General features: G+C 40.1%; 1 long non-coding RNA gene across 2 annotated transcripts; it reads left to right on the top strand.

Moving 5' to 3' along the window:
* Positions 1-16191: 16191 nt before the first annotated feature.
* LOC122455977 lies at positions 16192-21033 on the top strand. 2 transcript variants are annotated; one of them, XR_006274534.1, is made up of 2 exons: positions 16192-18029; positions 20243-21033. It is a non-coding gene; the product is annotated as an uncharacterized LOC122455977 (long non-coding RNA). The 2 variants fall into 2 exon arrangements; XR_006274533.1 differs by having other exon boundaries at positions 20227-21033.
* Positions 21034-72089: the final 51056 nt, after the last annotated feature.

The raw sequence follows: 72089 nt of genomic DNA, 5'->3' as shown, positions 1-72089 counted from the left end.
GCAACCTCTTAGGGTTCCACCCAGCTCTTAGTGATTTTCAGCTCTGAGGCTGGGCAGAGAGACTGTCCCACCACAAATGATTATTTGCTCTTTTGAGCACCTAGAATAACAAAAGGCTCCTAATGGAGCCTATGTAGCTCTCTCTTTGAACAGTGGGTCGGAACAGGTTAAACCAGACCAGGGACCCCTAGAGAGAGAGAGATAGTCCACTCCTTCTGGCTGGTACACCTGTCCCTACCCCTCTTACTTTCACAGGGGTCCGGCATTCGAGCCCCTGACTTAACAAGGTCCTTTCAACTGAGGGTGACCTCCTCATTTGAGACAGGTTAAGCACAGTTCTGCACCCCTTTATTCATACAATGACAACAACATTGATAACATTTCACTACCCCTGCATTCAGTACTAAAGTGATTTGTAACCTAACACTAGCCAAAGCTGATTACTTTGAGCAACACCACTCTATCTGCTGGATATCTAGGCAGAGTAGATGTGTTCATGTAAATACAGTTTGCTCCTGAAGTCTCTCCCCTTCCCAGACAGCTGTCAGGGGAGAACTCATTAAGATCCTGCTTACATCTATATGAGGTGGCTTACAGGAAGGGGGACTGTATCTTGGAAAACAGTGACTATGAAAAGGACTTGTGTTGTTGTAAATAACCATTCCTTATGAACTCCCAATATGATTCTGTTGCAAAAAGGGCTAACACCATATTTGGATGTATTTTAACAGGAGACTAGTGACCAGGAGATCTTACTACTGTACAAGGCATGGGTGAAATATGTCTCATATCCTTGATATGTGTACACCTTCTATAGGCTCTGTGGGTAATTTCCCACTGTTTTTGTTACTTTGATGTTATATAGTGATAGAGAGTAAAGCGAAGTTGCTCTTTATAAAATAGAATATATCAGTTTGTTTACATCCATCCCTTTTCTCTTCTCTTGTACTTACATTGTAAGCTCTTTGGAGAAAATCGTGTGTGCATTGTGCCTAGCACAACTGGGCCATGATCCAGACCATTAAGTACAAGTGCAATAATAACAGCAACAACCAGGGACTCCATACTACTAGCTAACAGATGTTTGCCTTTTATTTATAGCTCCTATATAAAATAGCTAAGAATAACATTTAGAAAGGGTCAATGATTTCTGTGGGCCTCTATTTTTTGCTATCCTACTAGAGACTATCCTGGGCTTGACTTTCAGACACAGTCAGCACCTTCAGTTCAAGAGAGCTGGGAGTGCTCAGCACCTGCAAAGACTACAGGTGAAATCCTGGCTCTACTGAAGTCAGTGGGATTTTTGCCATTGACTTGAGTGGGACCCAGAATTCACCCCTGTCCCTGAATGTTTCCGATTGGGCACCCAGAAATCATTCAAAATCACTGGCTTCTATTGGAAATATGGATCCAAACATTTAACTTATTTCACCAAAAATACATCTTGGCATTTGAACACTGATTTTTTTTTTGGTAGTAGAAATTACACAGAGAGCTATTCTTGGAAGGGGAAATTCATTATGTCTAAAAATGAACTGGAGATGCAATGCCCATTAACAATGGATAAATCCAAAATAGCCTTTAGCAAGTGTAGAAATCAACTCATCTTTTACGCGCTGTTCTGTTGTGAGAAAATCACCAAAATATGTCTGACTAGGTCTGTACTATGGGTTATACTCTGCTTCTTCTCTCTCCTGGCATGCAGGAATTATGATAAAAAGATAGAGAACAGTTATGACAAAAAATGTTTCTAAACTATAATGAGTATGTGTTTTCCCTCCTAATAAACTCTGAAAAAGAAAACAAACAGGAAAACTGTTTATTCTCTGGGTAGATATTCAGTTGAACTCTTTTTAGATACACATATCTGACACACATCTGACCTTGTAATTTTTCAAATAGCAGCAGATATTGTTTTAAAAAAGAGGACTCTGAAGTTGTACAAAGATAAATTTTTTGCAACTAAAAATCTATTATAAGTCAGTGTTTGAGTTAGAACCACTATTCCCTCTTCTCTGATATAGAGTCATGGTAATATTTTAAGTATATACTGAGGATTATTTTCTTTGGTATTGAGAGAGTAAGGTATACTATAAAGTCTGTGCCTTTTTATTATAATACCTGCTCCTCTAAGTTCTCTAAAATGGAGCTTAACTTTGTCAATTTTTCCTCCTCCAAACAAATGTCAGTCACCAAAAATCCCTTACTCCTCATCACTTCACTGTTCTCTTCTTTGAGACATGATGCTGGACATAGAAGCACCAACAATATCATGTCCTGAAACAGAGGAAGCTAAACAATGTGCTAAAATATATTCAAATGGTGCAGCACTGGAGATTTATCTGCTTGCTTCATCTATTTTGAAGCAAAAAAAACCTATTAAATTATAGTAGGAGTAGGGATTGTAATCTATGTATACATTTCTAATGCACCAATCAGCATAGGCTTGTTACCAGGTTTAGCCAGAAAGCATTCTGTCATAGTTCAGGGCTATTGTACCTGTATTCCCCACTATGGTCCACCAAGGGCACCCACGCTCAGGCTTTCTGCTCCACAGCTGTCATCTTGCTTAGGAAGAGACAGTCTGCACTGGGGTGTTTTCAGGCTGCACAGTTCCCCCCTGTCTACACTGTGAATTCCCCAGCAAATCAGACTGCTTCACAGGTCTGTTTTGCCTTCCTTTCTCACAGGCTATAAACAGCATAAATGCAGTCATTAAGTTACCACACAGCTCTTTCTAAGCAAGCACATTTATTCTTAAGGTAAAAGCATTACAGAGAAAACATGTTCAAGACAGCAGAAAACCTATGCACATGCTAATAAGCTTATTAGAGATCACCCCTAACACCATCAAAGGTTCTGGCAGCTGAAAATCCTCCCAAACCCAGCCAAGTGTGTCCACAAGTTCATAACAGCTATTAGCTCAGAACAAGCATACTCATGAATCCATGAGTCACTTCTTTATACAGTTTGGTCTTTGAGCTGTTCTCATGTAACGGGTGATCAGCACACAAAATGTCCCCTCCTCAGCATGAAGCTTCCAAAACCTGAGTTCTTACATAACTGGAGGGTTATTTTTACATATACACCCCCACCCCCGAGATTTCCTTGGAAACCCTGTAACTATTAAGGATTTGCATTGTTTCAAACTCATAACTTGGGCCCTACCTAATTCACGGTCCATTTCGGTCAATGTCATGGTCATTCGCTTCTAAAAATAGTAAATTTAATGGTTTCACATATTTACATCTGAAATTTCATGGTGTTCTAGCCAAGGGGGTCCCGATCCAAAAGATGCCACCCTTACTTCTGTGCTGATGGAGGTGCTGCCTTTAGAGCTGAACAGCCAGAGAGCAGCAGGCAGTGCAGACATGAAGGTTACATGATATGTAGGGGTCATCATTTTTGGGGAGGGCAGGACCAGCCTTACAGGTGGACAACCACCATGGCCCCATGGTCAGAGAGGTACGGTTCCCCCTCCCCCAGCCAACCCAAGGCTACTTTAACCCCTGAGAACTGGGCCTAGAGCCCAGGAGGGGCAGAGCTGGGGGCAAAGACATCAGAACCTTTGTAGAAATGGGAGAGGCCACCAGTGCTATAACCTAGGGGGCAGGGACCATGCTCCACCATTTTTTAATGTGGGTGTAGTTTTGGGGGCTGGGAGTGGCATTGCTCCCCCAAACTGCAAGCCTCGGACAGGCGCAGAGCAGGGCTAACATGAGCTGCACTTCGTGGTGGCATTGCTACCCCAAACTGCAAGTCTCAAGCAGTCAGGGAGTAACCAACAAGGGCTGCGCTTTGCAGTGAGGGAGCTGATAATGGTGATCAACTATATGCCAGGTTCCAGTTGCTAGTCCTAGCTGGGTTGGGGAGGGGTGCGATTTCCTCTTCTCTTGCAGGTGCTGTGCCCAGGACAGGTCAGACCCATATCCAGAAACCTCCCGCGGATGCAAGAAGCTCCGCAGCTGCTTCCTGCACAGTGACCCCTTCCCCCAAATGGCAGTGGAGTGATGGGGGCAGAAAGCAGGGCAAATGTTCTGGGCAGCAGTTAATTGGTTAAGAAACACCTGAGCCTAATAAAAAAGACTTAGGGGCAGGGTTCCACTTTTTACCTGACTTAAGTGTGAGCAATGGAGGGAGGGGGCAGAAAGAAACAAACGGGGGTCAGGGCATCGGGGGGAAGAAGCAGAGAGGGGTGGAACCTTGGTCTGGGTGTTGGTGGATCCTGCACTTCTAGGGAACTTCTAGCTCTCCTGTTTAGGAGGGCTCCATCAGCAAGCCTATGCAGAAAAGGTCTTCTATGGGGATCTAGTTAGAGGGATCCTCAGAAAAGGGATCTAGGGAAGGTACTTCTAGAGGAAGCAGATTCCAAAAGGGCTACAAATGCAAAGCCTTAAGGTGGCCAAGTCCCAGCAAAAGGACCTTACCTGACAGTGGCATGAAGTCCAGATCATTGGGGAACTATGCAAGATCCAGAGAAGAGCTGCAGCAGTTTGCTCACTGTACCACATTACAGAATGTTAATATCTGTCAACAAGAAAATCACTGAGTCATTGTCAAGGACAAAAACCCCATTATTATGTACACAATCAAAGACAAAAAAAAACTTTAAACAAACTTTTCTGAAAATAGAACATTTTCCATTCTTCAGTGCTATTGTATAATTGCAATATCAGTCCTATAACGTCACCACCACAGCAGATGCTTTGGATAAGATTTTTAAAATATCTTTTCTGGTTCTGCAATTGATTGTGGTTAATAACCATCTGGATAGGATAATTCAGCTTTATTCCCTAAATCCTACTCATCTTTTACTGAATCTTAGCTCTAAGCTGCTGATTTTGCCTCTGGTTAGAAGGACAGGGTATATAGCTGCTTTTAAGACTGCTGGACTGGACTACATGTGCATCTGGGTGCTGATTTGATGGCAATCGCTGTTGCTGACTGATGCAGTTGGTAATTTCTATCACAGAATCTAAACAGATGACTTCTGTAGTAGATTTGGTTTGAGTTGCGGGGAGTCGTGCTGATTGGATGTATGGATCAATGGTGATGCCCTGAGATATAACATCCAACAGCCATGAGTCCAAAAAGGGCCGCTTCGCCATGGGGTAGTGCCACCCGTGTCAAAAGTTGGGGTAGGCCCACACTACCAGGGACACTGGCATAGGGTTTATGTTTCCATATCCCCAAATGTGTCCCCTGAGTCGCTTCCTACCCTTTTATCCATCTCCATAAGCTTCTCCTCTAGTAACAGCAAGTCATCCTCTTTGGTTCCCATAGGCAACTGTTTACCAGCAGCGCAGCTAGGAGACTCAGCCCTGATGGCTTGGAGTCCTGGAGGCTTCCTGTCAGGAGGCTGCCGCACACAATCACTCCTTTCCTCTGTCAGCCCAGATTGAGCTGCTCCCTTTTGAATGCTCCGTCCACAGGGAACATGCCCAAAAAGGGTGAGGGGGCATGACCTCATGGGCCCAAACCAGTTGTTAACCCTTGCCTCACCAGTGCAGGATTGGTACACAGTTCCCATTAGTCCTGAAATATGGCATTGCAAAGATCATTACTAAAAATGGGCCCTTTGTAGACCTGGTCAGGGATTTTTCCAACAAAAACACTTTTTCCTCAGACAATGCAGATTTGTTGAAACTAAAACTGTTTGTGGGAAACGGTCAGCTTCAATGAATTTCTGAATAAATAATAATAAGTAATAATATTAAAGTTTTGATATTTTAAAAAACAAAATGTTTTCAGTTTTCTTTCAAATATTAACTTAATTTATAGTGTTTTTATACTGAAAGAGTCAAAAATCCCACCCTCCATGTCTGCAATCTGGAATTGCATTGGTCCTTCCAACATTTCAGTGGTCTCTATGTTTAAAATAATAATTTTACAAGCTATAATATTGCATGAGAAATAATTCCGTTTTAAACTCCATAAACTATGGCATATTTGTAAAGATGAAATACCATGTTAAAGGTACAATAAAATAAGTAAATGACTTAATAGCTCACATGATGACAGCTGGAGTTGCTAACTTCTACTGGCTCTAATGGATGTACAAAATTGTACCAAGTAAGGAAGGCTTGATCCTGCAAGATGCTGAGCACCTTATAGTCCCATTGATAAGTCCTGGTCGGATCTGTGTCTTTAGAATGTGAGCCCTTTGGGGTAGGGATTGTCTCTTCCTATGTTTGTAGAACACCCAACAGAGTCCTACAGATCCTCCCATATTTAATAACAACATCAAACCTTTAAAGCAGAATGCATTTTTAATAGTCACTGTGATAAGAATAAAATACTTCTGTCATAGGGTATTCCTTATCTGTAGCACTCCCTGCTGAGTTAATGTGGCACTATGTATACTCATTGCCTCAGTTTCCTTTCTCAGGGAGCCAGTAACAAGATACTCTGGATTCCATACCACCTTCCTTGAGGCTTGTTTATTACAAAACCTCATACAAAAGGGTCCATAACAAAGAATCCCAAATAAATAAAAGGTGCTTCTGGCTTTCAGGTTTCCCCTGAAGCCTGCCCTCTATGCTCTGTTCCCAGTCCCCAAAAGGTTATCTTCTCAGTTTTTATGTTGCTCCATGTTAGGGGCCCCAACCCTTCTCCTGGAACTGGGGTAGTTCAAGCAGTTATTGTCCCTCTCCTTACCAGGAGTCCCCAGATCTCCTCCAACTTGGGTTGTAATTTATCTTTTCCTTACATTAGGAGCCCCAGCACACCTCCTGTATCTGGGTAATTCAAGCAATGATTGTTTCCCAGGACCTTATATGAATAATCAGAAATTTCAACTCTTAGTTAAAGAGCTGTGCCAGGTGGTAGGGAAGACTGACCGGTAGGCAGAACTGCCCTGAAGGGGCAGATGACCCCATCACAACTTCATACTTCCTAGAAAAGTTTGTTTCTTCCAGTAAGTGTTCTGTTTCTCAAAGGGAATCAAGCTCAATGTACTAAGAATTGCATGCTGCACTTTTTATTGAAATTACTGTTTTTAATTAATTACTAAACGGTATTAATTAATTGTGATTATATGACCATTGGCAGTGTAGATAAGGTTGATAAAGATTTGCAGATAATGTACAGAGCAGCTAAGGCAGAGTTCACTGACACTGCTAGCAAAAAGAAAAGGAGTACTTGTGGCACCTTAGAGACTAACAAATTTATTTGAGCATAAGCTGTACAGTTCACTGAAAGCTTATGCTCAAATAAATTTGTTAGTCTCTAAGGTGCCACAAGTACTCCTTTTCTTTTTGCGAATACAGACTAACATGGCTGCTACTCTGAAAAATGCTAGCAAAGCTCACTTAGTCAAATCAGCCAGTGCTGATGTATTAATTTAGTAGGTAAAATAAATAACTTTCTCTTAATGTAATGCTAGTAATTATTACCCTCGGACTTGTGTCCAAGTCTATGCTTATTTTTTTCCTCAAACATTTTTTTATCTTACACGTTAGATAATTTTGCAAAATAATGTGACAGCAAAAGGGCCAATTCAACCTTGAGCTGCATAATGCAGAGGCATTTCTGTTTTTCATGAAACAAGAACATAATAGACCTTATCTGTATGGCTTTGGTGATACTGAATGTGGGGTAGTGCATTCAGTTCTGGGCACATCATTACCTGAAAGATGTAGGCAAACAGGATGGAGTTCAGAGAAGAACAACAGATAATGGTTACGGAAATGGAGGGATTGTTTTCAGAGGAAAGATTAAAAGAAACTCAGCAGTTACACAGTGGAAAACGATGCAACTCCACAAGATACATAACCCAAACTTTTTTCTTTTATGAGGACAATGTTCACAATATACAGCATGCAATATCCAGAGGGGGAAAAATCATTGCCATTGTGTGTGAAAACACAGACATGTAACTCAGCAATTTGTGGGCATCGGAAGCAAGATACAACGGATGAAAAGGTTTCTTTTTCTTCACCATCTCATACTAACTAGCTCATCTTCAAAGAATTACTGCTGGAGCGCATACCTACAAGAATACCCTAGAACTTCAAGAAAGCTCCATTTCATGCCAGCTTGGACTTATAGAATATATGTGTGGATAGCATTTATATCTTACTCATTACCATAACGTCTGAGTGCCAGTAGTAATTTAGCTCTGCAATCACTGGATTTGGGATTGGCTGTGTGCACCTTTATTCCCAATTTATTCTTTACACATGAATGTTATTCCAGAATAAAGCAGGGTGTGAAGGTATGGGATAGCTCCATGTGTTGACACTCAAAATTTAGCTAAATCTACTTCCAAAATTGAAATAGCTCCTCAGGAATAGCTTATGTCGACAAGACTTTAATTTATGGCCTGTGTATGAGGCTGATAATATTTACTTCAGTATTTCAGACTCCTAACTAAAAACGCTGTATCATCTTTGGCCAATTCTGGGTCTTGGTCACAGTCTTCAACAAGAATGGGTGGCAGTCAGCCATCATTATTTCTTCTTAGCTCAAGATGCTCAGTGGACGTAAATCAGCATAATTCATTCCCTTCAGTGGAGCTAGATTGAATATTTACATCAGCTTAGAATCTGACTCCTGGTGGGTTTCAATGCTCATGAAGGCAGGTTTGTTTCAGGGCTCAGTAGCTTTAGCTAGTCCAGGGGACTGTTGCTGTATAACTTGAGCTGTACATCTTCTGAATAGTAATTGCCAATTATGCCAGTTTTGTAGAGTGGTTTGTATGGTGCAGGTAAACACCCATTGGAGTTTCAGAGGAGACACTAAATCCATATCACTTGCATCCCAAACTAGACTGTGAACACATGGTTCCATTGGTTAAGGGGGATTGCGTGTTAACTACACTGCATTACTCTTGCTCCTCCATGGTTGTAGCTGAATAATGCCGGCAAAAAATAGACATCTTCTTATTAAATCTCTACTGTGAAAACAATAGCTGGAAATTGGTAATTGAAATGAAAAGCAACTTTTTTTAAAGGACTGGGGTGGGAAAAAATTGCTAGGGAGGAACAAAGTGATACAGTTTGACATGTCCATTGGGGATGCTAGAACTTGGCATTTGCTCATCTCCTAGAAATAACTATGTATTCGGGGCCCTCTGTTAAACTGGCACATTAAGATTTCTGACTCAGTATCATAACTGGAAAGAAGTAGTCAGCCTGCAAAACAATGGCAGCTCTGCCTTTGGGGCACTCCTCAGCTCAGAAATTTTAGTGAATGGAATCCACGAACCAGATCTGTAGTGGGTGTAATTGGTATAGCTCCACTGAAGTCAACAGGTCTATGATGATTTAAAGGAACTGAGGATCTGGCCTAAAGAACAGTAAAATAGCTGGGTTCCTACCAGTTAAGTCAAATATAATCTTGCAGGTGTTTAAAGATATGTTGTAGGGCAATTGTTGCTGTGTTTGGGTGTATACTGCTGTGCATTCCAGCTGGGGCTGCCTCAGAAGCAATGTTCCTTGGAAGCACTTGGAAAAGATACTGGCCCTTTTATATAGCACTATGCAGCTTACATTGATGTCTAAGGGGCTCTCAGAAAAGCTGTGTAGCTGTTCTCTGCATGTGTAGCTGGCAGTTGCTGTTGGAAACAAGGTCAATCATATCAAACCTACAGTAGGGAAGAATATTAAGCAGCCAGGCCTTTTGATTGAAAGAGTGGAAAGGAATGATGCTTTGCTACTGTTTATTTGGCCCCTCTGCAAAACTAAGTAACAGGGAGAGAGAGGAGGATATCTGGATTTATGGACAAATGGGGGAAGAGGACATGTACAACTAATCAGTCCTTTGACACAATGGGGTAGAGAGAGACACTGCTACAGTGTGGGAGTGCTGTTACTGCGGCTCTCATAGCTCTTGGGTCTCTCCCGCTGAGACTGGGAGCATTACAGACCAGTGCTCTAACCCAGCTCTCATTGTCCCTGTGCAGGGCACAGCATCCTCGTAACGGCAGCCACAGCGGTAGGCTAAGGTGAGCTAGAGCTTACAGTTAGGAGATGACAGGTGTGGTTGCACATACAACGTGCTTGTTTAGAATCCAGTCTTCTGTGTGTGTTGAGAGCAATGAGGGGGAAAGGAAGAACTCAGAGAGTGAGGAATGGGTAGGAAGAGTAGGGAAAGAGAGACAAAGCTGTCAAGAAATGAGAGAAGAAACAGAATGAAGGAGATCTTGAGGAAAAGGCAGATGGCAGGAGAAAATATGATTTGTAATACTATATAATCTATATGAGGCCCAATCCCAGTATTACCAACTGCAGACATTAAAAAACCAGGCCCTGAATGGTCAGGAGATTGCTTTAAAAATCATGAGATTTAAAATATAATCCTTTGGGGTTCTTTTTCTTTGCTTTCTGATATTTGAGATGCCAAGGTGCAGTTGGGTCACATTCTCCAATTTTTCTCTCCAGCCATGAGGGTTGGAAACTTACATTAAAAAAAAAATGAAACCTGAGATCCTCACATATTCTCTTGTATCCAGGAGCTGGGGCTTTATGTGGAATATCAACTAGTAGAAGAATTATAAATCACAGGAATTAGCAACACCACAATCCTGAGAGCCTTATTTAGGCAAAACTCAGATCTATGACTACATGAGTTTTGCCTGATTAAAGTGCGTAGAATCATGCCTCTCCATTTTCTTGTGTACTTTATGTAAGCATTTCTTTCTTTCTTTGGTTATGAAAATGTTCACTGAACATAGGGCCAGATTTTTAAAAGAGGTCAGCACATCAGGCCGTAAGTATCAAAATATTCCCGTTGTAACACTTATGGCCTGATGTGCTGAGCACTTTTGAAATCTAGCTCATAATAGCCTTGAAATCTGCATATTGTCACTATCATCCCTTCTAAATCTGGAGAAATAACTTCAGCATTCTCATCTGAAGGTATGTAGGTCACCAAAAGACCTGGGATTGCCTAAAATATGGCCCATGTTAATTATTTATATTACTATGTGGCATAGGAGCCTCCAGAGTTTACAAACTAAATATAAGCCAAGAGACAACAGATGGGGGAATGCAAGGAAATAATGAGACAATATTGATCAACTGGATAGACAGTGGCATCAGTAGACCCCTAAAAAGACTGCGTGTGTTCTCCTTTGTAAACATAAGAATGGCCATACTGGGTCAGACCAAAGGTCCATCTAGCCCAGTATCCTGTGTTCCAATAGTGGCCACCGCCAGGTGCTTCAGAGGGAATGAACAGAACAAACAATCATCATCAAGTGATCCATTCTTTGTCACTCATTTTCAAACAGAGGCTAGGGACAACATCCCTTCTCATCCTGGCTAACAGCCATTGATGGACCTATCCTTCATTAATTTATCTAGTTCTTTTTTGAACCCTGTTATAGTCTTGGCCTTCACACCATCCTCTGGCAAGGAGTTTCAAAAGTTGACTGCACTGTGTGAAGAAATACTTCCTTTTGTTTGCTTTAAACCTGCTGTCTATTAATTTCATTTGGTGACCCCAATTCTTGTGTTATGAGAGGAGTAAATAACACTTCCTTATTTACTTTCTCCACACCAGTCATGATTTTATAGACCTCAATCATATCTCCCCGTAGTCAACTCTTTTCCAAGATGAAAATTCCCAGTCTTATTAATGTCGCCTAATATGGAAGCTGTTCCATACCCCTGATAATTTTTGTTGCCTTTTTATGAACCTTTTCCAATTCCAATATATCTTTTTTGAGATGGGGTGAACACATCTGCATGCAGTATTCAAGATGTGGGCATAGCATGGATTTATATAGAGGCAATATGGTATTTTCTGTCTTATTATCTATCCCTTTCTTAATGGTGCCCAACATTGTTTGCTTTTTTGACTGCTGCTGCACATGAAGTGGATGTTTTCAGAGAACTATCCACAATGACACCAAGATCTCTTTCTTGAGTGGTAATAGCCAATATATACCCCATCATATTATATGTACAGCTTGGATTATGTTTTCCAATGTGCATTACTTTACATTTATCAACATTGAATTTCATCTCTCATTTTGTTGCCCAATCACTTAGTTTTGAGAGATTCTTTTGTAGCTCTTTGTACTCTGCCTGGGACTTAACTATCTTGAGTAGTTTTTTATTATCTGCAAATGTTGATTAAATTCCTGATTAAAAAATACAGCATATGTAATTGAAAAGTGACAGTGAATAGTAAGTTTGGCTTCAGTTGTTTTCCAGTGGCCTCAAAGCCTTAGGTTAAATGAGTCATTTTTTGCTAACATCTCTTTAAGCACAAAGGGCCAGACCTCAGCTGGAGTAATTCGATGCAACTCCACTGAGGTCAATACAGCTATGTCAATTTATACCAGCAAGGGATCTGGCCCAGAATATTTTTGCATCCACTACATGTAACTCATACTCATACACTTTAAAGATTTCTTATGTAAAATTTATATTAATGCCTGCTCATTGTACAAATCCTGCTAATGCCTCTTTATCCACCTCTGTATTTTTTATGATAGTAGGACTTTAGGATCGCAGAAGAAAACCCCAAACAAACATGTAGCTGTTTCCTGTGCTCTAAGTGGGTCAAATCCTGTAGCCTTTTCTCCTTTTGAATTCAATTTGGATCTTACCTGAAGCAAGACTGCAAAATTTGGCACATCCAAATATATTCCTTTTCTCTAATTCTCCTGTATGTAGAACATTAATCATCATACTCAAAGCCTCTACTGAGTATCATTACTCATAAAACCCTTGTCATTTTTTAGCCCTTGCACTTTGCTTTGTGGCTAAACCCTTTTAAAAAACAATTCTTCCTTTTTAGTAGAGAAAGATAGTTACTTTTGTGTTCCATACTTTTCTACCTCAGTATCAATCCTCCTGTTTTCCTTGCAATTCTCCACCTCCCTCCCCACTAATGGGGCTTACATTATTTATAGATGCTTCATGCAAAATAAAAGACTTCATGATCAAAACATCTTACACATCTGTTTATTTTCTGCAGGGCAATAAGATCCGTTTTTTCATTCCACTAGTGATCCACATGCTGTTGACACCGGCCCACTTTATTTCTGGCTCTCATTTTCAATGTAAGAAGATCTACTTGCACCCTGTATGATTGTTAGCAATTAAGTGATAATCAGTTAGAATTCTGTTGTCCACTTCCACTGAAAAGCTTTGCATGGTACGTCCATGTAGAGTTTCTGAGGCATCATCCTCACTAAGATAGGGATTTGTAGCCATACAGAGAGAGCAAGGGGACAGAGCCCTCTAATTTCATGGACAATTCAAGATCTATAGGGAAATCTGATTTTCTAGCTGGGATCTTTCCTCTCCTGACAAACATAGCCCACTCAGAGTCAGGAACCATTCTCCAGTTGGGGTTAGGCCTCAGTTTTCACCATCTCCTATCTCTGTCCCTGCACAGTAGAGATTAGAGAGACCCAGCAAACCACAATCATGGTGAATACAAGACTGACTTTACTTCCTGTTTACATTGTTTTACCTCTGTGCTCGGTGTCCCCAGTGCTCACTAAATGTTCATAGCTAACACATCTCCCTTTCTGAAAAGGGAAGGGCAATAAAACCTTTTCCTTCCCTTTACATTAAACAATATATAACAGGAATAAAAGATCAACACAAAAGCAAGAATAAACCAGCCGTATGTAGGAGAGAAGAGGCTGCCTGAACCTTGAGCCTTGTGTCAGGGATTTATTCTGCTCTTTTAAGATTTTAGGCTACCAGTCCTTTGACATTTCTTGAATTCTCAAGATCTTATGTTATCCTCCAGGAATGTAGGAAGCCATCTTTCTCTTGTTGGATGTCTCTTTGCAGGGAGGGGATCTGGAGGCATGCTGTGTGGACAGGCAGGTTACTGTTCACAGTGAGTCTCAGGATAACGATCAGAGTGTAGTGCAAGTTACTAGGAGTGCAGATTCTGCATCAAGTGATATATGCCAAAATCCAGACTGGGCACTCAATATTGAGCAGACTTTTACTTCACTAAGTTGTCCAAGGCTGTGCTCAACACATAAGGGTACACATCATTCTCTACAAACTTTCTCATTGAGCTTGGTAGAGTCCACACAGATCTAAACCTCGTCATTTGGTTTTTGGCCCACTACCATCTGTGCACACCATTCAACTGGAGTGTCTGTTCTGGAAATATTTGCTCCATGCAGCTAACCTCTGCTTTCATCTACAGTAGCAAAAGGAAAGAGACTTTCCTAGGTGTTGATTGAACAAATGGCTTCGTATTTAGGATAAATTTAATGTGGTATTCTCCCTCTGATTTCCCCAGTCTTTGGAATGATTTGGGAAATCTCTTCCTGGACTCAGGTTCCAGGTCCAAGACTGGTTTCTATTCTTATGATGAGCCCTAGGGCTGTGATTGCTGGGCAGCCAAGTAGAGCAGTGCTTAGGCCATATACAATGTAGATCTCTTGGGATGTAGTCTTCGCTCTGAGTTTTAGAGTGGCCATTTTTGTTTTCCTTTCATGCTTAATGAGGACTATCCTGGGCCTTTCAATATCTTTTTTGGCTCTTGAAGTGTTGGTGCTTCCATCCTTCTATAAAGCGTTTCTGGAATTGCTGTTACATCAGTGCCTGTGTCTATTCTGAAGTTTATTTTGTACATTCCCAAGATGATTGTGGTGATCCATGGAAGTTCTTTTTGTTTATTTCCTATAGCTCCAAGGTGTCTGAGCCCAGTGTCTTATGGGTCTTCTTCTTGAAAGGCATCTACTACCATGTGTTCAGACCAGCAGACTGCTCCATAATATCCCCTTTTTAGGCATTACCTGCATGTGGTGTCCCTTGCTGGACAAAGCCATTTACCATGACATGGTTTGCCACATCATGAAGTTCTTTCATGTGCTTGTTGTATTCCTTTTCTTTATTCCTTGTTAGCATAGCTCTCTCTGGTTCCCTTTGTGCTTGTACTAATCTGAATGGGTATTGTCTCTAGGCCTCTGGAAGTGTTTTCCTCCTCACATCTTTGATTTCTCCTCAAAGTTATTCCTGAAAAGAGCCTGTTGTTGTTTTTTATGTACTGACTTTGCAGGACTATGTTCTTGGCTGCCTTTAATATGAGGTTAGTATAATTTTGGAAACTTTCTGATAATTGGCTGTCCCTACAACAACCTGCCTCTGATAAATATTTTTCTTATCTCCCCATAGCCACCGCAATGGATTAGGTTGTACAAGGCGGTTATGAAGCCATTCACTGACTCACTCTCCTCTTGCTTGCTTAAGGGAAATTGCACCAGATCAAAAATCACATGGTGGCACGGCATGAAATGCATATTCAGTTATTCATTAACTATATGGAATTGTTTCTTCTGAGCAGCTGGGTGAGACTTCTGGAAAGGATAATGTCCTCTGTCTCTGGTCCCATTGTATAGAACAGGGTGTTAACTTGCTTCTCCTCTGATTGCTGAGCTAAAACAGAAGTCTTAGAGAACCACTGGAGTGGCCATCCTTCAGGGTCCTGGAACTCTAATCTTGCTGGGGGTGGTGTTTGGAAAAAGGCTGGGTCAGATGTAGCCATCTGTGCTGTTTCACCAGATTATTCCCCCTCTCCCTCCCTTTTTCTTTGTCACCTGTGTGTGGAGTAAGGTGGAGTGGGCCTTTAAGGTAGCAAACTGTTGTTTCAGGCCTTAGTTTTAGGTTCCTTTACCTTTCTGTCCTCACTCCCTGTGGAAGCCTGGATTTATTAACAATATCCTGAGTATTCCAGATAGAAAATGCCCTGGGTTTAGATGGAAATGTGACATATGGAGACAAGAGGCCTTTCCCTCTCCTGTCAGTTTCCTCTACCGTAGAGTTCCAAACACATTGTTTTTGCACAGAGGGGGTTCCATCATCTCAGCAGAATGAGACAGGACGATGTCATGTAGGGTCTATCTCCCTACCTTACTGGTCTGATCTGACCAATACATTATTAGTGCCATCCCTGCTGAGTAATGCAGCAGAAGAAATAATATGCCTTATAAAGTAATCCAGTGGGAAACATTTAGAACTCAGCATTTGTCATTTGGAGTGCCTTGCAACATTCTAAATATAGGAAGATACCACAGTTAGTACCCGGGGTGGTGGATATTGAGTTTTAATGTTTCCTCCTGTAAGGGAAAATTGAGTAGGGCCCAAACTTTGACCAAGATAACTTTGATTAAAATAACTGTGTACACAGAGAGAATGGAAAATTTAAGCAGAACAATTTGTAATAGTCAGTCTTATGAAATATAGCTATGACTGCTAATGTTAGGAAAGCGTTAACCGCAAAAGAACAAACAGTGAATAACAGGAAAAAGCTTGTTTTGATGTATTCCTAATAAGGAAAATGTTAATAAGGAAGTGTGTGTAATTGATTTTGGTTTTAAGCTATATAAGCTTTTGTATTCCCTTTCGGGGGGGTCGGCAGCTTGGCTGTCATTCCCCTGCATGTTTGTAATAAAGTGGGCCTCAGTTTAATTTCCACAACAATTAAACGGTGCTGTGATTCGGATAGACAGCCAACCCCAGAACCAGAGGACTGCGAGCAGATCCCCGCCAGACCCAGGGCCCATCTGAAAGATAAGAGACCTTTTGAAATCTCTATTGTGGGTTTCTGGTGGAGGATTGCCCGTAGGCTCTGGGTTCGGGTGAGTTGCATGCTGTATTTGGACTTTTTGCTGCCAGACATGCCTGATGCCCTTCTGGTTCTGGTTTCCCCGGGAAGAGCCACTGGGAATGGCTGGGTAGGTCTATGGGTTGACCTCTGTTTTGTGTGCCAGTGTGAATGTTTAAGTGAGAGAAAGGGCCACAGTAAGATGCCCAGAGCTCTCTGTGAAGCCGTTGGCTTGTGACCAGAGGTGTCTCTAAAGCAAACCCTGTGGCCCCAACTAATGAGCTAAGATGAGACCCCTGACCAAGACAGTTTCTCTCTGCAATGCATGACCAGAGAGGGTCTGTCTGGGGCTAGGATTGTATGACTCCATCCCCTACCGTCTGTGACAGTCTGGTTCCCCTCCTCCACCAGAAGGTGGTCTGATGAGCCACTAACTGGTCTTGTAACCTTGCCTGAAGCAACAGAGTAAGTGGCACTGTTCTCTCTGAGAGTAGCTGACGCTCTTTGCTGAAGGGAGGCTGTAAGGAAGTCATGGACGTCCTAAACACACCTTCCCTGTGTGAGTGCCCTGTGTGAAAGGAAGTCGGGTACTTGGAGGCCAGAGGGTCCAAAAAGGATCCACGCCTCACCAGGAAGGCTGGAAAATGGGGGCCAGTGAGTCCAAAGGGGCCACCGTCCCGCCAAAAGGCACACGTGTGTACTACATGTACACAAATTACGGTCCTTTTACTTGCAAGTTCCTGAAAAAATGGAATTGGTATACCAGGGATGATTCAAAATTACAGTCTACCCTAGAGGGAAAGTTTTAATCTTGACAGGATTGTGCACCTCAGAGGCACACTTCTGGCCAATGTTTGATGCATATTTCATATGGTATGGAGAAACAGAAAAAACGGTGCTGTGAATCTCAAAGGAGGAGTCTCAAGGACTCCCAGGAGAAACTTTAAAACACAATTAAAGGAGACAAAAGAGAAACTGGGTTTTCCAAGCCCCTGCTGCCATCAGATATCTCTCTACCCTTTAAGACCTCTTTGGGGTACCCCCTCAGCTCCATCTGAAGATCTATAAACTTATATTTAAACTGCGTAGGGGTGGGCAATATTCCTAATCCCCACCCTGTCTCTTTACCTCTGACCATTTCTATCAGTCCTCTGTCTGACCATCATGCCTTCCTCCTCAGTCCTTGCTCACCGGTTAACCTTTTGGGAAGATGCTTGCTATGTAAATTAAAATGTACATGGATGCTCCAAGAGGGAGACCGACCCCAGCCTTTCCTCATTGCAACAGGAACTGCTGGCTAAGGACCTCCCACCTCGTTGTGGGCTGATCATGCTGACCAGGTTGGGTACATTGGATCCGCCCAACCAGTGAAAGTTTGCCTGAACCCAGCAAGACCCCTTCCCAAGGTGCAGCAGTACCCTCTCTGAAAACAGGCTGAGGAAGGAATTTGACCAGTAATCACCTCCTTAATATAGCAAAAAGCCATTATTCCTACGGTCAGTGAGTGTAACTCCCTCATTTCACCATGTTGTTAATGCTGCTGTTCTCCCTACCTTTCCTGTTGTCCTTAGCCCTGCTACTATCCTTTCCTGCAATGTACCAGCTGAGGGATTGTTACTGCGTCAGATAAGGGAAAGGTTGTATTAAGTCTGGACATAAAGAATTAAGGTTATTGTTAAATAAGATGCATCTAGATATAAGGAATGAATGTGAGTGTATGTAAATAGGTGTGTATAAATAAATAAAAGGGGAGTCAGCTGAATCTTGTAACCAAGTGGATAGGAACTTTTCCTTATTTATGAGCCTTTGATCCCAGTGGACCCTTTCCCAGGGAGGTGAGAGAGTAATAATTTTCTTTAGGTTATGAGCCGCTAGCACAGGGTGTGTGTGATTGAAAGATGGGTGGGGGACAGTCTGAAAGTTCCCTCCTCACCAGGGGAGGGCACCCCTGCATATTACATATGCATTCTGTCCAGGTGGCAAGCCTCATGGGGGATGATTCGGGTGACCCTTGTAAGTGATATTGTTAGGGAAAGGGACCAGGAGGGGTCGGGGTTAGTCAAAAAGCCCACCCTCCTTGCTAAATTGGTAGTCAAACAATGACTGTGCCCATGGAAAGGAATAATGCAGCGAGGAAGAAAAGGATTGGTCCCAAATAAGCCGGCAACAACAGCTCAAGGAAGTTGAAAGAAACAAAGTGGAAGTTAACTCTGTAGTTACTGGAGGAAATTAAGCAGTAAAACTTTGTACAAATGTTAAAAAAGGTGTTATGAAAAGAAAATTCTTGGTTTCTTTGCAGCCTTTCCTTTGGAGAAAGGGCACATTTCTCTGGAGGAATGTCTGTAAATAATCCAGGAAAAAGGTTATTTAAGTGAAATCATTTAACTATGAATAAGTTAGTCAAATTTGCTCACAAACACGCCTGCTGTGTACAGTCTTTGCTTTATACGTTTAAGATGAATTGGTGTTGTTTTAAAATTGTAAAACTGAAAAATACTTTTGCCAGACAAAATAAACTAGGGTTGTTTAATTTTGGTATTGAGCATTTAATCCTTAAGGTGACTTAATGCTTTACAAGATTTAAAATGTTTTTAAATAAAGACCAAAGTTGTGGCTGCAGCAGGACAGTCAAAGCCAGGAAAATGGGGAAAAATTTTAAATCTGTTTTGGTAATACATAGCAGATAAAAGCTGAAGTCAGTGCCCCACACTAAGTCTTAAGGTGGCTCTGTGTAATCAATGAACACTTTGCCAAAGGGGAGCCAAGATGGGTTGTGTTTTCCTTTTCAAATCAATGTGTGTTTAAAAGCAGGAGTTAAAAGTTAGAAGTTAATTGTGTCCTTTTGAGACAAAGTCTCTAAGCGGCTGATAACTTTGAGTCCAAAAGCAAGCCAAGAATGTCTGTGTTAATGCAAATCACCGAAATAATAAAGATAGAAGCCACTGAAACCTGACCTGCCTATAAAACAAATACAAATACAGGAAAAAATTCCTCAGTTTTGCCTGCAATCAGCAAGGATATTTGTAAAGAAAGGAATACTTTAAGTAATACTACCAACAGTGTTGTAATCTGCCAGCAACATAGTGTTGGTAAAGCTATCAAGGTTAGGCAGGTAGCATATCCCCCTTCCTGGAGACCTTTTGTAAATATTCAAATTGATTTTATTTAAATGTCTAAATGTTGTAATTATAAGTGTGTTAGTTTTAGTTAATGTATTTTTCAACTGGGTTGAGGCCTTTCCCTGTAAAAAGGCAGATGCCAAAACTGTTGTTAAACTTTAAGGATTTTGTACCACGATTTGGCATACCTGTGAGTAACAACAACGATAGTGGACCTAATGTTATTGGACAAATTATAACAAGTTATGTGCAGCTTTACAGATCCAACACAATCTCTACTGCCCCTACCACCCGCAGGCTGCTGGGACAGTGAAATGTCAAAATGGGATTTTGAAAAATAAACTGGCCAAGATCTGTGCTAAAACAAATTTAAGGTGGCCAAATGCCCTCCCATTAGCATTAATGAATATGAGGGTGACTCCCAGTCGAAAGACTGGACTCAGCCCTCATGAAATTCTAACAGGGCACCTGATGCGACTACTGGTTGTGCCCCACTGGCTCTGGCTCAGATGGATATTCATTTAATGGATGACACAATGCTTGATTATCACCAGGCACTAATGAAATGTGTCAGGTTTCTTTATATACAGGTAAAAGAAGCACTATCCAAGAATCCTGAGCATGCCTGCCACTCACTGGGACCAAAAGACTGGGTCTATATAAAGGTCCATCAGTGAAAGACCACCCTGGCCCTGCACTGGAGAGGCCCTTACCAAGTCCTGTTAATTACCAACACAGCTGTGTGGTGCTGGGGACCGACTGCCATCCCTCCACCTCAGGATGATCCTCCGACTGATGTTGCTGTTCCTTCTGGACAGCAAGAGAAAAGAACAAGGTGAAGTGCTAGTAACCTCTCCCTTATACTGACAGAACTACTGTGCATTTGGACTTTGCTAGAAGAACCAAACAATTACAGGGTGATGTGCTGGTAACCTCTACCCTGAATAATGCTAAACCACGGCTGTTCAAAGAAAGAAGAAGGAACACTCATTCTGTTGAAATCACCAAAGTCCAGGGATTCCTGACTACAACAGACATTAAGAATTGGCCGTGGTGGAAAAGACGAAGTATTGTTAAGTGGCAGGGAGGGAATTGTGGGGACCGCACTTGGAAATGTGGAGTTGAGTGGTGGGGTGGGTTTTTTTCCAGGGGCTGGGCTCTGTGCTTACAAGACAAGTACCATCAAAATGCACTGCCATCCCTAATTGGCTTCTGGAGGATAAATACCAAAAACACCTTGCTGCCACAGACATTACTCCCACCATTCCCTCCACCTCTGTCACCACCACTAAAATTTACCCGAATACAGATAATACTGTATATTCTAATGAAACCCAATGGCCCAGGCCTTCACATCTTAGTGATTTACTAAAATTTTGTTCAGAATTTTTTTTTAAGTTCAAAATAGTTCATATAAGTGAACAATTAAGTAAAAAACAAATGGGTCAGTGAAAATAGAAATATATAATATTACTACAAATGAGCCCCAGGAATCAGAAATTAAGAATAATGGGTTCTATGACAGGGTAAATATGACGGCCGCTCCTGAACTCTGCAGCATATTGGATGAAGTAGGCCCTTACTGTTATTTGATCACCCAACTAGTAAATAATCAAACGTATACTCAAAGAGCTTGCTCTGCCATGGAAAAATATATCTGTATTAAAATTATTCCAGTAACTGATAATTTAACCTGCAGCATATTGCAACATACCCCTTCCTATGCGCTTGGTGCTGCTGCCTCCCAGAAGCACTTGCAAGTAACTAACCAACAATTGTGGTACAGCCCTTCACAGAGAAAGGATGGGTTAGAATTTCAATGGACCGTGATCAATGCTATACTAGGAACTGTCAAGTTCACACTGCCCATATCCAGTTTTCAAGTCACCTCTATATATACAAATTGCTCAAAAGGGGCTGCTATTAGGTTAGCTCAGCAAAGGGCCTGGGTTGCCTCTAGAAAAAAAATAAGAGGGACCTGGCTGGACGCTTATGGGATGAAGCCAATAGCACAGATGTGGTTTGGAACATTTATAAAGGATAGCAGCATGAAGAAAAACTGGGACAATTGAAAAAGACCTGGAGCACAGTTAACTCAGGTGCAGGCTGGAGTTGGTGAATTATGTGTTATTTCTGCCCTTAGTTCAATAATCCAGAAACTGCTAACAACAATAGTGCTAAATATCACTGAGGCTGGGAAGGCATTGCAGTGGGATCTGGCATGTTTAGAAATTCGGGATTTCCTGAATGACCAGCTGATGGCCATTTGGAGTGATCTTGAGCATCAAATTTGACCCACTACCCTTACAAATACTTCAGAAGTATCATCTAATCTATGGCCCTGGAGACATACTTGGAAACTTTCTGGGTGGAAGTGCAGACATTCGCAATGCTCCTTCCAGGCATACTGACCCATTGGAGGTGTGTGGGCTCCCACATACCGAATCCTTCACAGTCCATGTGGAGGATGCATGTGGGAGTGGATAATTCACCAAAACATTTGGAAAATTAAACTACCTTGTATGCCTAACCAATTCATAGTCAGTGCTCCTGGAATAACACCTAACATTTGAATAGGGATAGGAAGTCTGTGGACGCTCTGGCCGTTAGAACCCCCACAGCTCCAGTGTGTACGCAAACTGTAGCCCGGGGAAGTTGTCACAGTACATAACAATGTTTGTTGGAAGGGTAAGGGACAAGGAACTACCCTGACAGGACATCTGCTTTTCCAAGCAAATAATAGCTGTGTGTATGTTAAGGCCACCACTTTGCAAGACATACATTTCAATCTCACCACCCCTGCAGGCAATATTATTTATGGCCTGCTGATGAAATTTTACAATCAGCCCTTAAATTTCAGATACCGTTTAATTGGACTGCCTTAGTACCTGATCGATTCCAAAATTTGCTTTCACTCCTGCCGAAGGTCTAGAAAATCTCTGAATTACAAAAGCAAATTCATATACTTCAAAATATATATCAAATAATAAAAAATGCTTCTCACACAGCCTATAGAGGTCTACTTTATGTACTAGGTATGATGTATTGTGTTCCGTGACTAAGGCTATATCACAACCCTATCATATTGTTACAATGGGAATGTTAATGCTTTTAGTTTTGTTGTTTAGTTTAAAATTATGTTGATGTTGTAAAAGAGGTAATAATACTAACACCTTCCATATTCATCCTAATCATGCATTGTCATTGCATTCAACTAAAACCCCAAAGGCTGAGCCATTTGATTTAAAATAAAAAATACAAGGTTTAATAAAAATGAAGGTTTAAGACTAATAGTTGTGCTAAAAGCACAAAAGGGAAGATATAAAATATAAATATAAATAAGAAGAAAACTAAGACGGAAGAAGTGGGGCCGCTTAACACTGAGGATGGAGCGGAGGTTAAAGATAATCTAGGCATGGCCCAATATCTAAACAAATACTTTGCCTCAGTCTTTAATAAGGCTAAAGAGGATCGTGGGGATAATGGTAGCATGACAAATGGGAAGGAGGATATAGAGGTAGATATTACCATATCAGAGGTAGAAGCGAAACTGAAACAGCTTAATGGGACTAAATCGGGGGGGCCCAGATAATCTTCATCCAAGAATATTAAAGGAATTGGCACCTGAAATTGCAAGCCCATTAGCAAGAATTTTTAATGAATCTGTAAACTCAGGAGTAGTACCGAATGATTGGAGAATTGCTAATATAGTTCCTATTTTTAAGAAAGGAAAAAAAAGTGATCCAGGTAACTACAGGCCAGTTAGTTTGACATCTGTAGTATGCAAGGTCCTGGAAAAAATTTTGAAGGAGAAATTCGTTAAGGACATTGAAGTCAATGGTAAATGGGACAAAATACAACATGGTTTTACAAAAGGTAGATCGTGCCAAACCAACCTAATCTCCTTTTTTGAAAAAGTAACAGATTTTTTAGATAAAGGAAATGCAGTGGATCTAATTTACCTAGATTTCAGTAAGACGTTTGATACCGTGCCACATGGGGAATTATTAGTTAAATTGGAGAAGATGGGGATCAATATGAACATCAAAAGGTGGATAAGGAATTGGTTAAAGGGGAGACTGCAACGGGTCCTACTGAAAGGCGAACTGTCAGGTTGGAGGGAGGTTACCAGTGGAGTTCCTCAGGGATCGGTTTTGGGACCAATCTTATTTAATCTTTTTATTACTGACCTTAGCACAAAAAGTGGGAGTGTGCTAATAAAGTTTGCAGATGATACAAAGCTGGGAGGTATTGCCAATTTGGAGAAGGATCGGGATATTATACAGGAGGATCTGGATGACCTTGTAAACTGGAGTAATAGTAATAGGATGAAATTTAATAGTGAAGAGTGTAAGGTTATGCATTTAGGGATTAATAACAAGAATTTTAGTTATAAGTTGGGGACGCATCAATTAGAAGTAACGGAAGAGGAGAAGGACCTTGGAGTATTGGTTGATCATAGGATGACTATGAGCTGCCAATGTGATATGGCTGTGAAAAAAGCTAATGCGGTTTTGGGATGCATCAGGAGAGGCATTTCCAGTAGGGATAAGGAGGTTTTAGTACCGTTATACAAGGCACTGGTGAGACCTCATCTAGAATACTGTGTGCAGTTCTGGTCTCCCATGTTTAAAAAGGATGAATTCAAACTGGAGCAGGTACAGAGAAGGGCTACTAGGATGATCCGAGGAATGAAAACTTGTCTTATGAAAGGAGACTTAAGGAGCTTGGCTTGTTTAGCCTAACTAAAAGAAGGTTGAGGGGAGATATGATTGCTTTCTATAAATATATCAGAGGGATAAATATAGGAGAGGGAGAGGAATTATTTCAGCTCAGCACCAATGTGGACACAAGAACAAATGGGTATAAACTGGCCACCAAGAAGTTTAGACTTGAAATCAGATGAAGGTTTTTAACCATCAGAGGAGTGAAGTTTTGGAATAGTCTTCCAAGGGAAGCAGTGGGGGCAAAAGATCTATTTGGTTTTAAGATTCTACTCGATAAGTTTATGGAGGAGATGGTATGATGGGATAATGGGATTTTGGTAAGTAATTGATCTTTAAATATTCAGGGTAAATAGGCCAAATCCCCTGAGATGGGATATTAGATGGATGGGATCTGATTTACTATAGAAAATTCTTTCCTGGGTATCTGGCTGGTGAATCTTGCCCATATGCTCAGGGTTTAGCTGATTGCCATATTTGGGGTCGGGAAGGAATTTTCCTCCAGGGCAGATTGGAGAGGCCCTGGAGTTTTTTTTGCCTTCCTCTGTAGCATGGGGCATGTTTAACTGAAGGGAGGCTTCTCTGCTCCTTGAAGTTTTGAACCATGATTTAAGGACTTCAATAGCTCAGACATGGGTGAGGTTTTTCATAGGAGTGGGTGGGTGACGTTCTGTGGCCTGCGCTGTGCAGGAGGTCGGACTAGATGATCAGAATGGTCCCTTCTGACTTTAGTATCTATGAATCTATCTATGAATGTAAGATTGTAAGGGAAAATTAAGTAGGCCCAAACTTTGACCAAGATAACTTTGATTAAAATAACTGTGTACAAGGGGTGGCAGGAGAAGAGGGAGAATGGAAAATTTAAACAGAACAATTTGTAATAGCCAGTCTTTTGAAATATAGCTGTGACTGCTAGTGTTAGGAAAGCGTTAACCGCAAAAGAACAAACAGTGAATAACAGGAAAAAGCTTGTTTTGTCATATTCCTAATAAGGAAAATGTTAATAAGGAAGTATGTGTAATTTATTTTGGTTTTAAGCTATATAAGCTTTTGTATTCCCTACTAAAATGATATATTTCAGTTAGCATTTTATGCAGAAAACATTTTCCCATGAGAGTACCTACAAGGTGACGATCCCCTGTGGAGTCCAAGTGTCTCATTTACCAAAGCATCTTTGAAATAATTTAGAAAAAGGATGTTCTTTGCCTGTCCATTTACATGTAAAATGATTTCTGCGATTTCATCCCAATCTCCTATTTGTCCATTTCTAAAATACTTAACAGTTTTGTGAAAGTTGGCAGCTTGTGCTCAAATGAGGCCCAGTATTGGTATAGCAAGTTTTTACTTCAGGACAGATATGCAATGCAGAAAGGTGAAGAAAAAGATGGCAGCCTGTCAGGCTTGCGGAGTTGTCAGGTGAGAGCCTTACCCTCTGTGTGCTCAGGACTTCTGATGTCCTAAGGACCCCGAGAGTTGCCAGTTTTGGTTGGACATACTCCTGGAGTTTTCTTCACATGACATACTGTTTAATTATAAATTAATCTAATTCCTGGAGACTCCAGGGTAATCCTTGAGGGTTGGCAACCATATCTGGTTCCATGTCCTGGTTTCTTTTACAATATGCTTTACCTCCTTTCTCACTCTAACTCCACTTACAGACTCCAATTTGACCCTTGGTGTAACATTTAGCTCTGACTCCAGTTTAACCTGTGGTATAGATTCTGACTCTGGGTGTGACTCTTGGCATGACTCCTGACTCCTACTCAACTATGGGCTCCAGCCACTACGTCAGACCACTCATACTACGGGCCTTGACAGTACGGGCCTCAGACCTCTCTCGGTCTCTTCTTGTACTTGTTGCTGAACTCCTGGACTTTGCTGTGGTGCCCATCTCAGTGTTGCCCTTGTGGCCTGTGAATCTGCAGGAACAGATCACTATCCTCCAAGCGAGAAACAGAGGGTGAGGGATCAAGTGCAGCATCTGCAAATGGAAAATTGTTCTCTGTTGGAAAAAGTTACAGAACTCAGACCAGCTGTGGGTACTCATTTTTCTTACCATATGACACCAGTTTGGGTGACTGGCCCCAGTATTCTATTACCAGAGAGATATGATGATACCTGTAGCAAATTTATTGGGTTTATTACCTAATGCAGACTGCTGTTTATGCTCCGGCCCCAGGAATACACCAAGGTCCAGGTCAAGGTGGGACTGGTACTTAGCTTTCTTACTGGAAAAGACTTAGCATGAACGTCTCCCTTTCTAGAGCAGGATTACCTGGTGATGGCAAACCGAGACTCCTTCCTCAAGAATTCATCACCATTTTTGATGATCTGCATAAATCTTGCATGGCAGAGATCACCTTACGTAAGCTTGGCAACCCCTTGGGTTAGCCCCTTCGTATGTCACCCAGTTTAGACAGCTGGACACAGACACTGCCTGGAATGATGTCACAGTCGTCCATTAGTTTTGTCTTGTTCTCAGTGATGAATTAAAGGATGAGCTGGCACAGGTAGACACTCCCATCAGGTGGAAGGCCTTTATGGACCTGTGTATCAGTATAGACAACAGGCTTCATGAACAACAACTGGAATTCAGGAAGCCCACTGCACTTGCCCAAGGTTCAGCTCTCAGATTCAAGGAAACTTGGCCCTGGTCGAGCCCATGCAGATAGACATGATGCTACCCCACCTGTCCCCAAGTGAGTGAGAGCACGGGAGATGGAAAAACCTCTTACTACTGTGGAAAAGCAGGACACACTATATCCGCATGCCCTGTCAAAATCTCCATCAGCCCGACAATGAGAAAAGATTAGGCCGAGATTCAGTTGGGGTCCTAAGTTTGGGCACCACCATTAAAAGATCCCAAGGTTATGTTCAACCAGGAGGTACTCATTCCTCCTCACTTCTACAGATTTACCTGCAACTGCAGATCCCACAGGACCAGGGAGCCTTCCCCATGCAATGGGCATTGATTGACTCAGGCACGTCGGATAATTTCATTGCTTTTTCTATAACATCGGTCCTTGACTTCTTGTACAACCCACAACCACCCTGGTGTAAACAGTGTACGGGTCCCCACTGACGTTGGGCCTGTTTATTCAGGAGTCTGTACTTTTGAAAGTGGTGACTGGGGAACAACAGGAAGTCCTATGACTCAGTTAGGTCCCTGCATTTTACCTTGATTTTGGGGGTAACCTGGCTAATCCAGCATGCCCCCCATATTCTATGGTCACAGCACATTGTTTCTTCCATGTTGAGCTTTTGTAGGGAAAATTGCCTTCTGGTTCAAGGATCCAGAATCCTAAAACTCAAGCTGGAGAACCCTGCTCCAAGAACCCAGAAGCCCCTCCACTTCCCACTTGCCAGTCACTCTGTTGAATCTAGAAACACCAATTTGCTATTATGAACCATGTCTCCTTTAAAATACTGAGACTACCGGGACGTCTTTGAAAAATGAAATGAAGGCACATTACCCCCACATTGTGGTTATGATTGTCCCATAGGCCTTTAACCTGAAGCTAAAATTCTGTTTGGATGCATGTATTCTATGTCCAAGCCCATGTTAGCAGCCTTGAGAGTACATCCAGGAAAATCTAGACAAAAGCTTTATTCTCCACTCTACCTCCCTCACAGATGCCCCAATACTTTTTATTAAAAAGAAAGGTGACTCGTTGAGATTTTGCTTGGACTACAGGGCACTTAACTACACAACTGGTACCCACGGCCATTAATTCTGGAGCTCTTGGATCAAGTACGGTCAGTCCAGCTGTTCACCACATTGAATTTTAGGGAAGTACATAATCTAATTTGCATCACAGCAGGGGATGAGTGGAAGATGGCCTTTAGAGCTAGGCATGAGTAGTTCAAATATTTAGTAAGGCCCTTTGGCTTTATTAACACGCCCACTACCTTCAGCACCTTACTAATGACATATTTCAAGACATCCTAGATCAGTATGTATTTGCTTATCTAGAAGGTATCTTAAACTATTCCGGTGATAAAGCAAGCCCTGACCACCACATCTATGGACTATGGATGGACCGTCATAAAGTGTCAGCAGTTTGGGATTGGGCAGTGCCCCATCATAATTGAGACATTCAGAAATTCATGGGATTTTGTTCTACAGCATATTTATTCCACGTTTTTCCAAAAATTATATCCTCCATAATCATCATCCTTTATAACCTGCACAGTTTCACTGGCACCTGGAGGCCCATCAAGCTTTTGAATATATAAAGTTAGCTTTAACCTGAGTCCCAATGTTGGCCCACCCTGATCCAGACCAGCCCTTCACCCTTGAGGCTGATGTCTCTGATATAGCCATTGGGGTGATAATATCCAAAAGAACTGGGTCCCAACAATAGATGTATCCATGTGCATTTTCCCCAAAAAACTCACTCCAGCTGAATGTAATTATGAAAGAGCTGATAAGGAATTACTCACAATTAAGGTGGGGCTTGAGACATAGTGACACTATCTCAAGGGGGCCAAGCACTTCATACTAGTCTTAACAGACCACAAAAATCTGGAACATATATGATCTACCAAGTTGCTGAATCAGATGCAGTTACATTGGGCCCCATTCTTTTCAAGGCTCAACTTTAAAATCACGTACCTCCCAGGCCACAAGAATAATAAGGTGGACACACTTTTATGAAAGCGTGTCATAAATATAAAGGGAAGTGTAACAACCTTTCTGTATACAGTGCTATAAAATCCCTCCTGGACAGAGGCAAAATCCTTTCACCTGCTAAGGGTTAAGAAGCTAAGGTAACCTCACTGGCATCTGACCCAAAATGACCAATGAGGGGACAAGATACTTTCAAATCTGGAGGGGGGAGGGGAGGTTTTTGTCTGTCTGTGTGATACCTTTACCGGGAACAGATCAAGGATGCAAGCTCTCTAACTCCTGTAAAATTAGTAAGTAATCTAGCTAGAAAATGTGTTAGGTTTTTCTTTGTTTTGGCTTGTAAATTCACTGTGCTGGAGGAAATGTGTATTCCTGTTTGTGTCTTTTTGTAACTTAAGGTTTTGCCTAGAGGGATTCTCTGTGTTTTGAATCTGACTGCCTGTAAGATTATCTTCCATTCTGATCTTACAGAGTTGTTCTCTTATCTTTTTTTGTTCTTCTAATAAAGTTCTGATTTTTAAGAATCTGATTGGGTTTTTTGGGTCTTAAAAATCCAAGGAGTTTGTGCTCATCTTGTTTATTCTCAAGCCTCTCCAGGAAAGGGGTGTAAGGGCTTGGGGGGATATTTTGGGGAAATAGGAACTCCAAGTAGTCCTTTCCCTGTTCTTTGTCTAAAACACTTGGTGGTGGCAGCATTTCACCTATTCCAAAGGCAAAGACTTTGTGCCGTGGGGAAGTTTTAACCTAAGCTGGTAGAAATAAGCATAGGGGGTTTTTCATGCAGTTCCCCACAGCTGTACCCCAGAGTTCAGAGTGGGGAAGGAATCTTGACAAAGGGGAAGTACTAATGGAAACTGTGAACCCTGAAGAACTGCCACCCAGCATACTGAAATCACTCCATTTCCTTTGTGGATCTTACCTCTCTTAGAGTTTCCTTCCCTAATGATCCTTTTGCAAAGCTCATAACATCATCCGAAAAGAGCCTCCCTGGCACTGCCCTATGCCATAAATCCTGGGTCAATGATTTCTTCTGTAACAATGGCCATCTAGATCCCTGAAGGTCCCCCAAGATTTAAGGTGCTGGAATTCAAGATTCATGTAGCCTGCTCATACTGATGGCCCCAGATATAGAACAATGTCCAATCCTATCTCAGTTCCTGATACCCTTGTGCTCAGACTAAGACTTCCTGAAGTAAGCCTTTTGGCCTCCTGATACCATCCATAATCAGTTTCCCAACCCTGGTCATGTATAACCTTCAATTTTATAGTAGAACTACCAGAATCTGAAGGGCACAGCTCCATATAAGCCATAGTGGATCAACTCACTAAAATGGTCCATTTTATACCATGCATACATCTCCTGTCTGCAGACTCCTCATCACGCTTGTTTTTCACATCCACGGCCTCCCTGATCATCTTACCGCAGATCAATACTCTCTGTTAATATACAGGTTCTAGAAGCAGGTGTTTCACTTCCTGGAGGTCTGTTCCAATACATCCACTTCCCATCATCCCCAAATGACTGGTCAGTTGGAATGGGTCAACTGGGTACCTGAAAAGTGTCTATGTTGTTTCCTGAACCACTACCAAAATAATTGGGGTATATTAATCCTGTTAGCCGAATTCATTTACAAAAAAGAAGAACATGCTTGCACTTGCTTTAGTCCTCTCCACTCAAGTTATGGTTTTCATCCATGCTTGCCTCACATTTCATACAAAAACCCAGGTTTACTTAAAGGAACACTTGGAAGCTGCCAAAATAGCCTACAAATATCATGCACATTTTGAGGTTAGTCAGAAAGTATGGCTGTTCACTAAAAATCTACACAAAGGCTGTACACACAAATTGGACCATCAGTATATAGGCCTTTACACCATTCTTTGGCAGATCAATCTGGTGGTTTTGACTTGTAGGTCCCTTGGTCCTGAAAGATCCAGCTGGTATTTCACATAAGCCCCCTGAAACTTTTTCTTGATGATCATCATTGCCCGAGCCTAGTTCAAGTATGGGGCTATGAGGAGTACATAATTCAAGATATCACGGATTCCCAAATATGTAGAGGAACCCTGTATTATTTGATTTGGCCCACAACCTTCCCAGTCAAAGATTGCTCTTGGGAGCCAGCCCATCATATCTATGCAAAACTATAGACCTTCCACATGGCTTATCCTGAAAAGGCACCTGAGGAGTGTCATCAGATAAGGGAGAAGAAGGGGGTCAGGCAGTACGTTTTGAACCCACACCTGCAGGGTTACTAACCAGTACCTTATCCTTAGCACCATACTATAAGAGTTGTCCAGGTTCCTTCCCCACTCTGAACTCTATGGTACAGATATGAGGACCTGCATGATAAACCCCCTAAGCTTATTTTTACCAGCTTAGGTTAAAACTTCCCCAAGGTACAAACTATTTTACCTTTTGTCCCTGGACTTTATTGCTGCCACCACCAAGCATCTAACAAAATATAACCGGGAAAGAGCCCACCTGGAAACATCTTTCCCCTCAAAATCCCCCCAAGCCCTACACCCCCTTTCCTGGGGAAGGCTTGATAAAAATCCTCACCAATTTGCATAGGTGAACACAGACCCAAACCCTTGGATCTTAAGAACAATGAAAAAGCAAGCAGGTTCTTAAAAGAAGAATTTTAATTGAAGAAAAAGTAAAAGAATCACCTCTGTAAAATCAGGATGGTAAATACCTTACAGGGTAATCAGATTCAAAACATAGAGAGTCCCTCTAGGCAAAACCTTAAATTACAAAAAGACACAAAAACAGGAATATATATCCCATTCAGCACAACTTATTTTATCAGCCATTTAAACAAAACAGAATCTAACACATATCTAACTAGATTGCTTATTAACCCTTTACAGGAGTTCTGACCTGCATTCCTGCTCTGGTCCTGGCAAAAGCAACACAGAGACAGAGAGAACCCTTTGTTCTCCCCCCTCCAGCTTTGAAAATATCTTGTCTCCTCATTGGTCATTTTGGTCAGGTGCCAGCGAGGTTATCTTTAGCTTCTTAATCCTTTACAGGTGAAAGGGTTTTTCCTCTGGCCAGGAGGATTTAAAGGTGGTTAGCCTTCCCTTTATATTTACGACAAGGATAGATAAGGAAACAGCTCATACCCTGCAAACAGAGGATGCACATGTTGCCTCAGAAGGATCATCTGATTAGCAGCAGACTGTTCCTGTTCCTGTTCCTGACACACTCCTTGACTGAGCAATTAGTAGTTAGGCCTGCTGGTGACTAGACTCCTGAGACTAAGTTCCTGTTTCTTCTCCTGGGTCCTTGCTTCTTGTTCCTTTTACTACATCCTGTTCCTGCTTTCTTGCCCTAACTCTAGATACTGACTGTGGGCTGACTCATGGCATGACTTCTGGCTCCAACCCCAGTTTAACATGTGGCTTTCGACTTTGGCTGTGACCCTTTGCATAACTGCTGACCAAAACTCTGACTCTGGGCTCTGACCACTCGGTCAAGCTGCCCAAGCAATGGGGCCTGACACAGTCATATCTAGTTTGAATCATTGTCATTAGTCCTGGGGCAGATCCTCAGCTGATGTAAACTGTGATAGCCCTCTGTGGATTTATGAGAGTTTACAACGGCTGAGATCTGCCCACCTTATGTTTTGATATTGTACATTCAACAAGAAGGAGAGAGAGAATTTAAAAGGCAATATGGCAGTGAGGCACCTAATTCCCATTGACTTTCACTAGTTAACAACGAGCTGTCATTTTGTGTATCTGAAAATCTCCCCAAAGATGATAAGGGAAAGGGTGTATTCAGTGCAGATTATAGACTTTGCAGACTAGGCCACCTCTTTACAGATAGGTGTGATTTGTAAACCTATCTGATAGCCAAATATGAGTACCTTTGAAAAAATTAAGAAGCTTTTTTTACTTACATTAGAGATGGATAGGCATGTGTTGCCAGATAGCTTCTTCTATTAAAACTAGAAATGGAGTTGAACTTAACCCTCTGAAATCCAACCCTCCAGAGCTTTGGGGAAGTTCAGCTGTGGACTTCATAGTCTGGGCCCATTTCTGCTTTAAACACAATTATTCCAAGTACAAAAAAGAATCTATTTTTACAACTATATAAAACATGGCACTTACAGATCTGATATTACACCCTCAGCCAATTTGCATGGTGATCTCACCTCTGACTTAGCTCTTGGCAGCCACATGGTACTTATGGAAATTACAACATTGAGAAAGCAGTAGAAGGAGAATATGCTGAAGAATCAAAATGTCAAGATCAAGATACCCTAACTTTTCTTAACTGGTTCAGTCCATCTTAAAATGATGTATTTTAAGGTATCGTGTGCCTGAGTTGTAAATGTCATTTTATAACCTAGGTCTTTATTTACATATTTTTCTATTTTAAATTACTTTAAAAACTGCATGCATCTTTAAACAAAAGTGTTCGAGTTAAACTGAAATTTAAATACATTCCAAAACCAAAAAGACTTTATTTAAAAGAACAGTTGACATTGCTAAGTGACAAATGTACATTTTGCACATCATCTCTAAAACCAACACTTAAAAATGAGGAATGAATAATTTAGAATAATCCAAATTTTATACCTCCCATAAAAATGCAGGTATCCAGATCCTGATCTTAAGTTCTTGGTGACCACTTTACGCTGCACAACTGGTATAGGGAATCCCTGGCTATCCCAGAATGCTGCATCAGTCTCTTAAAGTGTAATTTACAGAGAACTGAGCAGTACAAAATGATACAAAATGAGAAAAAAAAATAATAATGCTAAATTCCATGAAATAAATCTGAATTTCACACAGTCCTCTCTGGCTGTGCAAGGATGAACTTTGAATATGGCTTTTGTGTGTATTTGCAGAGAAAGGAGCGAGTTAATTTTGTTTTTCTAAAATTGCTGCATGATGGTAGCATGCCTAGAGCCCCCAGTTGAGCTTGAGCCCTCATTGTGCTAGGCACTGTACAAACAAAGTGAAAGCCAGTCCCTTTCCTGAAGAGCTTTTATTTTAAATACACAAGACCTCGAACGGGTGGGAGAAAGGGATACAAGCAGAAGACTGGGAAGTGATGCACAAAGAGATTAAGTGATTTACCTAAGGTCACAGCAGACATGTATGGCAGAACCAGAACTTGAACTCAGCTATTCTGAGTCCCAGTCCAGTGCCTTAAACACAAAACAATCCTCTTTTGCCATTGCAAATAAGAAATTATATATTCAAAACACAACAGTGTCTATTGTTAACACCAGTGATGAGCAGCACATCTTGCTAAGGCATAGTTGGTTTTGGCACTATTCTTGCACAAAACCTCAGAAAGCTCCTTTGCAGTCTCTTTATATATGCAATAAGTGAGAGCTTATTTAGTTACCCGACTGGCAACTAAACGAAATTGCATATCAATTGGCAAGCATTCAGGTGCAGTGAGAACAACACTGTATTTTACATGTAACCTAGACAATACCTGGTTTGTGCCTTCAAGGCTTTCTCATTGCTTGTCCCTCTCTAGAACAAGCATACCTCTCAAGACTGAGTGAGCTAATATCAGTAATAAATTAATTAGGTTCTTTACTTTTGATATTGTTTACATCAGATCTGAAAGAGCTCTGAATTTCATTATGGAGAAAATGCAATTTCATGGAATTCTGCTTGGATGCCTTCAACAGGCTTAAGAAATACACAAACAGCCATCAGTTTGATATTTTTAATGATTTCAAATATACCAAAACAAATACTGATTTGTGATTTTCTAACCGATATATTTGTTCCATGATGAACAATCTAATCTGAACCTCTGATTATAGGATTCTCTGTTCATTTTCAATGTGTAGCCCATAAATGAGAATCACGATGATGAAATAAACTTCTTCCATTGGAGCTAAATGCAGCTTCTGTGCATTCTTAATCCCTATGCACAGTGTGGTGCTTATGCTATTTATGCTATAGCAGTAGAAGGGCTAGTAGCAAAGCTGGGTGAATACAGAAAAAGAATATTCACAAACATTCAAACATAAAAATCACAGATTCACTTTGGTGGTATTTGGACCTCTTTTCATTTGCTTCCTAGAAAGAGCTGTAGGAACAAATTTCTGTTTGCAACAATACCTGCAGAAGGCAAGTGTGGTGCATATATGCTGTAGCAGGAGCAGTACAGGTGTCACTAACTGGACTGTCTTCTCCAGGCTTGTGGTGCTAATGCTTTTTTCTCTAAGGTGTCGAGCATTTGGGACACAGTACATCAAAGCACTTAAGCACCAACAAGCAAATCATTTAAGCACGTGTTTAGCTTTAAGCATGTGTTCAAGTACATTCCTCTTCAACAAATTCTGTAAACATATTTATATTGATGGCAATGGGACTAGTCATATATTTAAAGTTAGTTTTTCTGGATCAAGGCCAGAATGTTCAACACCTTATAAGACTGAGAATGAGCTGTGTTAGAGTCTTCTTCCCCCTTCAGAGGGACTCAATGACAATGGTCAACATTTTGGACCAAGGTATGTCAAGCCACAGCTCTTCTGCAATGTATCCCTCATTGCAATAAGTTACCAGAGAATCATACATATGAACAGAGTGGGGATTAGAACTCTGGTCCCTCAGCTACCCAAATAATTGTCCTCTATCACTTGCAGTGAAGGAGACTTTCCACAACTTATAAATGGTATAATAAGTAACCTTAAAAACATGCAAACAGTTACTAAAGGAAAGTATGCATATGCACGTGCGCACATGCATGTATTACTTCTGTGATGGCATTGATATTGGCTGACTGATTTTTTTTTAAACATGAGACTAATAAATGATAAATAGCAAATGATTAATAGTGTATATCGTACTTTTGGTACAAAGGTTCCAACAGCTAACCATTTGTACTAAAATGTGGTTATCTAAGGCCCAGATCCACAAAGTTGTTTAAGCATCTATCTTCCATTGAGAATCTGGACCTTAATTATTTGTTAAAATATTTATTAAATATTTGTTAAAAATTACCCTTCAAACAGAAACAAAGCACCCTTTAACTTTCAGCCTTTTTAGTAGCAAATACATTTGTGTATCAGGTTTTTTTCATTATTTGATCTGTTGTACTGAACAGTCACAAAAATGGCATCAACACGAGCCACAAAAATGTTCACAACATGCATAACTTCCAGTCCCACAGTGCATGCACAGTGCATATTGAGTAACACAGGTTACCATAAATCAAGTGAACTAGCTTTATGCAATGAATAAGCTCCAAATGGTCCATGATGTGACGAGCTATTGTCCTTATTTGAACATAAAGAAATAATTAAAATAATATTTTATTTCGTATTGTCTTTTGAAATAACTAATTGACTAGTTCATTTTATATTATTTAAATAACTTATTTTCAAATTCAGGTATCTTACAATGCCCACAAAGTCTGCATGTGCAAATCCTCCATTTCTGTGTGCAAACAGAGAGGTAGAAGTGTAATTACCTGCTTTGATTGTGATTTGTGTGCTGAAATCATAGAAGATCAGGGTTGGAAGGGACCTCAGGAGGTCATCTAGTTCAACCCCCTACTCAAAGCAGGACCAATCCCCAATTTGTGCCCCAGATCCCTAAATGGCCCCCTCAAGGATTGAACTCAGAACCCTGGGTTTAGCAGGCCAATGATCAAATCACCGAAATGTGGCTTTTGCATACAAAATAAGAGAAAAAGGATGGTCCTGTGGTTAGGGCAACCCACATTCAATTCCCTGCTCTGTCAGAGATCTCTTGTGTAACGTTGGGGCAATCACTTAGTGTATGTCTATAATGCAGTTAAACACTTGCAGCTGGCCTGTGTCAGTTGACTTGGGCTTGCGGAGCTTGAGATGCAGGGATGTTTAATTGTGGTGTAAACATTTGGGCTGGGCTGGAACTCAGGTTATAAGACCCATTAGGGAGAAGGGTCCCAGAGCCCGGGCTCCATCCCAAGCCCAAATTTGTACATCACAATTAAAAAGCCCTGTAAACCAAGCCCGAGTCAGCTGACCTGGGCCAGCTGCAGGTGTTTAATTGCAATGTAGACATGCCCTTAGTCTTTCTGTGCCTCAGTTCTCATTTGTAAAATGGAGATAATAGTACTACCATACTTCAGAGGGGTGTTGTGCGGATAAATATATTAAGAATATGAAATGTTCAGATACTACAGTGACGGAGGCCATATAACAGATAGATAGATAGAGGCATGCAAATTGGGAGAATATACATACATTTTAGGCACAACTTTGCTGTTCATGTTTGAAAATGAAGAAAATCAAGTCTGGGCGGGATTTTCTAAAGCACCCAGGATTAGACTTTTGCAAACTCAGGAAGTTGGTAGTTAAGATCCCATGGGAAGCAAGTCCTAAGGGGAAAAAGAGCTTGAGAGAGTTGGTAGATTTCCAAAGGTATCCAAAGATAAACTATCCCACTGCATAGGAAAGATAGAAAATATGATAAGAGACCACCCTGCCTTAACCAGGAGACCTTCAATGATCTGAAACAAACAAAACAAAGAATCCTACAAAAGTGGGCATTAGGTCAAATTATGAAGGATGAATCTAACACCCTAATTACCAGCAGGAGAGCGGGGGAGGGGGCGGGGGGGGACCTTTTGCAGTGATAATCAAGGTGGGCCATTTCCAGCAAATGGTCCACCTTGATTATCACTACAAAAGGTTCCCCCCTGCCACCCTCTGCTCTTCTGCTGGTAATAGCTCACCTTAAGTGATCACTCTGGTTACAGTGTGTATGGTAACACCCATTGTTTCATGTTCTCTATGTATATAAATCTCCCCACTGTATTTTCCACTGAATGCATCCGATGAAGTGAGCTGTAGCTCATGAAAGCTTATGCTCAAATAAATTTGTTAGTCTCTAAGGTGCCACAAGTACTCCTTTTCTTTTTTAGAAAAGTTAGATATCTTAAAGTCAGCAGCACCTGATGAAATACATCCTAAAATATTCAAAGAGCTGACTGAGGAGATATGAGACCCATTAGTGATTATCTTAAAAAAAAAGATGGAAGATGGGAGAAATCCCAGAAGACTGAAAGAGGGCAAATGTAGTGCCAATCTATACAAAGGGGAATAAGGGCAAACTGGGAAATTCTAGACTAGTCAGCTTAACTTCAGTTCTCAAAAAGATAATGGAGCAAATAATCAAGCAATTAATTTGCAAACACCTGGAAGACAATAAAGTGATAAGTTACAATCAACATGGATTTGTCAAGAACAAATCACGTCAAACTGATCTAATAGGGTTGACAGGGTAACAAACATTGTGGATGGGGGGAAGTGGTATATGTAGTATATCTTCACTTTAGCAAGGCTTTTGACACTGTCTCACATGACCTTCTCATAAACAAACTAAGGAAACACAACCTAGATGGAACTACAGTTAGGTGGCTGCATAACAGGTTGGAAAATCATTCCCAGAAATTAGTTATCAGTTCACAGTGAAGCTGGAAGGGCACATAAAATGGGCCTCTGCAAGGATCAGTCCTGGGTCTAGTTCTGTTCAAAATTGTCATCAATGATTTAGATAATGGGGTAGAGAGTACATTTATAAAGTTTGTGGATGATACTAAGCTGGGAGAGGGAGGTTGCAAGTGCTTTGGATGATAGGATTAAAATTCAAAATGATCTGGACAAACTGGAGAAATGGTCCAAAGTAAGTAGGATGAAATTCAATACGGACAAATGCAAAGTACTCCACTTAGGAAGGAACAATCAATTGTACACATACAAAATGGGAAATGACTGCCTAGGAAGGAGTATTGGGGAAAGGAATCTGGGGATTATAGTGGATCACCAGCTAAATATGAGTTAACAGTGTAACACTGTTACAAAAAAAGTAATCATAATTCGGGGATATATCAGCAGGAGTGTTGTAAGCAAGACACAAGAAGTAATTCTTCCGCTCTACTCTGCACTTGGTAAGACCTCAGCTGGAGTACTGTGTCCAGTTCTGGGCTCCACATTTCAGGAAAGATGTGAACAAACTGGAAAAAGTCTAGAGGAGAGCAACAATAATGATTAAAGGTCTAAAAAACATGACTGATAAGGAAAGATTGAAAAAACTGGGTTTGTTTAGTCTGGAGAAGAGAAGACTAAGGTGGGACATGATGATTTTCAAGTACATAAAAGATTGTTACAAGGAGCGGGGTTGAAAAATTATTCTCATTAACTTTTGAGGATAGGGCAAGAAGCAATGGCCTTAAATTGCAGCAAGGGATATTGTGGAATCTCTACCTTTGGAGATTTTTAAGAACAGGTTACACAAACACCTGTCAGGAATGGTCTAGATAATACTTAGTCCTTCCTTGAGTGCAAGAGACTGGACTAAATGACCTATTGAGGCCCCTTCCGGTCCTTGTATGATTCTATGATTATCTAACTCTGCTACTATAGGATTCAAAGGGAGTTTTACAACTGACTTCAACAGGAACAGATATAGACCAGTGCTGTATGTATTTTAACATTCCACTGCCTAACTTCATCTTCCTAATGGGTAAGATAATTCCCTCTCTCTCTTGCTGAGTGTTTAGCACTCAATGTATTATATTAAATATTTTAGAAGGCTAAACAACTGTTTAATACCTGAAATAGTACATTAATTAATAATTCATCATATTCATATAATGAGTCAAATTAACATGGAAATAAGCCCAACTGTTGCTGTAGAAAAAAGGGCATGCAAATATGTGTAAATATATTGTAAATATATAAAGACATACTAATCTGCCACTTTGTCATATGCCATCAACAGATTGAAATCTCATGGAAAAATGCTGAAATAGTTATATGCCACAAGATATTGTACAAATTATGTACACATTAAACATATTGTATCATATTTCAATTATTTTTCACATATTATTTGTTGTAGTTTATGCTAAATAATTGGACTATGTCGCATCTGAAAGATGCCATCTGCAATTTTAAAGCTGTTAAATAACTACATAAATGTTATCCATTAATTGCTTCAGTTAAGTGAATACTTTAATATAAACATTTTCTGATACCCAGCCATGTCTTTAAAAATGCATACATATGTTTGGTGTCATCAGTCACATGACAATATAATTAATTAATACTTCATCATAATTTGAAACTGCTTATGTAGGTTCATTACAACAATTAAAACATAACAATGGCCCTGATACAACAAAACACTTAAGAAGCAAGTGCTTAACTTTAAGCATGTGAGTAATCCCAGTAAAGTCAATGGGAGCATTCAGATGCTCAAAGTTAAGCATTTACCTAGGTGTGTTGCTTGACCAGGATATATATCAGTACAAACAGATCATTGTGTGTATGAAATTTTAGTTTGTACTGACTTTGCTAGTGCTTTTTACATAGCCTGTTGTAAAACTAGGCAAATATCTAAATGAGTTGATGTATCCCCTGGAATACCTCTTCATACCCCCAGGCTACCCTGAGAAGCACCTATTAGGTAGCTTCCAAAAACACCATAAAGGAGATGGAAAAGGGACTGCGAGGGCATCCCCTGATGATCTGGGAGTGAAGCAGGATAGCAGGATGCTGAGCTTACATTGCCTCCTCAACAATAGGAATGGAGGCCCAACAGGTTTGAGTGAAGGTGTACACGAGTTCAGAATTTACCTTCCAGTATCGGTAGTAACAATAATACTTGCCTCTTCATCTGTAGATCTCAAAACACTCTACAAAGAAAGCAAGCATTGTGATCCCCATTTTACAGATGGGTGAAGTGACTTGCCCTGGGTCCTCCAGCAGACTAGTGTAGGGCTAGGACTAGAACTAACATCTCCTAAGTCCCCCTTCAGCATCCTAATCGCTTGAATGCACTACGACCCAGCTATTCATGGGGACTCATAGTTGCTTGATTATGACATATTTTGATGACCTTGTTTAATTCTGGGCAGTTGCATTAATGGAAAATGTTACCCAGACAGGCCAAATGTGCTGTAATTAATCATGAAAGAAGAATTACTTGAGGATGTTAAAAATGCATAAAAAACAGCTGTTGTATTGCTGGAAGCAATGCATTGGTGCATGCACGTGTTACGCTGATTAATTGATCAGCTTTCTTATAGTATTTTTAATGTATTTTATGTTAACTGTCATCTATTTCAATCGCAGTTTGTGTGAGATTTCCTTTCCACAATGAACTTATCACAAATAAACAAGTAATAATAATGTTATTAATGGGCATGTTAATCACCATGGATTGGGAAAACTGAGATGATGGAAGTGAAAAGCAGCTGTTATCACTGACATAATTAGCACTAGACTTTTTTAAATGAGTGTTTAAGAAAAGATAATTTAGATACTGGCAAATCCTCATCTTTTAAAGTAGCTCAGCTTACTAGAGATATTTGGCCAAGTTCACATAGCTCTGGGACCACAGGTTCAATCGCTTTACACAGAATCCTTTTCTCTTTGTCCCATTTGAAGTAGAGGCATGAAGATTATGATAAATAGTACTAGGGGCTTGTCTACACTACACACTAAATCAGTGTGATTGATGCAGCAGCATATATTTATTGGCTCTTGTGAAGACATGATAAGTCAACGGGAGAGCGCTTTCCCATTGACTTAATTAAACCACCTCAACCATAGGAGGAAGCTACGTTGACAGGAGAGCATCTCCCATCAACATATCGTGGTGTAGACACTGCTTTAAGTCAATGTAAGTTATATTGACTTAAGTTATGTAACTTAACTGGCGTAAGTTACATCACCTTACAGCCCTAGTGAGTTACAGGAAACACGGAAATGCTCCGATATTTGGAGCTTCCTTTCTGTTTCTTTAAACTGTGGCCAGCAATTTTCCCACTCCAATCTCATCAGTTTTCAATTAAATAAACAAATTAAAGAAACTTCACCCAGTAAGATCTAGGTAGTACAAGTATCCAAATCTTTGGGCCAGATTTTCTTCCCTACTGTTCTCTCTTACACTATTCAGGTTGTACAGATTGACTGCAGAGCCAACATAACTAATTTCTATACCACCCTCCTCACAACCCTGGACAAAAAAGTGCATGCTGGATATGAGAAGGGGCATATGGATAGTATCATGATAGGTAGGAGGAGTGGCAAGGATAGGTTACACAGGAGGATGGTTGAGATTGTTGCTAGCTGGAGCAAGTTAAAGCAGACCCAAGACTGCTCTAGCTTGTGCTGAGGCCAAGTATCAGGCAGGGAGCCAAAGAGACATCATAACCAATTCCCTGGCACTTGTTTGCTATGTCATATTTACACTCAACAGAGCAGAGAATCTGGTCCTTTGTCAATTTTTATTGTGAATAAATTGGTCTACTGGTAAAATGGCCACAAAAGTTTTGGGTTTCACAAACAGAATTTAAATGTAACTCTTGGTAACTGATACTCTTAGGCTTGTAGCAATTAGATTGTCCTTAAAATAAGGTGATGAAACTTATGCTGCTTCAATAAAGACGATAAAAAACCCCAAAACATGGCAGGCAAATGTAGCATCATTGCTATTTTGAGAGATCAGAGCAAGGAGATAAGAATAAAGCCAAGTTTTAAACAAAATGTTTTGCTTTTTCTCTTGTTCTTGCCATGTTTTGGCTCAGTTTTCTGTGTTAAACATTAGCTCAGAACAAATTGTGCCCTGAAACTTGTGGACATTCCACAGAGAATCCCACTACTTGAGCTCAACCCATCCCAAATGTACAATACAGCTGTAGAGAACTGTTTGGCAGAGACTCAAATATCTTTTGAACAAACTGATTTATACTCACGCACTCATTGTTTCTATTCAATACTCATCATGAAAAGTAATCCTGAAAACAGCCAATATTTTTTATTGATTCCGTTGGATTTTTTTTTTTTTGAGAATGAGAGCAGTCAAGGAGAAAAAGACTTTATAAGTCTATATCTGAATTAGCACCTTAAGTATTTACAGAGAGATTTCAGAGATGCACAAATTCTGATGCTTTTAGGGAGCCTCTGATTTATACCTTGTGTACAGTATAAGGGCCTGATCCAAAGATTTCAATGGGCTTTGAATCAGGACTTTAGTATACCTCCAAATCACACATTTTGAAAATTTGGCCTATAATTTGCTATTCTTGGAGGTTTCTCCAGTGATTTACTTGACACTCTCCCTTAACTTGTGGTCTCAAAGAACTTTAAAATGAAATGGGTATGAGAGTGAATGAACAATATAGAAAAAAGTAAGAGATGTCCCATTATGCTAATGCGAACAATAACCCCCATCCAATTCTCTTGATATATTTGCTAATTAAGGCCCCAGTTCAACAAACCATTTGAACATTTGCTTATGTGTATGTTTTCTTAAGGCACAGGGAGATTGTATGCAACAACTGAATTATTTTTTATTTAAACATTACAGAAATGAGAGCCCAGCATCATCCATAGTCTGATCTACCTCCTGCAGTCTAGAATTCCACCTTTCAAAATGGAAGATGACCTTTAATCTCTGAAGATCACATCCTTACATAACCATTACAGCTACTCCCCACAGTATCTTGGCAAATAAGGATCAGATTAGGTTCAGAATTAGAGTTGAGTGAATTAATGATTTTCAGTTTGATGGCTGAACTGAAAAACTTAAAAAAAAAGTTTAGTTCAAAAATAGTTTTGCTTCAGGGTTTTTTTTATTGCTGTTGTTGCATTTTCCGCTCTGCTCCACCACCTCAAAACTATTGGTTGAATTTGAACCAAATTCTCAAATAATTTTTGCGCCCCACAAAAATGCATTTTTCCAGTGAATTTACTATTTGCCAAAAAAATTGCCCAGCTCCATTCAAAATATGTTTTCGTTTTTTCTTTCTATTTCTTTGGCCTGAAAAGTGTTACTAACACTGCAACTCCCTGTTTTGTCTGCTGACTAACTTTAAACTAAAATAGTTTATAAAATGCAGTGAGGCCATACATTTGGCAACATGTTAGTTGTCTGGCTCAGATCTAACCTAATATATGCTAGCACTCAGTGCTGGAAATCTAAAAAATCATGATGCTTCATATAGATGTTTGAAAAATTGGCACTTCTAAGAAAACAGGCAAGAATTAATTTTATTTTGAAAAACTATCTATTGAAAAAGTGGAAGTCAAAATCTGGATTTTATGGGCCAGATCCTCAAATAAATGAAGTAAATTTTCACCCCTGAGAATGTAGCCCAGTATAGCTACATACTACATTGGAGTGAGCATGCTGGCATTTGAGAGAGAAAGATATTTTTGATGGTTTTGATCCTTGCTTTTGTAGCTTTATATAAATAATCAGTACAGACCATCTGTAATATGACTATAAGTTTTACAGTTGAATACTTACAAGTATGTATAAAGTACTGGGATGTTTATCAAAAACTCATACTATAACAGCAGCTTACTTCTAACCTATTACCTAACACAGTAAGTTAATTGATTTAATTCATTCATCTCTAGCAAGCAAGTCACTTTTCTAACATTCTGTATATGGTGGAAGTTTCAGAGCTTCTGAATCAGTGCACAGGAGATTTACTTGCAAAATTCCTGTAGTATTAACTGGAGTTAACTGTGAAAATGCAGTGTACTTTTGAAGAATTATGTAATGTAAGTAGATACTATCATATTTAAAATGTGCATTCTTTCTTTCATGAATCTGTGGTATGTTGATGGGTAGCTTTGTCACTGCCATATAAGTGACTTCCTCTTTAGGAGAGAGCTCTTCTTAGGAAGAAATTTGTTCTTTAAATTACTTTGTACTTGTAGGGGGAGTTTAGTAGAACTGAAATGTCAAACACTACCAAGGAAGGAGATGATGTTTTATCAGGCACTTACATCACAGTGAGTGAGTGAAATTGAGTCAAGTGTATTATTCACTGAAGTGAAGAGTGTTAGCAATTTGGTATTAAGAAAGGCTAAAAACGAAAAAGCTGGGCCCAGGCTATTATTAATGTTAAGCAGACCTCATAGCTACTCAGAAGCTACCTGTGAATACAAAATCAGAACCAAAGAGCTGAAAATGACCTATTAGGTCATTTAGACCATCCTTCCACCGCACAAAATTGTTCTCTATCATACATTTGCGAGTGTTTTGTCCAGACTAATTTTGTAATATCCCAGTCAAAGATTGCTTCTATTCTATATAGGTTCTTATATCACCTTCATCTCCATAGTATCTGAACACCTTTCAGTAGTGCATTAAGTGATGTGACTAACATTTAATACATCAGGTTCATTTACTCTCTAATCCTCTCCCCAAAGGGAGAATTGTGTGAGCAGTGGAATATTTTATTTTGGTAGGTTTTTTTTTTAAATGTACATCTGTATATGTGTTTATATTAGAGAAGGCAAGCTCCAAGAAGTGCACCTTGCACTTGAAGCAAGGTGGCAACATTTGTGATGGTGCTTAGTTCTTGTGAGAAATCATTCCTCAGTCTTTGACCGGGCTCCCCATAAAGTTCTGACACTTGCACAGACTAACTTATTTCTCATGGTGTAAAGTTTCATTGTGCCTGTTGATCACAACATTCATCTTGAAGCTTTAGACAATCTTTTAGATATGCTGGACCCAGGCTATTGAGTGCCTTGAGGATAAGGACTGAGACCTTGAACTTGACTCAGTGTTGTATGGGAAATTAGTATAGAGAACAATGGACAGGTTTGATGTGTTTCTTCCACTTCCTTGTGGCGCCTATGTGACAGCCTAATAGAATTTCTCATAAGAACATAAGAGCAGCCATACTGGGGCAGACCAAAGGCCCATCTAGCCCAGTATCCTGTCTTCTGACAGTGGCCGATGGCACATGCCAAGAAGGAGTGAACAGAACAGGTAATCACCAAGTGATCCATCCCCCATCGCTCACTCCCAGCTTCTGGCAAATAGAGGCTAGGGATACCATCCCTGCCCATCCTGGCTAATAGCCATCGATGGAGCTATCCTCCGTGAATGTATCTAGTTCTTTTTTTAACTCTGTTGTCTTGGCCTTCACAGCATCCTCTGACAAAGACGTACACAGACTGACTGTGCATTGTGTGAAAAAATACTTCATTTTGTTTGTTTTAAACCTGCTGCCTATTAATTTCATTGGGTGACTCCTAGTTCTTGTGTTATGAGAAGGAGTAAATAACACTTCCTTATTTACTTTCTCCACACCAGCCATGATTTTATAGACCTCTATCATATCCCCCCTTACTCGTCTCTTTTCCAAGCTGGAAATCTCCATGTTATTCACCTTAAGTTTTCCTCTTCTAATTATATCACACTTTTCAGAGTTATAACATTTGATTGCACCCTAAATAATTCCTGTTACTCCTTAGTGTTTGCACACTTTCAATTTGTAGACATTAATCATGCCTCATTCATTCCAAATAGTCACTTTTCCGTACACCTCTAGCTATTTCAAACCTTCTACAGAAGTCTATCTTTCCAATTCCCTGATCATTTTTTGTTCCTTTCAGAATTTGCTCCAATTTGTCAGTATCTTTTTTATTCCCTATGATGCACAAACATTCATGGGAATGTGACTGGATCCAATGCAGTTCAGAATTTGAATTAATGCATCAGCTAGTGAAGCTGTTTGGCAGTGTTCAGTCAGGCCCACCTCAAAATACAACAGTGATACTGCAGCATCCAATACATAGGAAAAGCCAATGCAATACAGGGTTGGTATATTGCATTGTAAATTCACATTTAACTTGCTTCCCACTGTAACTTCTGGAAGTTGAAGCTAACCAAATTCACAGTGGAAATAAGACAAACATTTTTAACAGAGTGTATTTAACCATTAACCCTTTGTGGTCAGTATGTTCATATAGTGAGAGTTTCATGCTGAGGCCAACACCTGCAATAGTCTGATCAGTTGTCCTTGTAGCTGAAATGGCCGTGAGTTTCTCTGCTGATGAGATGAAAATGACCAATGAAACCTTGTAGAAGGTTCATTCTGATATCGCATGTTGCTTGAGATCAATACAGGTGGCACTTGATCTACAACAGTGGTTATTAACCAGAAGTCCGAAGCCCTTGGGGGGCTGCAAGCAGGTTTCTGGGGCCCAGGATAGAAAGCCGAAGCCTGAGCCCCTCCACAGCTGAAGCCGAAGCCTGAGCGATATAGTTTTGCTGGAGCCCTGTGGCATGAGGCCCCCCAGCAATTGCCCTGCGTGCTACTCTCTAATGCCAGCCCTGGCTTTTATATGCAGAAAAACAGTTGTTGTGGCATAGCTGGGCCATGGAGTTTTTCTAGCATGTTGAGGGGGGCTCAGAAGGAAAAAGGTTTAAAACCCCTGATCTACAAGGAGGCTACATTCCTTTGGGAGTTGCCATGATGACGTTGAGGTAATTAACCACTGGAATAATTTACCATGTGTTCTGCTGGATTTTCCATCACCAGAAATCTTGGTTTTTCTAAATGAGATGCTCTAGTTTATACAGGAATTAATTTAAGGAAGTACTATAGCCTGTGCCATACAGAAGGTCAGACTAGGTGAGGACAGTAGTTCCCTTCTGGTCTTATAATCAATGATTCTGCTAGGATTCATTCAGCATTACTGTTTCCCTCACTGTAGAATATATATGTTTTAGATTATATTCCCCCAGATATTTTAACATGCAATTTTCTATAGGCACACATTGCTAATCAGTCTGATGGTGGGATTTTCAAAGAGTCTATGTGATTTAAAAGCAGAAGTGCCATTAACTTTCTTTTAGGCTTTTTTGAAAATCTTACCCTAGGTCTCTTTCTACAATTTTTCCTTTCCCACAGGTGTTCACAATGTCTCTCACTTTAGTACTATCTATGAGCTCCTTTATCAGACTGTTAACCCCTTCTTGCATATCACCAACATAAACAGGATAGGACCTCCCTCCCTCTAATTCCATACATTGCTATTTATCATTGGACTTTTATGATCCTTCAGACAATTTTTAGTCTATGTGACAGTGCTCATATCCAAGGCAAATTTGAATTTATTTTGGGAGTACAATTTGGTGAGATGCTGTTAATTACTTTATTAAAACTCAAATCTGTTGCATCTACCAGGAGCCTTTCATCCATTATTATTATAATTTTATCAACAACACCAACACCAACACCACCACCACCACAAGCAATTGGGTTGGTCAGAGAAGCTTAGTTTCTTAAATGCCTATATTGCTAATTGTCCATTGCTCATAGGAAATGCAAGTCTTAACTCTCTCTCTCTCTCTCTCTCTCACACACACACACACACACACACACACACACCTTACTGCAACAATAAAAGTTTGGCCAGCATCATTAAAGAATCTAATAATTTCAAGCACCTATAATTCATGTAAAACATTCTGAATAACAAGATACCTATAATGAAACAGACCAGTGAAAAGACTTGTGTTCAGTAGAAGTGTACTGGTATTTACTTCACCTGAACTACAATCCAAAAATATTAAATTTCAGATTCTAAACAGGGTATCTAGAATTATCAAGGGATATCAAAATAGGGCTTTGGCTTGGTGTGTGGAAGACCACATTAGCGGTTAGGATCAGAAGGCCCTGACCTTGCACACGCAGATGTGGGGAATGCCATTTTTGGAGAGGTAACCACAGTAGGGGTGGCATGCATTTAGCAGCCATGCAAACTTGCCTGGTAGAGGATCTGAGCAGTAAGAGAATCATAGAATCATAGAATCATAGAATATCAGGGTTGGAAGGGACCCCAGAAGGTCATCTAGTCCAACCCCCTGCTCAAAGCAGGACCAAGTCCCAGTTAAATCATCCCAGCTAGGGCTTTGTCAAGCCTGACCTTAAAAACCTCTAAGGAAGGAGATTCTACCACCTCCCTAGGTAACGCATTCCAGTGTTTCACCACCCTCTTAGTGAAAAAGTTTTTCCTAATATCCAATCTAAACCTCCCCCATTGCAACTTGAGACCATTACTCCTCGTTCTGTCATCTGCTACCATTGAGAACAGTCTAGAGCCATCCTCTTTGAAACCCCCTTTCAGGTAGTTGAAAGCAGCTATCAAATCCCCCCTCATTCTTCTCTTCTGCAGACTAAACAATCCCAGCTCCCTCAGCCTCTCCTCATAAGTCATGTGCTCTAGACCCCTAATCATTTTCGTTGCCCTTCGTTGTACTCTTTCCAATTTATCCACATCCTTCCTGTAGTGTGGGGCCCAAAACTGGACACAGTACTCCAGATGAGGCCTCACCAGTGTCGAATAGAGGGGAACGATCACGTCCCTCGATCTGCTCGCTATGCCCCTACTTATACAACCCAAAATGCCATTGGCCTTCTTGGCAACAAGGGCACACTGCTGACTCATATCCAGCTTCTCGTCCACTGTCACCCCTAGGTCCTTTTCCGCAGAACTGCTGCCGAGCCATTCGGTCCCTAGTCTGTAGCGGTGCATTGGATTCTTCCATCCTAAGTGCAGGACCCTGCATTTATCCTTATTGAACCTCATTAGATTTCTTTTGGCCCAATCCTCCAATTTGTCTAGGTCCTTCTGTATCCTATCCCTCCCCTCCAGCGTATCTACCACTCCTCCCAGTTTAGTATCATCCGCAAATTTGCTGAGAGTGCAATCCACACCATCCTCCAGATCATTTATGAAGATATTGAACAAAACGGGCCCCAGGACCGACCCCTGGGGCACTCCACTTGACACCGGCTTAAGAGAGTGAAGATAAAGGTTTGTATGGAAGGAAGCAGGCCCTTTGATCTCTGTGCTGTTCTCAGTGACTAAGAAATGCAAGTTCTCTTTGTCCCTATAGGACCACACTAGATAGGCTCACATGATTTCCTTCATGAGCGGGAAGATGTGGTGTCAGTAAAAACTGTTAGGAGCTGGGGAATTGCCCTCTTTCTCATTCTGGAATTTCGAGGGTGCAAGGGCCTAATTCAGGAAAGCACTTGGAATTCATACTTAATTGCCTTCCTGAAAAAGGATCTTTCCTGAACCACAATGGGGAAAACAAACAAACAAAAAAACAAAAAAACTTCCAACCTTCAGATCTCTTTCTGCCAATGATGGCAGCTGCAATGCTTCCACTCTTTATATTAGGCAGTTTGGTTTGGTCTGGTCCTGACCTGAGTTATATACCTCTTTTATGTAAGGCAAACACACAACCATGGGCTGGGATAGTATGCTGGATGAATAAAATGGAAAACAGGAATAGGCAGTAAAAGTAATTAGCAGTATGAAATGTTTGTGAAGACAAAGTATTTTATTGCAACAAGTAAAGAAGTTTAATTGAGGACAGGTGAAGAGGAAATGGGGGGGAAGAAGATTCACATTTGAAATTTGTAGTGGTAATCAGAAGCCTCTAAAACAGACTTTTGGGAGTAACTACAATGTAAACAATCAAATGTTTGAGTAGATATGACAGAATCTAGACAGACTTCACATGCAGGAGATAAGTGCTGCTGGGTTTGTTGTTTCTGACATAGCAGAGAATTCTAAAGAAGAAACTCAGAGCTGTCAAAGTCGCACTCATTTCAAGTGAGACTCATTCCTTTTGGATTAATATGCAACTCAGTTTTAAAAGCCTCTCTCTTCTAAGGAAGCATTTTTGCAGTGTATAACAATAAGATATTTAGAATTACATTTTCAAACAGATAATCAAATATAGCTGGTGTATGGCTTCTGAAAGGCAATTGACTGGTTACCACACAACATTTTTATTAAAAAAGTAGAATGATACATTGCATACTTTAAATGGATTAAAAATGATTAAATGATAGGTCTCAAAATGTAATTATAAGTAGGGAATCATACTGAGTGGGAGTTGTGGCAATTTCCTGTAATATCCTTGAAAGACCTTGTTTTATTAAGTTGATGTATTATTGTGGGCTGGGATTGTATGCAACCTTTATAGGGGGGCAGATGTGATAGATACAACACCTGGGAGCTCAAAAAACTATATTGCAAAACTGGCAGACAAGTATGGACTTTTGGGACAATAAGTATGAAGTGGATTTCCTGGAGAATTCCTAGGGAAAAATAATGTGATTTCCACCCCCACCACACCCCCAAATCAGCCTTTTACAGACAAGCCTGCAGGAGAGGAGTTATTGCCTGCTGAATACCTATTACAAAATGCCAAAATCAAAGGCCCAACCTATATAAAGGAACAGTTGATCTGCCTGGTTGGAGATTCTGGTTCTGGATATAAGATGAATATGAACTTGTAGCCATAGGGGGAACCTAGTTGTGGGTTTTGAAGGACTGAACCTACTTGACCCCCAGGCTGGAGTTGGGGGTTGACCTCTTATAAGCTTTTTAGCTTGCATGTAGGTTTCTTTTATTGTTTTAAGATGTTTTTTCTCTAATGCTTTTACCTTAAAATTAAATGTGCTTGTTTAGAAAGAGCTTTCTGAAATTGTGGAAAATACATTGTTCATTGGCCTCAGAAAGAAAGCAAAGTGAAGGGGCTGCTTTTGGGGCACTCTGGGTTGCTGGGGATATCACTGTATAAATCAGGGAACAGTGCAGCCTTATAACCCCGAGTCAGGAGAGAGTGAAAGGTGAGTCATGTTACTGGGGGAGTGGCACTATTATCTATATTATATCTACATATACTATTATGTGTGTGAAAGGAGTGAAATAAAGTAAAAATCTTAAATGAATCAGCCTGTACCATAGAATCTCTATGGATGGAAATTCCATGCTTGAACAATAAGAGTATATCAGTAGGATTATACTGTCTACTACCTGATCAGGATGGTGATGGGGACTGTGAAATGCTAAGGTAGATTAGAGAGGCTAAGAAGGCATAAAATTCAGAAATGGGGGATTTCAACTCTCCTCATAGTGACTGGGTATATGTCACCTCAGAAAGGGATATAGAGATAAAATATCTACACACCATAAATAGCTGCTTCTTGTAGCACCTTGTCCTGGAGCCCATAAGAGGAGAGAGAGAATTTTTGATTTAGTCCTAGGTGGAGAACAGGATCTGGTCCAAGAGGTGAATACAACTAAAACCTTTGATAATAGCCATCATAATTTATTTATGTTTAATATCCCTATAGGGGGAAAATATCAAACAGATTTTTTTTTAAAAAGTGATCTGGGCAGTTATAGGTCAGTAAGCCTTACTTCAGTACCAGGACAATTGGTTGAAATTGTTGTCTGATAATTCTATTCTTTACACGTATGAACATGATATGTTGGGAAAGAGTCAACATGGCTTTTATGAAGGGAAATTATGCCTTACCAATCTATTAGAATTCTTTGAGGGGGGTCAACAAATGTGGAGAAAGTGATTTAGCATACTTGGACTTTCAGAAGCTTTTGACAAAGTTCCTCACCAAAGGTTTCGAAGCAAACAAAGCAGTCCTGGGATCAGAGAGAAGGCCCTCGCTCATTGCTCAATAACTGATTGAAAGATAGGAAAGAAAGGCTAGGCATGAATGGTGAGCTCTCACATTGGAGAGAAGTAAGTTGTCACTGATGATGTTTTGACGATGACAGAGATTGGGGAGTTGTAAATAATGGAGACAGATCACTGATAGAGGGCAATCTGGATCAAATGGTAAGCTAGACAAGAAAATATGCATTTTAATGTAAACAAAGTCATACCTCTAGGAATACAGAATGCAGGCCATACTTACAGGATGGGGACTCCATCCTGGGAAACAGTGACTCTGAAAAGGACTTGGGAGTTATTGTGGATACTCAGCTAGACATGACTTCCTAGTGTGGTATGGTAGTTAAAAAGGGTAAGACATTCCTTGGATTTATAAATAGGGGAATATGAAGTAGGAATAAAGAGGGTATGTTACTTCTGTATCTACCACTGTTATGACCACTACTTGAATACTGTGTCCAGTCTGCTGTCCACAATTCAAAGAGGATGTTGATAAACTGGAAAAAAGTTCAGAGAAGAAGAGCTGCAAGAATGATTAACAGATTGTAAAACAGGCCTTAGAATGATTGACTTAAGGAGCTCAATCTATTTAGCTTAACGTCAAGAACTCTAAGGGGTGACTTGATTTACAGTTTATAAATGCCTATCTAGGGAATACAAACTTGGTAACGAGCTCTTCAGCCTAGCAGACAAAGATATAAGCAGATTCATTGGCTAGAAGTTGAAACTAGACATTTAGACTAAAAAATAAGATGCACATTTTTAACAGTGTTTAAACATTGGACACATGACAACAAAGACTATGGTGGATTCTCCATTGCTTGCAATTTTTAATTCAATGCAATTCAAGATTGGATGTTCCTGTGAAAGGAGAGCTGACAAGCGATTTAAAAAAAAAAAAAATCAATCATGATTAATTGTGCTGTTAAACAATAGAATACCATTTATTTAAATATTTTGGATGTTTTCTACATTTTCAAATATATTGATTTCAATTACAACAAAGAATACAAAGTGTATAGTACTTACTTTATCTTTATTTTTGATTACAAGTATGTGCACTGTAAAAAAAAACAAAAACCCAAAATGGTATTTTTCAATTCACCTAATACAAGTACTGTAGGGCACTCTCTTTATCATGAAAGTTGAACTTACAAATGTAGAATTACGTACAAAAAATAACTGCATTCAAAAATAAAATAACGTAAAACTTTAGAGCTTACAAATCCACTCAGTCCTACTTCAGCCAGACGCTCAGACAACCAAGTTTGGTTACAATTTGCAGGACATAATGCTGCCCTCTTCTTGTTTACAATGTCACCTGAAAGTGAGAAAAGGTGTTTGCACGGCCCTGTTGTAGCCGGCGTCACAAGATATTTACATGCCAGATGCATGAAAGATTCATATGTCCCTTTACCTTCAACCACCATTTCATAGGACATGCATCCATGCTGAAGATGGGCTCTGCTCGATAACGATCCAAAGCAGAGCGGACCGATGGATGTTCATTTTTATCATCTGAGTCAGATGTCACCAGCAGAAGGTTGATTTTCCTTTTCGGTGGTTCAGGGTTCTGCAGTTTCTGCATCAGCGTGTTGCTCTTTTAGGACTTCTGAAAGCATGCTCCACACCTTGACCCTCTCAGATTTTGGAAGGCACTTTAGATTCTTAAATCTTGGGTTGAGTGATATTGCTATTTTTAGATATCTCACATTGGTATATTCTTTGTGTTTTGTCAAACCTGCTGTGAAAGTGTTCTTAAAAATGAACATGTGCTGGGTCATCATCCGAGACTGCTATAAACATGAAATATATGGCAGAATGCAGGTAAAACAGAACAGGAGACAGACAATTCTCCTCCAAGGAGTTCAGTTACAAATTTAAACACATTTTTTTTTGTTTAAACATGCATCATCAGCATGGAAGCATGTCCTTTAGAATAGTGGCCGAAGCATGAAGAGGCATATGAACGTTTAGCATATCTGGCACAAATACCTTGCAACGCTGGCTACAAAAGTGCTACAGCAATGCCTGTTCTCACTTTCAGGTGACATTGTAAATAAGAAGCAGGCAGCATTATCTCCTGTAAATGAAAACAAACTTGTTTGTCTTAGCGATTGGCTGAACAAAAGTAGGACCGAGTGGACTTGTAGGCTCTAAAGCTTTACATTGTTTTCTTTTTGAGTGTAGCTATCTAACACACCCTACCTTTGCAAGTTTTACACTTTCATGATAAAGAAATTGCACTACAGTATTGTATAAGATGAATTGAAAAGACTATTTTTACAGTGCAAATATTTGTAATAAATATAAAGTGAGCACTGTACATTTTGTATTCTGTGTTGTAATAGAAATCAATATACACTTGAAAATGTAGAAAACATCCAAAATATTTAATAAATTTCAATTGGTATTCTATTGTTTGACAGTGCGATTAATCGCGATTTTTTAAATTGTGATTAAATTTGAGTTAATCGTATGAGTTAGCTGGGATTAAGCAACAGCCCTAGTAAAAAGATATGCTCGTATTCAAACGAGAATTAATTCAGGGAAGTCTTATGGCTTGGGTTACACAGGTGGTCAGAGATGTGCACAGTGGTCCCTTCTGGCCTTATCTAGGACTCTGTGGTGCAATGTGTTTGAAGGTACAGTTTTCAGGTTCAAGTTTTTATGTGCAATAACCAGATTTATTTATTTATTGAATACTTTTATTGAAGTCACTAATTATGCAGAAACCTTTTGAGTGGGAAAATTAGTACATGGGAAATGTCCAGTTTTATAATCTAATAATACTTATACCAGGGATGAAATCCTGGCCCCATCTAGCATTGACTTCAATGGGGTCAAAATTTTACCCCACATAGTCAATGAAAATAGTCTAATTAAACATAGAAATAAGTTAATAATTGGATGCCTAGTGTGTTCCATATTAGCACCAGAGAGGGAGTCAATTGCAATAATAATAATTAGTTATTTTTGCTCATACTCTGATCCATGCTAGTAAATGAATGGTAGAATAGAGGTTTTTTTTTTTAAACTTACTTTACTTTTTTGTTCTTTGCTGATAAGTGAGGAGACCCTGTAGAGTATTTTATTGAGCATGACTGTGGTTGCAGATCAAAGAGGTCACAATTAATGATCTTGCTGTATTTCAAAACATGGGTCAAATGGATTTTTTTTTCCTACTACTGAGGTGTTATCATCTGCCAATCACATGATTTCCACAGCAACTACAGAACAGTCAAGATATGGGAAAAAGACTACATATATGTAGTGTAAACAAAGTGTGGACAGCAGTATGAAGATTTGTGCCTCACAGTTTCATGTGTAACATGATCATTGTGATTGACTAATGGCAATGAAATCTGTCTAGCCCACATGGAAAGAACCATCTTGTATAAGATTTAAGAGACTTCGGGCTACACTGCTGGGGGGGGGATGTTTCGAACTAAGATACGCAACTTCAGCTATGCTATTTGCATAGCTGAAGTCAAAGTGTCTTAGTTTTGACTTAGCTGGCTGTCCTCACAGTGGTGAGTCGACCGTGGCGCGCCTCCCCATAGACTCTGCTTACTCCCCCTGCTGAGGTGGAGTACAGGCGTCGATTCAGAGATCAATTTATCGCATCTAGATGAGACATGATAAAATCGATCACCGATAGATTGATCACTACCTGCTGATCCGGCGGATAGTGAAGATGTACCCAATGCAAATAGCCAATAAGCACCTTACCTATGGAGGAAAATGGCTTTATAATAGAAGTGCTAAAGTGCATCTACTGTGCAACATTTTAGAATGGAGGAAATTGTGTATTATTACTTTCAGCATGTGGCTGGTGAGGGACTCTGAATCAGGTCATTCCATTCATCAAAATCCTGAAGCTGCTCAGAAATAATTTTAAAAACAAATTGAAGATAATTAAACAATGTCCCTTGTGGAATATGCAGAAAATAGATACACAGTGGTGCGGTATTTAAGAATTGTGCAGAGTAGGTAGCATATAATAATTGCCTTCTTAGATTCTCAATTAAAAACAATTCCTCAACTACCAGAAGACTCCAAGGCAATAAGTAAGGCAAGGGTGATGCTGGTCAGGATCTGGTGGAGTATTAAATGTACATACCTTCCTGCCTTCTGACTCCAAATAAAAAAAAAAATATAGGACTGGACGTCACACCCTCAGAATACAATGGGACATTTTTAAAAGTCTGTGTCTATCCCCTCTGTCTGGATGGTAAGGTGCAATCCTACTTGACACTTTCCTTTGTTCACTTTGGCACTTTCCAGTGTGAGGATAGAGAAATCACAATGGAAGAGCCATGAGAAGAGCATCTGAGGAAGACCATCAATCTTTGTGAGGCGTAGAGACAACCACTTGCTGGTTCTCTCTTCCCCTCTACTGCCTCTCCAAAAACATAAGAAAAGACGACCCTCTATGATTCCCTCCCACCAGATGAAGGAGGGGAGAAGAGAAGTATGCTAGTAACATGCTTGCAGAGACTGGAAGTGTCTAGCCTTGGAGATATACCTATCTCATAGAGCTGGAAGGGACCTTGGAAGGTCATAGAGTCCAGTTCCCTGCCTTCACAGCAAGATCAAGTACCATCCCTTATTTTTTTCCCAGATCCTTAAATGGCCCCTTCAAGGATTGAACTCATAACCCTGGGTTTAGCAGGCCAATGCTCAAATCACTGAGCTATCCCTCTCCCTCTTCTGATAGTTCTGGCTCAATCAAAAGTGGAAAAAGCCAGGAAAAAAAACAGGAGAGCTTGTTTCTTACCAGAAAGGCCAGTTAAAGTGCAGTTTTACCTAATTCAGAGGCTTGGACAGTCTGAATTGGCATGAGAACATTTACTTCTTGCAACCAAAATGAACTTCCAAGGCTTTTGAAACTTACCAATGATTAAACACTACTTTTCCAATTGTGCCAGTAAAAGTGTGTGTTCAAGCTATATTTCAACAAGATATGGTGATGCAGCTGAAGATCATGCAAGTCATACTGCCTGAAAATATAGAGAGCAGCTTCTGTACATCACATAAATCATAGGTTTCAGGATTCTTCTGTGCTGGACATAGGGAAAAAGGTGACTTTGTGGAACAGCATGAATTGTTTTGTTCAAGTCCAGGATTTCTTAGGTATCTGGAGATCCCAGGTTAAGAGCACCCTTTAATTTTAGGGCCATTACACTATTTTTTCTGTAAATATTGTCTGATTCCGATTGCCATATGGCACTTCTTGTTCTGATCTGTATGCCCTTTGGGATTCTACTTAATGGCAGGCCATTTCTGCCCATTAGATAGTGCTAAGGAATGACTTGGTCACCCTTCCCTGACTCATTTCAGCACTCTCACTCCATTACTCTTGCTACAGATACCACTACAATTGTGCCCTAACAGTAAGATTTTCTGGAGCAGCAGCATTGGCCTAGCTCTTTTCTCACTGAAGTCAGTGATAACCTTGCTGACTTCAAGCCTTCAAGAGGCAAAGCAGCAAGTGTCCCAGAGTCTTTCTAAAGGTCAAAACAGTCTCAAACTTATTCTTCAGTATAGTGTTTTAGCATATCACAACAATGCCACCAGGCTAATTAGGTGGTACTTTCAGTGGCTAGTTACGTCAATAGAATTCAACTGCCTGAGATCCTTCTACACAACAATTTTAGGGCAACAGTGGGTTTGGGTATTTGTTATAGCTGACAACAGCAGTTAGAAGTAGGAGATTATTTTATTAACATCAACATCTCATTTCCTGCAAACTAGAAATCACACTTAAATCTATAGACCAACAAACATCTCTGTGTATGAGCCCCTGTAGGGAGGGTCTAAGAGGCAGACAGAACACTTGGAAACACACACACACACACACACACAGACAGACACACACACACACACACTCTATATATCTAACCTGTACTAGGTATCAGTCCTGAAGAAAAACGATCATTCATCCAGTATAGCCTGGGCATATAAAGCTCCAACTCTAAAAGTCTGTTCAGAAGGGGAGTCTATAACCATAAAAACATTTTCTTTTAAACAGTGAAAGAGCAAACAGGTGTGGGCTTTTTTTTTTGTTTTAAAAAACAGCAAATGCCAAAAGTCTAGAGATAGGCCTGGGATGTGAAGTTAGGCTCCAGAATTTAAATGAATACGAGTGGCTTGTGGCACTATAGGAGCGGTCAGAAAAGGTCAGTAAGGGACAGGAAATTGTTTCCAGCAAGGAAGTTGGTAATCAGACTTATTCAAAACACAAGTCCAAACCCAACCCTCCTCCCAGTAGCCACAAACCCTCCCTTCACCCTGAATCACTTGCCTGCAAGTGGACTGTGTGACACTTCCCAGGGTGCCCAGTGTTGTGAGGCACCTCACTACATCTGCCCTTAGCATGAGAAAGCTTTGTCTATGTTTGCTGGGGATCAGTGCCGAAATCCACTGCCCACAGGCAACACAAGCACTCCTCTCTAGGCCTATGCAGGCACTCTTGTCTCTCTATATCTTAGAGATAGGAACTCCAACCCCAACCATCTCTCTAGAGGGTCCAGCCCGTGGTCCACTGGATACTCATAGTATTCACAGATTTGCTGCTTCTAAAAAAGCCGTACAGCTTATCACTGCTCCACTTAATATACAGCACTTAGATATGTTCATAGTGAAAATAAGTAAAAGTTTATTGAACAAAATATAGAGATGTAAGTGAGAGCAAGTAGAAGTATTGGAAACAAACAGTTACATATAAAATAAAATCATATCATACATTCTAGAACCTGGAATTACTTAACTAGATATTTTCCTGCCTCAGAGCAAGGCTCACCCAAAGTCCTTCCAGAGTTTTCCAGGTTTGATGCATGACTGTGATCTTCCATTCATAAGAGAAGTCATAATATCAGCTTGTGTCTTCCCTCTTTTGTCCTTTTTTGCGATCAGGTTCAATATGCAAATAGATCACCATTGTGAAGCAGACAATACAACAAACAGACAGGGAAATAAACATCTGTTACTTACCTCCTGCCTGAAAGGAGGTTCTTTGAGACATGTCACCTCCTGGTTACCGCTTTAAGAACATAATTTTCAGTGTTGACAACTCCTTAAATATTATTCATGCATACATTTCACAATGATTATGATGATCAGTGGGCTATTGGCTCTCGGTAGAAACCTCACATGATACTCTTTAGTGAATTATTATCCAACTATGCACCCCCTCTGCTCTTTGCCAGTTGGCACCAAGAGGTTCCCAGGTCACAAACTTATCAAAACTGGAAATTAACCAGTCCTCAGATTACATCCATATTGGAGCAGGTCTGTTTTCTAAGAGGCTGAAAAGCATAAGAGTAAAAAGGAAGTCTAGCATTCAGCTTACAGTGACCTAGTTGCCCATTTGGTTGCAGTTGATTTACAATAATGGACAAAGAAGAAAACAGGAAATAAAGATGGCGTAGTGTCTACATGATAGGTAGAAGGTGTTTGGCAATGGGCCGATTGCTTTCCATCTGTATTTTGCATCTGTTGACTTATGCAAACTTTGTTGTATGTTTTTAGGACTTTTTACTGATTACAGATTCAGATGCAGAACTTCTTAGTGATTGTGATACCAGAAAATTGTTGCCAAAGTATTTGTAGTTTAATGCTAAACTATTCAAAATTCAAGGGTCTTCAAATTCAAAGGATGGTGGCATGAACATTGACGTTTCTGAAAAATGTTTAAGGTTCATAAATATTTTGAACACAAACAGGTCCATTTTAAGTTTCTTAGAAGAAGCTTTCAGATCAGCTATACTTGAAGGGTAGAGAATGAGGTAAAATTCTACAAAGTACAAATTATGAATTATAATCAGTTTTTTCCTAATTATATGACCAAAGTCCATGAATAAATGCATTAAAAAGGGAGAAGGGAGGGAAAAAGTTCTTCTGCAGCATTGGATGATATGGGATCAGAGTAGGAAAGCAACAGCAAAGATGAAAAGGAGCAGAGTAAATATAAGTAAACAAAATATTCACATTACCCATGACATTTAAAACAGCTTGAGTATAGTACAAAGGAAGAAATAAAGGAAGACAATAGTAACTGAATGTATTGGCAGCCCAATGTTCATAGATTTAACAGAGAACACGGGAAGAAGCTAAAAGAATTCTGATGATTGAAATAAAACAAGGTACCATCTCTTTCTCCACTAGACTCTTTCTGAAGAATGCAAGGGACCTACTTTTCTTGGTAATTTGTGTAAAAATACAGAACAGGGCCATAACAGCAGTAAAATGTCAGGCTATTTGAATATGGGGGGAAAAAAACAGGGACACAATCCATTTAATATTGATTCTGTGTGGAAAATCCAGCATCAGTTCTTTTTCCCCTTAAACCTCCTTAATGTTTTGTTTCTTTTGTTTCCTGTCTATAAAGACAGGGTCCTCAATGAGCCTTGAAGTCTATATAGATTTTCCTGCTGGCTCCTAAACTGAAAATAAGTACAATATTCCCAAGCTTATCCAGCTCGGATTTAGATCCCATTTGTAATCCATAGGAGAGCACTAAAGAAGAAACATATTCTGTATTATTACTGGACTAATTGTTATGCTGGCTAAACTCATATATTGTTGCTGCTTGGCCTCTTTTCTTATCACAAAAGATTTTGAATGTAAAGTGATTATGTAAATCTTTCCAACTGCATAGAGCTCCAGTGCAGAACTGATAATTGTCCTTTACTTTAAAGCATGATTAAGGCTATAATTTAGTCGTGGAGGTCACGGAAGTCATGGACAGCGGGGAACCCTGCAGCTCCCATTTAGTCAGATATTTTTTGTAAAAAAATGTCAAGGTTTCCGTGAATTTTTCTTTATTGCCCGTGACCTGTCCCTATCTGACAAAAATCTTAGGCTTAAGCATGATATATTCTGTTTCATTTACAATACCTCCATAGCTATCCTAAATAGACATTTTTGTTGGGTTCTTTGCGAGATGCCAGTGATTTTGAACATTCAGAAGTTGCCAGCTGTTTACTACTGTAAAGCTGTTATTGACAGTAAGAAAGGCCCTGTCTATACTTACTGGGGATCAACACTAATGTTGATGCAGCGAAGGGGGGTCGATGCAGTGGATCTATTGAAGACCCACTAAATTGACCACAGAGCGCTCTCCGTTCGACTCTGGTACTCCACCGGAACAAGAGTAAGGTAAGTCAGCAGGAGAATGTCTTCTGTCGACGCAGCCCAGTGTAGACACAGTACGTCGACCTCAGCTACGTCGACTATGGTTACATTATTCACGTAGCTGGAGTAGTGTAACTTAGGTTGATTTACCCTGGGAGTGTAGAGAAAGCCAAAGGCATAGAAAATTGAGTCTTTGAATCAGCTGATCTGTTTTGCTTCAGTTACCACACTTTGTGACCCCAGGTAGGTACAATGAAGTATTAATAGCTTGGGTTCAATACAGAAAAATTCTAATTTTGATAAAAGGCAAATAAGTATTTCCAAGTCATCTTTGCAAGAGTGATAGAGAAATCCTAATCTGGATTTCCTAGTGTACCCTGTCTTCTACAGACTGGGTTAAAAAGTTTAGCTTCTGTGTCTGTCTAAGATTGCAAATTTGTTAGAGAAGAGACTGTCTTTACATTTGTGCATTGTACAGAACTTGAGCATTGTTGGTTCAAACAAAAAATAGATGACTAGATGATAGGGAGATAAAAAGCTGCTAGTAAATTCAGGATTCCTAAGGTTACCACAATACTTATAATCAAAACATTTGAGTACCGATTGTTCTCCTTGTAATAAATTACATACATTCCTTAATTTCAGTAGGGTTGCCTACTTACACTTCCACCCCACACCCCACCACCCAGTAGCTAAGGGTCAGTTTATTTGTTGGCTTCTCATCCAGCGCTTTGCAATCTCCCCTGGGAGTTCACCAGACTCTCGAGCCTGTCTTCTGCTGCCTCCCTTTCAACTATGTCCTCCCCTATTGGTAGTATTTATTCAAAATTCTCTTTAAAAAAAAACCAAATCTAAGCTGTGTGTTAGAAAAAGCTGAAGCATCACCATAGCATTATGCAGAAATGTCTATTGTAATACAAATCCCTATGCCACAGCAATTTTAGCTTTTCATTTAGTCATTTAAACAAGATGTGCTATAATCATGGTGGAGACATAACTTATTGTTGTGTTGATAGGTTCCATACAATCAGTGTATTGTGAAATAGGATTAAAATCAAGTTTTATTCTAGCAATTCAGCATTACATGACAATAGAGCCACTGCCTCCTTAAAACCTCCACCGTGCTCAATCCTATCCTTTCTCCTGGCTAAGTCTGTTCATTGCAGAGGTATTGAGCTACAGCCAGATTTCATCCACAGTCCTCTTCCAGAGCTATTTTCCATCTGACTAACTGAGCAACAGCTGGCTCACTGACCCTTCTACAGGAAATTTCCCCAACGAGTCTAAAAGAATCAGTCACATGAACACTCCAGCACAACCTCACACAGTATTCCACTTTCTCTTTGGATAGAGTTTACAGGCCCCAGATGCCAGACTAGGAGAGATTTTCTCTGAGAAGCTACATCTGCTTCTTTGGCAAACTCTGCAAGCAGTCATGCTGACAACAATGAAATCACCCCGGCTCTGTTGCATGCGGTTGCTGAGATGCCTTGGCCTGGTAGATAAGTTTTTCCTTCTTTCACACATCCTTTCATCTTGGAAGTTTATGAATATTTACCTGGCAGAATGGATTGTTTTGTGTTGGGGGAGTTGGGGTAGGAAAACAAGACATCTTGTGCAACTCTCATAACTGGCCATAATTTTGAACCCATAATTCACATTATGGAAGAGTTACTCACCTATGTGAGTAAGGAGTTCACAGTGTGGTCCGTTATCTTCACAGGGAATATTATTGTTCCAATTCAAAGTGCTGTGTTTTCATAATGCTCTCTGGGCTCATTTGAGGGCAAGGGCTGGCTCTCAGACAATCCCTATTTTTACTTTTGGAAATCAGGAATATAATCAGCAGCCTATTTGCCAGCACTGTTTCCACACCTGGACAAGAAGCCATGAATCTGTGTGGAGGATTCAAGCTAAATAACGTACAAGACGACAGTACTTGAAGTGCGAACAGGGCTTGTTCATTTTTAAAAATTAAATTAATCTTGCTGTAACTGCTTATACTGTCACCCTTTGGTTGAATGTTAGATTTCAGAGGCCTTGCAGATCAGTTTCCTATTGCAGGAGAAATCAGTGACATGGAGTTAGAGTATTTTCTCAGTACAACTTTGTTTACACTGTACACAACAGTCCTTGAACAGAGGTTGTCACTAGCAGCACATAAGCAACCCCCTCATCCAGAGATCTTGGCCCAAACCCCAGTGCCTGGTTCTCAGAAAAACTCTGCCCCAAAAGTAGCTCTGTTAGAAAGATTAAAGCAGAGAGCACACTATCTTGCTGTTTGCCATAGCTCCCCCGAAGAATTGCTTCACATAACAATACAGTATTTCTTCAAAGACCTTTCACTGCCTGCACCCTAAGCAAAAGAATGTGTAACACTATGTTTAATAGCAGCATCTGCGACTCCCGGCATACCACAGTTCTGTCTAAATTCTTATACTATACCTATCACTATGTTACCTGCACATCTTAAAAATTAAAGTGAACACAAGAAAATCTCTGTATCTTTCACTCCTTCCTCCATTCTCCAGGAAGTGATATTTATAAAATGTGAGGTTTAGGGGTTATCAGCATAGGGTTACTTGACAAAATAAGATTAATGTTTAATTCTTAAGGTGCTGAAATACAAGGTCATTCCGCTTTGTCTTGGAAGCGAGTTCTGAAATCGTGGGCTAGTTGCTGAAAAATATCCGTCTACTGCATATAAAAGTTTCACTTTTGAAGTTGACAGACCTATTGTTCTGCAGCTGCCATAGTCACTCAGAGCGAGGCAGTGCCTCATGTAATTTAGGTCAATCCCATGGAAGGCTTTGCAGATTAGGATGAAATTAAATTAGGACCATGCATAGCATTGTCTTTGGTTTCTTTCAGCTACTGCAATCTGAAATGTTGCGAAATCAATCATTCAGAAGACTCATATCAGGATGTAATTAAATTAAACAGATTAGCAAAACTTTCAAAAGCCATGAAGTCATCTGTCATACCTAGTTTAATGGGTGTTGCACCTGTACAACTGTGGGCAGAACTGAGAACCGTTATGTCCTATGTAGTCAGAAAAAGCAACTCTGATTTACAGACTCAAAGAATGGCAGCAGAATCAGTACAAATTTTTGTTTTAAGCTTTGCTATATTAATCATTTTGGCATGAGCTCTGTTTCATAAAGAGTATTCACAGATGAAAATGAAAACCAATATTTTTATATATATATTCATGTAACTGATTCAGGGTAAATCATTGTCCCTTGTGTCAGAGAAAACAATTTAGCAACAATAATGTTCTGGAGGCATGGGCAATAATATACTCTAGTCCCATATGTATGAAAAAGCTCTTAATCCCAAAGTATAATAAAATAATATTTTGAAAAACAAACAAAATGTAAGATATTCTAATATAAGAGGTGAAAGTAAAGCATGTTGTAACTGCAAGAATAATCCCAGCCAATCTTTTAATCCAATCCCACCTGACACCATTTTGTCTCAGATAATAAAGTGTTTGATAGCTCAAATGATACCGTTGTATCATTTCAATAAAATATTACATTTCTTTGCAGTTATTTCTTCCTGAAAGAGCTTGTATGGCTTGACTGTTATCAAGATCAGTTGAAATTACAGGAGACTACACATGTCAAAGAAACTTGAGTTATTGTTGGGAAAAAAAAGTGGCGGCATTTCTTTCAGAGTGAGTGACAGGTTGTAGGAAGTCTTGTAAGGTGATAAAGTATGTAGGGTTTTGTCTGACTGAATGAGAGAATGATATCGTCAATGGAGATGAAATCTATTTGTCACTTTAACTCAGGACACTCTCCATCAAATACAGGAACTTGGCATCAAGACTTGAAATTGGTACAAACCCTCAGATGTCTTAAAGGCTCAATTACCTTAGGTTCTATCATATGACTAATCCAGTTTTTTGGATGTTACTCATGACATGGATGTCAAATTTAGTTCTGGAAATAAAGCTTCCATAGTTGACACAAAAAGTCAAATGGTGCAAGTGGGTACAAATCCATTAATTATTGCTCCCACTTGTATCAGGTCTGATTTTGGCCAAAGAGCTCCAGTTGCTATTCTCTTTAGGAATAACTAACCAGTGAAGCCCATAGTAACTATGAACCTTCAGCAGACTCCTTGTGAGACAAATCATGCATATGTTTCTCAGTGAAAGCAAGTAAACTAGTGTTTCATCCTCATTTACAAGATCTTACTGCAAGTACATTACACAGCTCTTTTAGTACTTCAGTTTACATGCAAATTTACTCTGAAGTTTGGTTTTTGTTGCAAAATGCTCTGACATGGCATAACCTATAGATTTGAAAATCCTGTCTGATAAGCAATTCCCAGTGAGACAGAAATGGATGTTGCCTGCATCCCTCTCCTCTAAGAGGGATAAGATGTTATTACTCCAAATCAGCCAATCCTAGGAGAAATCAGGGGTAATGGATCCACTGTCTATCAGCTTGTTTAAGTACAAATGCATATTTGAAAGTCAGAGGAAAATTCAGTTTATTGAGGGAATTTACAGATTTTCAGGCATTCAGCTAATTTTAGCATTTTTCATAGAAGGAGCCATATTCCAGCTATCTAAAGCTGACCAGCTGGAAATAATGCTGCTCAGTATACTTTTGGTTTAGGGGACCCTAATTGCTGTCTCCCAGTCCCTTTTCTGGTCAGCCTGGGTACCGAGTATGCTCTAAGTCTGCCAGTATTAAGGAAATTGCCCAGTTCTTCACTGTTCTCCAGTGGCGAGAACTCAAAAAGTATAACCTGTAACCTGAGGCTGGTTAGCTTTAGGAAAGCCGGGTGGTGTCATTTTTCACAGTACTCTGGACCTGGATACCTAGACTGGAATACTAACTTTGGAAAGCACTAGAGAAAAAAATACTGAGCACTGGTTAACAAGCAGTTCTGTATAAATGGAATCAAACTGAAGACCTGAAAGCGTTAACCTGTCTAGCTGCCAGCATAAGAATATAGAATTGTATTTTCACCAGAAATGTCTTGGAAGAGTCTACATTGCCAAGTTAATGGAGTTCAGGTATGTTAACATTCTTAAGTTGTGTTGCATAACCATTAATTCCAACACATTCCTTAAATTGACAGAGTTATAAATACTCATTTGACTTCATCACCAACCACTATTTCTCCACAATTAGTTGATCTAAATTTGCCACTTCAAAAGGAGTTGACTGGATCCTTTTAGTTTCTTCCCTGTAATTTTCAGAGGCCTCATATACAGTGCGAAAATGCATTGTTTTATTAAAACTTTAGGCTTCATAATATTTCTACACAGCGCTGACTTCATCCATGGTAAAGGCAAAATCATGTTTAAGATTATGCTAATTAAAATGTGTTAATACTTCTGCTGATGGATTTTCACCAATGTTGACAAAGCTTGGGACATGAAGGATTGACTTTGTTTTGCTTCAGTCCTTCACTGTCGGCAGTTCAAGTCTTGCCAAATCCTAGACATCAGAAACTATCCTCTAAGTAGGGTATCTATTTCTATTCTTCAAACCCAGGTTCCATTTTAAGCATAAATCTTGATATGTGAAGTTCCTAGGCATTTAATGTAATGTTTAAATTCTCTGTCAGATGACACACTGCTCCACCAGAATAATTTTCAAATGGAATATTTTTGAACATGTACCTTTAAACTGAGGCCAAGAGTTCATTTAAGACCTTTTAATTTTCTGTCATTTTGAAGTATCATATCAGAGTATATTGTGAATAAGAATTCAAACTCTTGAAATAAAGTTTCAAACCTTCCTCCATCACAGTTTCTAATCCATTTCCACTGGGACTGCTTCTAACACTCCAAATTCCCTAGCACCTTCAGCCAGTCGCAAAAATATTAACTTTTCTCCAAGTTTCTCCCTTTTTTTATTTATATATCCTGACCTGAAGCTCAGAATGGTTAATACTCAGTTCTGCAGCAGTGACAAATTTAAGGTATCTGTCCATCTATCAAGATCCTTATATGATCCTCATCACCCTTGTATCTACTGGTCAAATTCTATAGCCTGTGTGATACTGGTCAGACTAGATGGCCATAATGGTCCCTTCAAGCATTAACATGCATGAGTCTCAGCACCCAGATCTCAGCACCCAAATCCAATCTGTGTGTGTGGGGAGGGAACTTGGAAGGTGTGTGTGGGGGAGAGTAGTTACAGCTCCCTGAATCTTTAGGTCAGACTGAGCAATCACAGCTCCAGTGTAGGTTAAAGCAGCCTACGGGCTTTTCTAACTAAGATATTGGACCCTAAATGTGACAGCTCTAATTGATACCAGTGGCGAGAGTCCTCAAAGGGTCATACATCCCTTGAGAGGTGCCAGTGTGCACTATATTCTCATTATGTGCTCTCCTTGCTCCCTATGTCAGGGCTGGATGGGGCACTGGGGCTGACTACCCTAATCCTGCACCAGCTGAGAACAGAGAGCAAAGTGATGGGGAGGAAGGATGATGCAATGGTTAGGGCGCTAGCCTTGACTCCAGTTGAGACAAGCTGCCCCCTCCACCCCCCATTAAATGGTACTAGGGTATTTCCCTACCTCACAGGAGTTCTGTGAGGGTATATGCATTAAAGAGAGTGAGGTGCTCAGATACTCTGGTAATGCGGGGAGGACATACAAGTACCATATACATAGATAACTCCCCGCTCCCACCCCCAACACACAGATCTGGCTGCTTTCTGTTCTTTCCACCATAGGAGCAATACGAAGAAGCCAGAACTCAGAAGAGAACCTGAGTTTTTTGACAATCTAACCCTTAGGACACAATTGATCTTTCAATAATTAATCCTGTATCTAATTCCACATGTAATCAAATGCTGTAATGAATACATTGTTCAAATGTAAATTATATTTACAACTATATTAGAAGAAAAACATATGATTTTAAGTTTGGTATTGCTATGTTGTTAGCATATTATATTTTAATTTACTTAACATGTTATATATTTGGTACCTCCTATGATCAAAATGAAATTCTTTGGAATTAACTACTCAAATGTCTACAGTCACTTTTGTCAACTTTACCAGTGTAACTGGATGACAATTACCTATTCAAGATAAAACTAGAGCTCCCTGTAAGGGTTTTGATTTGCTAGTCATCAGGAACATCTGGAGGTTTAGTAGCTAACGTTTGTTTGGTTGGTTTTTGGGTTGTTGAATATTTTTTATAGAATGTGAAGCACCCTGAGCCTACTCTGTAAAATGTGTTAATTGTACAAGCGAAGCCAGTCACTTGAAGCCTCTGATAAATCTCAGGTTGAACAGGTGAAGGAGAGAGATTAGATCTAATGTAAATAAGGAAAGCTTGACTAATTTCAGGATCTGCATTTAACAGGAAGCAAGGTATCTTTTTATAAATAATTTTCTATCAAAAGCAGCGTCAGTGCCAACCAAATATTGCAAGAGACTGGCTGACAATCTTGGAGAAAATATACTCCACTTACAACCCTCTTCCCTGCTACCCTACACACGGATACTCTCCTTTAACTGGTTTCAGAGTAGCAGCCGTGTTAGTCTGTATTCACAAAAAGAAAAGCAGTACTTGTGGCACCTTCGAGACTAACAAATTTATTAGAGCATAAGCTTTCGTGAGCTACAGCTCACTTCATCGGATGCATTTGGTGGAAAAAACAGAGGAGCTTCTCCTTTAACTGACTGTCTGTCATTCCTGATTCTGACAAAAGGCATTAACTGAAAAGTTTGCTGACTAAAGTTTGCTGTTCCATTTTCAGAGCTGGAAAGGGGAAGGGATGTTTATGTGGAGTGAGGGAGTTGTTGGGGTCTCTTCTATGACTAGGAGGCAAAAATACCACCATGAGATGTTGCAGTGGTTGGAGCTTTGTCTGTAACACAGCAATTCTGGGTTTTTTTTGGCACCTTTATCAGTCATGGCTTGAAGACAGTTTTTATTTCCCTAGGATTGTTTAACTTTATGTGCCAATAGTGCTTTTATCTTAAATAAATGTAGTGTCTAAAATATACCAGAAATCCCACATAGTAAACTAAAAATCACTTATCAATTTAATTTTTTTTTGAGATGTACATTCATGAAACACATTTTTGGCCCAGTTTTGGCTTTGCCACAAGCCCAAAATCGGGGGAAGCACTTAGCTGCTACTGCCCCAGAGGCAGACCAGGAATTCTACATCAGTCTGGTTGCTAGCTCCCGTTTTGCTCGGGAGAGGGGCAGGGATGTAAACTGCACCTCCCCTGTATATGATGCATCATTACTTCTCCTGCCATGCTGGCTCAGTTTTGCTTGTTGATGCTTTGAGAGCAAAGACTTCACCCACTTCCTGCCCATCTGTAAGGGGCGGGAGGGAAAGAGCGGACCCACGAAGCCTGTTTTTCTTGCTTTGCTTGATGTCTGCAACAACAGTTGCAAACACAGGGAAGTAAGAGTGTTCCTTACATTCCATTGCTCCATGAGTGTGTAGTTAAGGTCACAATCTTGCCCTTAGAGGAATTACTAGAATACCTCTGCGGATGGGAGAAAGATGAGTTCCACATAGGGCCCCATTGTGCTAGGCACTGTACAGACACAGAGCAAATAGATGCTCCCTTCCCCAAAGGGATTACAATCAAAATATAAGATAAGACACAACAGATGGATACAAACAGATGGGCGAGTACAAGTAACGACAATACTGATCAGCAGACTAGGTAGTGGTCTGTTTGATAATATCTTTCAGAGTAGCAGCTGTGTTAGTCTGTATCTGCAAAAAAAAAAAAAAAAAAAACACAACAACCCAGGAGTACCTATAGATTCATAGATACTAAAGTCAGAAGGGACCATTCTGATCATCCAGTCTGACCTCCTGCACAGTGCAGGCCACAGAATCTCACCCACCCACTCCTATGAAAAACCTCACCCATGTCTGAGCTATTGAAGTCCCCAAATCATGGTTTAAAGACTTCAAGGAGCAGAGAAGCCTCCCTCAAGTCAACCATGCCCCATGCTACAGAGGAAGGCGAAAAACCTCCAGGACCTCTCCAATCTGCCCTGGAGGAAAATTCCTTCATGACCCCAAATATGGCAATCAGCTAAACCCTGAGCATATGGGCAAGATTCACCAGCCAGATACTACAGAAAATTCTTTCCTGGGTAACTCAGATCACATCCATCTAATATCCCATCTCAGGGGATTTGGCCTATTTACCCTGAATATTTAAAGATCAATTACTTACCAAAATCACATTATCCCATCATACCATCTCCTCCATAAACTTATCAAGTAGAATCTTAAAACCAGATAGATCTTTTGCCCCCACTGCTCCCCTTGGAAGGCTATTCCAAAACTTCACTCCTCTGATGGTTAAAAACCTTCGTCTGATTTCAAGTCTAAACTTCCTGGTGGCCAGTTTATACCCATTTGTTCTTGTGTCCACATTGGTGCTGAGCTGAAATAATTCCTCTCCCTCTCCGGTATTTATCCCTCTGATATATTTATAGAGAGCAATCATATCTCCCCTCAACCTACTTTTAGTTAGGCTAAACAAGCCAAGCTCCTTAAGTCTCCTTTCATAAGACAAGTTTTCATTCCTCGGATCATCCTAGTAGCCCTTCTCTGCACCTGCTCCAGTTTGAATTCATCCTTTTTAAAACATGGGAGACCAGAACTGCACACAGTATTCTAGGTGAGGTCACACCAGTGCCTTGTATAACGGTACTAAAACCTCCTTATCCCTACTGGAAATGCCTCTCCTGATGCATCCCAAAACCGCATTAGCTTTTTTCACAGCCATATCACATTGGCAGCTCATAGTCATCCTATGATCAACCAATACTCCAAGGTTGTTCTTCTCTTCTGTTACTTCTAATTGATGTGTCCCCAATTTATAACTAGAATTCTTGTTATTAATCCCTAAATGCATAACCTTACACTTCTCACTATTAAATTTCATCCTATTACTATTACTCCAGTTTACAAGGTCATCCAGATCCTCCTGTATAATATCCCGATCCTTCTCTGAATTGGCAATACCTCCCAGCTTTGTATCATCTGCAAACTTTATTAGCACACTCCCACTTTTTGTACCAAGGTCAGTAATAAAAAGATTAAATAAGATTGGTCCCAAAACCGATCCCTGAGGAACTCCACTGGTAACCTCCCTCCAACCTGACAGTTCGCCTTTCAGTAGGACCCGTTGCAGTCTCCCCTTTAACCAATTCCTTATCCACCTTTTGATGTTCATATTGATCCCCATCTTCTCCAATTTAACTAATAATTCCCCATGTGGCACAGTATCAAATGCCTTACTGAAATCTAGGTAAATTAGATCCACTGCATTTCCTTTATCTAAAAAATCTGTTACTTTTTCAAAAAAGGAGATTAGGTTGGTTTGGCACGATCTACCTTTTGTAAAACCATGTTGTATTTTGTCCCATTTACCATTGACTTCAATGTCCTTAACTAATTTCTCCTTCAAATTTTTTTCCAGGACCTTGCATACTACAGATGTCAAACTAACTGGCCTGTAGTTACCCGGATCACTTTTTTTTCCTTTCTTAAAAATAGGAACTATATTAGCAATTCTCCAATCATTCGGTACTACTCCTGAGTTTACAGATTCATTAAAAATTCTTGCTAATGGGCTTGCAATTTCAGGTGCCAATTCCTTTAATATTCTTGGATGAAGATT

Source organism: Dermochelys coriacea, chromosome 1 (assembly GCF_009764565.3).
Source record: "Dermochelys coriacea isolate rDerCor1 chromosome 1, rDerCor1.pri.v4, whole genome shotgun sequence".
Lineage (NCBI taxonomy): Eukaryota > Metazoa > Chordata > Testudines > Dermochelyidae > Dermochelys > Dermochelys coriacea.
The sequence above is the reverse complement of the archived record's forward strand: the minus strand, read 5'-3'. Positions and strand labels throughout refer to the sequence as shown.